Raw genomic sequence first — 72,089 nt, forward strand, 5'->3', positions numbered from 1 at the left:
TGAGTACAGAATTCATTGTTGAATTATAGAGTTGGTTAACTTGTTGAAATTTCATGGAGAGAGGACATGGGGATCGCTCAAATTGCCACTCCTCTGACTTCACTTCCATCTAAATTTTTAAGTAAACTTCGTAGTTCTACAAAGATAACTTGTCAGGATATTTATTAAAGTAATTTTGAATTTGTACATTAATTTGATGAACAACTGACAGTTGCAAATATTATGTACTTTTCTTATTTGTTTTCTAATTATGCTAAATACATTTATGTAATGTAGCTTTATATTTTCCTATAGGATTTACTGAAAAAAAGATTTGAGAAATTCATATTATTGTCTTAAAACTAGTTTTCTAAAAATAAAAATTCCACTGTCCCTCAATCATATAGTGTTTTGTGGGTTTTTTGTTATAGGATAACACATATTCAATAAACAACATTGCACCATTGTGTTTGGCATTGGGGGAGGATGGTGGCGGTAGGGGTGATGGGAAACAGGGTGCTGTGTGAGGGTTGGCAGTGTATAATAATGAATCTGATTTCCATTTTACATGGTAGACTATTAAATATTGTTAAACTATTGAAAGGATTGTCAGGTGAAGATCTGAAGTTTTATTCCACAACTGGTACAGTTTTTCCTTGAACAACTTGGTCTACAACCACATTGTTGGATATTGCAGGTATTAGAAAACTGAGGTTTCACTCTAACTGTTTCACTGATGGTTCACTTCATGTTCCAGTTGCACCATACCAAAGAAAGATACAGTGGGGCCTTGACTTACGAGTTTAATTCGTTCCGTGATGGAGCTCATAACTCAAATTACTTGTATGTCAAATCAACAGTGAGTGAGACACGTGATGCTGGGCTGATGTTGTGGCATTCACTGTGACGTTCACTGCGCCAACTAGCGGTGGGGTATCTGAAGCTGGCTTGTAACCCGAATTTTAGCTCGCAACTCAAAGCAAAAAATTGGCTGAGAGACGGCTCGTATCTCAAAAAACTCGTTAGTCAGGACATTCATAAGTCAAGGTCCCACTGTATTAGAAATAAGCGAAATTGGGTATGGGGTATATGGGTATTATCTTCACAATTTTTCTGTAAGTCTGAAACTATTCTAAAATAAAACATCCATTAAAACAAAACACAAGGGGAGGAACCAAGATGGCGGCGTAGGGAGTAGACCTGTGGTTGCTGCCTCCCTCAACATCATTGAAACTACCAACTATACGACAAACAACCACCATTCAGAACCATGGGGAAGTTGGCCCAGTGGGAGTTCTACAACTGTAAGGAAAGAAAGAAGCGCAGTGAGACTGAGTAGGAGTTACAGAGGTGCCAAAAACAGAGGTACACAGTCGCGCACTAGGCGGGCTGCAACTGGATGCACGGTTTGTTTTCAATTGGAAGCAGTTACGAACCCTTGAATCCTCTGGGCTTGCTCAGGGCGGGTCTCTGAAGCCCCAGACCCCACGGGGAGAGGCAGCATGGCCTTGCAGTGGTCGGAAAGCGAGGGAGGTTCTGGCGCACAGCTGCTCGCCTGCACTGGTGGACGTGAAGTCCCGGTGTCCCAGAGAGGCTAGGAGCCACAGAGACACCGCCATTGCTATTTGCTCTGCCCTGGCAGCTCCCTGAGACCCCGCCCTACTCAATTTACATTCCCATCCAGGCTGTGCCAGAGGCACAAGAGAAAATGCCTGCGCTTTTACAAACTCTCGAATCCACTGAGCTGGTTCGGGTGGGATCATGAGGCACCAGACCCTATGGGGAGAGGCGACACAGCCCTGCAGCGATCGGAAAGCGAGGGAAGTTCTGGCACACAGCTGCTCGCCGCCGGCACTGGCGGACGTGAAGTCCCGGTGTCCTGGAGAGGCGAGGAGCCGCACAGACGCCGCCATTGCTATTTGCTCCGCCCTGGCGACTCCCTGAGACCCAGGGCTAATCAATTTACATCCCCATCCAAGCTGTGCCAGGTGCACAAAAAGACCCACCTGCGCTTTTGCAGCCTAACCCAACAAATTGCAGACTTCAACTCCTCACACCCATGGGAGACACACTCTAGAAGCACACCCAGGAGAACCAAGATGGCAGTGTAAGGAAGAGACCTGTGCATGCTGCCTCCCACAACAACATTGAAACTACCAACTATAGGACAAACAGCTATCATATGGAACCATGGGAAAGCTGGCCCAGTGGAAGCTCTACAACTGGAAGGAAAGAAAGAAGAGCATTGAGACTGAGTAGGATGTGCAGAGGCACCAAGTACAGGGCCCAACCCAGCAGGCTGCAGATTTCGGCTCCTCGCATCTGGGAGGGACACACTCGGGGGGCGGAGTCAGGTTTAGGGCAGGCCGGGGCCAGGCCTGGTTGGGCTGGCGATGTGGAACCGCTGTACCAGCAGGCGCACAAGCACGCCCACCGGTTCCAGTCTCCCGTGGGATGCTGGGGGACGGCAGACGAGCAGTCTGTGCACTTGGTGGAGGGCGAAGTCCGAACAGGCGTGCTGGATGTTCAGCCACCAGGAACGCCTGGAGATTTTGTCTGGTGGGGAGCCGCCTGGCAGGGGACAGAGTGCCAAACTTTGTGTTTCCCCAATGAGGCTGGGATGGCCCCGGTGAGGTTGGGAGAGCCCCCGTGAGGTTGAGACGGCCCCGGTGAGGCTGAAACGGCCCAGGTGAGGTCAGAATGGCCCCGGTGAAGTCAGAATGGCCCCGGTGAGGTCGGGACGGCCCCGGTGAGGTTGAAACAGCCCCAGTGATGCCGAGAGGACCCAGTGAGGATGGGACCCCTCAGTGAGGTTGGGACAGATAATGGGGACCAGTATAGACTGATGAACAGGGGTAGATGCAGAGGCAGAGCAACATTGAACGGACTGTCAAACTGCGGTGGGAAGCCTGGGGAGGGTTTGGGGTAGAGGGTTAGGGGATCAACCGAGGGACTTGTATGCATGCATATGGGAGTAACCAATGGACACAAGACACTGGGGGGTGGGGGCCGGGGGAATGTCAGGGGGGAAAAAGGGAGACATATGTAATACTCTTTGTAATACTTCAAGAAATAAAAATTATTTAAACACACACACACACACACACACACACACACACACACACAAAATACTAGGTAATGGTAATATCTGGAAGATAGTAGAATGGACCACTGAAAAGATGGGGGCGAATGGGAAGTGCCTAAGAGGAAACACCACCTCCCTGCCATATGCTGGACTATAATTGAACTAGAGGAAATGAGAGAGAGAGGTAAGTCTGGGAAAAAATTTTAGGAGGTATGAGGAAGGTCTCCTTTCTATAACCAGAGCATCTGAGATTTCTGCATCCTCTCGAACACCCCCTCCTGGATGGTCAAGCTGAGGCTTTCTGATGTCAAGCCACCCCATGGCAACCACTGACTGTTGGTCAATCAGAGCTGAAGGGTGTGGCTCTTCATTGTCCTAGAGCAGGGGTGGGCAACTCCTGGCATGTGTGCCAAACATGGCATGCCAGTAACTTTTTCTGGCACGCAAAACCCTCTCTTATAATCTTCCATTTACAATTTTTGTGAACATTTGAATGACTTAAATGTTAAATTACAAGGAACTGGCAAGACACTTGATGTTATGTTTGGTTACATAAAGGCTTTTGAAGAGAAACTGGAAGTCTTTAAGAGGGATGTGGATGGTGAGAGATTTAGATATTTCCCAAACCTCAAGAGGCATATCAAAGACCTCCCTAAAGATGACATAACAGACGGTCAAAGCCTTCAAAAGCTGTTTTTTTTTTTAATTTTTATTTATTTATTTATTTTTTAATTGTTTTATTGCTTAAAGTATTTCAAAGGGTACTACATATGTCTTTCCCCCCCGCCCTTAACAATCTCCTGGCCTGCCCTAACCCCCATTGTCTTATGTCCATTGGTTATGCTTACATGCATGGATATAAGTCCTTCGGTTGATCTCTTACCTCCCGCTTCTCCCCCCCTACTCTCCCCGGCCTTCCCGCTGCAGTTTGACAATCTGTTTGAGGCAGCTCTGCCTCTGTATCTATTTTTGTTCATAAGTTTATAATGGTCTCTATTATCCATGAATGAGTGAGATCATGTGGTATTTTTCCTTCATTGACTGGCTTATTTCACTTAGCATAATGCTCTCCAGTTCCATCCATGCCGTTGCAAATGGTAAGTGTTCATTCTTTTTTAAAGCAGCATAGTATTCCATCATGTAGATGTACCACAGTTTTCTAATCCATTCATCTACTGATGGGCACTTAGGCTGTTTCCAGATCTTAACTATGGTGAATTGTGCTGCTATGAACATAGGGGTGCATATGTCCTTTCTGATTGGTGTTTCTGGTTTCTTGGGATATATTCCTAGAAGTGGGATCACAGGGTCAAATGGAAGTTCCATTTTTAGTTTTTGGAGGAAACTCCATACTGTTCTCCATAGTGGCTGCACCAGTCTGCATTCCCACCAGCAGTGCACAAGTGTTCCTTTTTCTCGACATCCTCTCCAGCACTTGTCGTTTGTTGATTTGTGGATGATAGCCAGTCTGACAGGTGTGAGATGGTACCATATTGTTGTTTTGATTTGCATCTCTCGGATGATTAGTGACTTTGAGCATGTTTTCATATGCCTCTTGTCCTTCTGTACCTCCTCCTTCTAATCCCTTTGAAACAAAAGCTGTTTTTAAACATCATCGAGTCAACTATTGAGCAGTTCTTCTCAAGATTTGCAAAATTCAGAGAACTGGAAGAGACAGCAAAATTCATGAGGTTTCCAGACAGCATGAAACTGGAGGAACTAAACTTACAAATATTTTCATGGATAGACATGGCTGACTTTGAAATGCAGTTGATTGAATTTCAGAGTAGCTCAATTTGGAAGCAGAAATTTATTGACCTTAGAGTTGACTTGGAAAACATTGAGAAAAAAAGCGATTAGAGACAGGAGTACCAGAGAGAAGTGTCGAAAAGGAACTATTGAGGACTTGGAATGCCATTCCAGAAAATTTTTTCTGTTTAAAAAACTTTGCAACAGCTTTACTCTTCATGATTTCATCCACATACACTTGTGAATCTTTGTTCTCAGTGATGAATTTTGTTAAGTCTTATAATAGGAGTAGCCTGACAGAAGAAAGTAGTAGCTCGTGCATATCTCTGAAGATCACAAAATATAAACCTGATGTAAAATCTCTGTTATCAGTGATGCAGCAGCAACAGTCCGACTGATAATATCAAACAGTCATAAAGTTTTCTGTAGGACTATCAGTATACATGTATACATTAAAAAATAAATGTGCCGAAACCGGTTTGGCTCAGTGGATAGAGCGTCGGCCTGCAGACCGAAAGGTCCCAGGTTCGATTCCGGTCAAGGGCATGTACCTTGGTTGCGGGCACATCCCCAGTGGGGAGTGTGCAGGAGGCGGCTGATCGATGTTTCTCTCTCATTGATGTTTCTAACTATCTCTCTCCCTTCCTCTCTGTGAAAAATCAATAAAATATATTTTAAAAAAATGTATTTTTCATCATCATATACTGTGTTTTTGTGGCTCGAATGAATTTTATTATTTCTTCAAGGTTCTTCACATACCTACACATTAAGAGATATCAAGTAGGCGTAACATGCTCTCAAAAAATTAGGGTTGGCGCGCAGAAGAATTTTGAGTCAGAGATTTTGCTGGTTATGGCACACACTCACAAAAAGGTTGCCCACTCCTGTCCTAGAGAGTATATATAGAGGTCAGGACACTTGGAGTAGGGTCTGTTGCCTCAAGAAAGCCGGACTTAGTATGAAGATACTGTAGACTAGTTGAGCTAAGGAATCAGACTCTAACCACAAGGATGGATGAAAAAACTTCAAGTACTTAAGTGAATTGACCAAGAAATGGATAAGGTGATACTACCCTACTTATATGCTTCCCCTTTCCCAATAATTCCTCCCCAAGATTCTGGCCTTATGCTTTTTGGCCACAATCACTTCCTCATTCAATCCATTGTCATTCAATTACAAGCCCTTTCCCTACCCATTTCCAAATTTCTTTCCCAAAACCAATGCCTTTCTGTTTTTAACTTGTTTTCAAACTAGATAACCAAGATAATGGCAATGGTAAATTTGGTCCTTAAGCTGAGAGGAGATGAGAAGAAGGAGAAAGAGGAAAGAATCAGATAATTGTATTTTACTACAGGAAGGGGCAAAAAACTCCAGAAAGCAAGTGAACAAATGATGAAGAAGTGCTAGAGTGTTTGTCTACCACAAGTGATGCCCAGCGTATCACAGAAGAAGACCATTAATAATGTGTATCCCCACTATAAAAAATGCTTGAGAAATGGGTATTATGAGGAGATGAAAACATAAATGGTCTCTTTGAATAAATACCAGCAAGGGTATAAAGGAAATGTGTTTGTGTTTTTGTGTGTTTTCTGATGATGGGGAGGGAAAAAAAAGAGAGAGCAGGCATGTGAGATGGGAGGAATGTAAATTTCTGCAATTGTGGCATCAGACCAGCCATTCCATAGTGAGCCAGACACCAAGAATAAGGACATGGTGAAGACTGGAGATGAATTTTTTACTTAACACTTTATCATACTGGCAAGGAAGAAAAGAAGCAGTTGTTTCTGCTTGTGTTTGGCATTGGGGGGATGGGAAAATGGTGGTGGTAGCAATGATGAGGAGCAGGGTGTTGTGTTAGTGTTGGCAGTGTATAATAATGAATCTGATTTCCATTTTACATGGTAGACTGTTGAATATTGTTAAACTATTGAAAGGATGGTCAGCTCAAGATCTGAAGTTGTATTCCACAACTGGTACAGTTTTTCCTTGAGCAACTTGATCTACAACCACATTGTTGGATATTGGAGATATTAGAGAACTGAGATTTCACTCTGTTTCACTGATGGTTCACTTCATGTTACAGTTGCACTATACCAAAATAAGATATTACTAATAAGGGAAATTGGGTATGGGGTGTATGGGTATTATCTTCACAATTTGTCTATAAGTCTGAAACTATTCTAAAATAAAACAACCACTAAAACAACACAAAAAATACTAGGTAATGGTAATATCTCATAGATAGTAGAATGGACCACTGAAAAGATGGGGGCATATGGGTAATGGCTTAGAGGAAACACCACCTCCCTGCCATATGCTGGACTATAATTGAACTAGAGGAAATGAGAGAGAGAGAGAGAGAGAGAGAGAGAGAGAGAGAGAGAGAGAGAGAGAGGTAAGTCTTTGAAAAATTTTAGGAGGTATGAGGAAGGTCTCCTTTCTATAACCAGAGCATCTGAGACTTCTGCATCCTCTACCACCCCCCTTCCAGGATGGTCAAGCTGAGGTTTTGTGATGTCGAACACCACCATGGCAACCACTGACTGTTGGCCAGTCAGAGCTGATGGGTGTGACTCCTCATTGTCCTAGAGAGTATACACAGAGGCCAGGACCCTTGGAGTAGGGTCAGTTGCCTCAAGAAAGCCAAACTTACTAAGAAGATATATGGACTAGTTGAGATAAAAAATCAGACTCCACCAACAAAGATGGATAAAGAAGCTTCAAGTACTAAAGTGAATTAGAAGTTAGTTTCTCAACTCGTGGCCAAGAAACAAATAAGGTCAGTCTACCCTACTCATATGCTTCCCCTTCCCCAATAATTCCTCACCCAAGATTCTGGCCTTTCGCTTTTTGGCCACAGAGACTTTGTCATTCAATTTATTGTCATTGAATTACAAGCCCTTTTCCTACCCATTTCCTAATTTCTTCCCCCAAAACTATGTTTTTCTGTGTTTAACTTGTTTTCCAACTAAATAACCAAGATAATGGCGATGGTAAATTTGGTCCTTAAGCTGAATGAAGAGAAGAAGGAGAAAGAGTCTGTCTTTAAGCTGAATGAAGACAAGAAGGAGAAAGACAGAAAGAATCAGATAATTGTATTTTACTACAGGAAGGTGCGAAAACCTCCAGTTAGCAAGCCAACAATCGAAGAAGAAGTCCTTGAGTGTTCTTCTACTATAAGTGATGGCCAGGGTCTCCCAGAAGAAGACCCTTAATAAAGTGTATCCCATCTATAAAAAATGCTTAAGAAATGGTCATTATGATGAGATGAAAACATAAATGGTCTCCTTGAATAAATAGCAGCAAGTGTATAAAGGAAATGTGTTTGTGTTTTTGTGTGTTCTCTGATGATGGGGAGGAAGCAAAGGAGGAGGCAGGCATGTGAGAAGCAAGGAATATAGAATTCTGCAATTTGGGCACCAGACCCGCCATTCCATAGTGAGCCAGATACTGAGAATAAGGACAAGGTGAAGACTGAAGATGATTTTTCTTCTTAACACTTTATCATATGGGCAAGGAAGAAAAGAAGTAGTTGTTTCTGGTTCTATTTGGTATTGGAGGTGGAAGGATGGTGGTGGTAGGGGTGATGGGGACCAGGCTGTTGTTTGAGGGTGGGCATTGTATAATAATGAATGTGATTTTCATTGTACATGGTCGACTATTGAATATTGTTAAACTATTGAAAGGATTGTCAGGTCAAGAGCTGAAGTTTTATTCTACAACTGGTACAGTTTTTCCTTGAACAACTTTGTCTACAAGCACATTGTTTGTTATTGGAGATATTAGAGAACTGAGGTTTCACTCTAACTGTTTCACTGATGGTTCACTACATGTTACAGTTGCACCATACCAAGGTAAGATTTTAGTAATGAGGGAAATTGGGTATGGGGTTATATGGATATTATCTTCACAATTTTTCTGTAAATCTGAAACTATTCTAAAATTAAACATCCATTAAAACAACACACAAAATGCTAGGTAATGGTAATATCTGCAAGATAGTAGAATGGACCACTGAAAAGATGGGGTCATATGGGTAGTGGCTTAGAGGAAACACCACCTCCCTGCCATATGCTGGACTATAATGGAACTAGAGGAAATGAGAGAGAGAGAAGTCAGTTTGGAAAAATTTTAGGAGGTATGAGGAAGGTCTCCTTTCTATAACCAGAGCATCTGAGTCTTCTGCATCCTCTCCCACTCCACCTCCTGAATGGTCACGCTGAGGCTTTGTGAAGTCAAGCCACACCATGGCAACCACTGACTGTTGGCCAAGGAGAGGTGAAAGGTGTGGCTCCTCATTGTCCTAGAGAGTGTATATTGGGGCCAGGACACTTGGAGTAGGGTCTGTTGCCTTTAGAAAGCCAAAAATACTAAGACAATATTGTAGACTAGTGGAGATAACAAATCAGACTCCAACCACAAGGATGGATGAAGAAACTTCAAGTAATAAAGTGAATTGGAAGTCCCTTTCCCAACTTGATGACCAAGAAATGGATAAGGTCAGACTTCCCTACTCATATACTTATCCTTCCCCAGTAAGTCCTCACCCAAAATTCTGGCCTTGTGCTTTTTGACCACAGACACTCCTCACTCAATCCATTGTCATTCAATTACAAGCCCTTTTCCCACCAATTTCCCAATTTCTTCCACAACAACAAAGTCTTTCTGTGTTTAACTTGTTTTCCAACTAGATAACCAAGACAATGGTGATGTTAAATTTGGTCCTTAAGCTGAGTGAAGATGAGAAGGAGAAAGACGGAAAGAATCAGATAATGTATTTTACTACAGGAAGTGCTGAAAACCTCCATTAAGCAAGCCAACAAATGAAGAAGTGCTGGAATGTTCTACCATAAGTGATGCTCAGGGTCTCCCAGAAGAATACTCTTAATAATGTGTAGCCCCTCTATAAAAAATGCTTAAGAAATGGGCATTATGAGGAGATGAAAATGAGAAGGCTAAAAAGGGCTAATTCAAATGAAATCCTGATATTTTGGGGGCTAGCAATTGGAATTCATGCCAGCAAGCTTAGTGTGCATTCTTGATGACCTATAATTAAGGTCATTGCCTCCTTCTCAGAAACTGGTCTTGTAAGGCATGTCAGGAACAATGAACTTCCCTGGGGTGTGGGAGGTGTGGCAGGAAGGCTGTTTTCACTGGCCACAGGACAGATCATCAACACCTGGGGGCCTTCCTGCAGGGGGGCATATCTGCAAGACAAAGACCCCAGAAGGTTATAAAAAGTGAAGCCTTATGCTTCACTTTGATTTGGAAATTATCCTCTGAGTCCACTGGTGTAATTAAAAACAGTGTTTCTCCACTTCTTCAAAGCTTCACTTGGTTTTTTCTGGGTCTTCTGCAACATTTGATTCCCTGAACCAGGAAGCTAATCGTGTTTTGGCTCTTGCCTCCGGTGAGTGGACAGGGTTTGGTGTCCAGGGGTACGGGACAGCCCTCCAGAAGGTGTGCCCTGCTGATTTTAGCAGAATTAAACCAGGGGAAACTCCAGGCGCTCCCAGACCTCAGCCCAGGACCCGGCCAGTATCTGGAGAAAGTGGACAGACACTTCTGGACCTGTGGACAGAATTGGTAAAGTAGATACCCCAGTCAGTCTGGCCTACTCCAAGTGAGTAGAAGGGGGAGCTTGATCACCTCCCCAAAAGTCATAGGACTTCATCAGGTTAATTAGTCAGGAATTGGGTGGACTGTTTTTTTAAACTCTGAGTGAATGTCTGGTGAAAGTGTGTGAGTGCAGAGGGAGAGGGCCTTCCCTCTCCTCTCCTTTGTGTGACTCCACGACCTCGTTTATGGAGTCTGAGTGAGCCCCAACCGGCGGTTCCGAGATTTGTCATAAGGCATAACGGTGACTCACCCCCACATGGAGGTGACCAGGCCCGGGGTTTATACTGGTGCACCTTAGCTAAGACAAATCTAAGCTCCCAAGGGACGCTGCCAGGTGGGCATCTGAGTGAAGATCTGTGAAAACAGGTCACTCCCTCCCTTGTCTGTCTCTCGCCACCGATCATCATGGGGTCGGGACAAAGTAAACCCACTGTTCTCAATTGCATGTTGAAAAATTTTGAAAATGGTTTTTTTCTGGACTATGGTATTAAAATGAACCCCAAAACACTGAGGAAATTCTGTGAATTAGAATGGCCAGCCTTTGGAGGTCGCCTGGCCCCTAGAAGGCTCTTTAGATGTAGGACTGGTCAAGGCGGTCTGGAATATAGTCACAGAAGACCCTGGACACCCAGATCAGTCCCCTTACATAGACAGCTGGTTAGGAATTGCTCAAACCTTGCTGCCTTGGGTCTGGTTCTGTGTGTGTAAGAAGGGACAGAGTAAGGTTTTAGTAGCAGGAGTGAAGAGGCAGGCAGGGCAGGAGCAGGGCAAGGAGAGGCAGGCAGGACAGGAGAAAGAAAAGAAGCAGGCAGGAGAAAAGAATCAGGTCCCTCAGAAGGTAACCTAACCCCCTGTTCTGCCAGGATCCCCTGAGGAAGTCTCACCAGTTTTACCAACTCCATATGTGCCACAGGTAGCACCAAGTGCTCTCCCTGTTGGTCTGGAAGGTCCGGAAAGTCTAGAAACACCACCCCCCTCTGTCTCTCTTCAACCAGGCTCTCCAGAGACAGTTGGGCAGCACTTGCATTCAGCCGATCAAGGGCCCAAGCCACAACCAGCACGTCAGATGCCTCTCAGAGGGATTCGGGGTGCCCAAGTGGTTGGCAAAGATGGGACCTTATAGGAAGGAAGGCTAGTGTATTATTATCATCCCTTTACCACAAGTGACATCCTGAATTGAAAACATCACACCCCAGCTTATACTGAAAAACCTCAGGCCATGGTAGACCTCCTAGAAACAATTTTCCAGACCCAGAAGCCCACCTAGGTGGACTGAAAACAGCTCCTTTTCATGTTCTTTAACACTGAGGAGTGCATGAAGGTAGTATCAGAGGCTCGGAAGTGGCTCCAGACCCAGGCCCCGGCAGGAATATTAGATACAGACAGATGGGCCAGGGATGCCTTCTCAGATGAGGAACCTGATTGGAACCTGAACTCAGAAGACCGGAGGGTAGGGCTAGAAAGATATCGGCTGGCCTTCCTCCAGGGGGTCAGGGCTGGAGCCAAGAAGCCCACCAATATGGCTAAAATCTCAGAGGTTTTCAGAAGCCTGACGAAAGTCCAGCAGCTTTCTATGAGAGACTGTGTGAGGCATTACCGGATCTACACCCCCTTTAAACCTGAGGCCCCGGAAAATCAAACCGTGGTAAATGCTGCTTTTGTAGGCCAAGCCCAGCCTGATATCAGGAGAAAATTACAGAAGCTGGAAGGGTTTGCAGGCAAAAATGCCACCGAACTGCTGGAGATAGCCAACAAGGTTTTTTTTTTTTTTTTTTTTTATTGCTTAAAGTATTACAAAGGGTATTACATATGTATCCATTTTATCCCCCCGCCCTAGACAGTCCCCTAGCCTCCCCTATCACCCAGTGTCTTATGTCCATTGGTTATGCTTATATGCGTGCATACAAGTCCTTTAGTTGATCTCTTACCCCCCTACCTCCTGCCCCCCAACCCTCCCCAGCCTTCCCGCTGCAGCTCGACAATCTGTTTGAGGCAGCTCTGCCTCTGTATCTATTATTGTTCAAAAGTTTATAATGGTCTCTATTGTCCACGAATGAGTGAGATCATGTGGTATTTTTCCTTTATTGACTGGCTTATTTCACTTAGCATAATGCTCTCCAGTTCCATCCATGACGTTGCAAATGGTAAGAGTTCCTTCCTTTTTACAGCAGCATAGTATTCCATCGTGTAGATGTACCACAGTTTTCTAATCCATTCATCTACTGATGGGCACTTAGGCTGTTTCCAGATCTTAGCTATGGTGAATTGTGCTGCTATGAACATAGGGGTGCATATATCCTTTCTGATTGGTGTTTCTGGTTTCTTGGGATATATTCCTAGAAGTGGGATCACAGGGTCAAATGGGAGTTCCATTTTCAGTTTTTTAAGGAAACTCCATACTGTCTTCCATAGTGGCTGCACCAGTCTGCATTCCCACCAGCAGTGCACAAGTGTTCCTTTTTCTCCACATCCTCTCCAGCACTTGTCGTTTGTTGATTTGTTGATGATAGCCAGTCTGACAGGTGTGAGATGGTACCTCATTGCTGTTTTGATTTGCATCTCTCGGATGATTAGTGACTTTGAGCATGTTTTCATATGTCTCTTGGCTTTCTGGATGTCCTCTTTTGAAAGGTGTCTATTTAGGTCCTTTGCCCATTTTTTGATTGGATTGTTTATCTTTCTTTTGTTAAGTTGTATGAGTTCCCTATAAATTTTGGAGATTAGGCCCTTATCAGATATGTCATTGGCAAATATGTTTTCCCACACAGTGGGTTTTCTCGTTGTTTTGTTGATGGTTTCTTTTGCTGTGCAGAAGCTTTTTATTTTGATGTAGTCCCATTTGTTCATTTTTTCTTTAGTTTCAAGTGCCCTAGGAGCTGTATCAGTGAAGAAATTGCTTCGGCATATGTCTGAGATTTTCTTGCCTTTGGATTCTTCTAGAATTTTTATGGTATCCTGTCGTACATTTAAGTCCTTTATCCATTTTGAGTTTATTTTTGTGTATGGTGTAAGTTGGTGGTCTAGTTTCATTTTCTTGCATATATCTGTCCAATTTTCCCAACACCATTTATTGAAGAGACTATCTTGGCTCCATTGTATGTTCTTGCCTCCTTTGTCAAATATTAATTGAGCATATTGGTTCGGGCCGATTTCTGGGCTCTCTATTCTATTCCATTGATCTATATGCCTATTCTTGTGCCAGTACCAGGCAGTTTTGAGAACAGTGGCTTTGTAATACAACTTGATATCTGGTATTGAGATCCCACCTACTTTGTTCTTTTTCAGGATTGCTGCAGCTATTCGGGGTCTTTTTTTATTCCAGATGAATTTTTGGAAAGTTCGTTCTAGATCTCTGAAGTATGCTGTTGGTACTTTAATGGGAAGTGCGTTGAATTTATAGATTGTTTTGGGTAGTATGGGCATTTTGATGATGTTGATTCTACCAATCCATGAACACGGTATGTTCTTCCATCTGTTTATGTCTTCCTCTATGTCTTTTTTCAACGTCCTGTAGTTTTCTGAGTAGAGGTCTTTTACCTCTTTAGTTAAGTTTATTCCTAGGTAGCTTAGTTTTTTCGGTGCAATGGTAAACGGGATTGTTTTTATAATCTCTCTTTCTGAAAGTTCACTATTGGTGTATAGAAATGCCTCAGATTTCTTGGGGTTAATTTTGTATCCTGCTACATTGCCAAATTTATGTATTAAGTCTAATAGCTTTTTGATGGAATCTCTAGGGTTTTGTATGTATAATATCATGTCGTCTGCAAATAAGGACAGTTTTACTTCCTCTTTTCCAATTTGGATGCCTTTTATTTCTTCTTCTTGCCGAATTGCAATGGCTAACACTTCCAGTACTATGTTGAACAGGAGTGGTGAGAGGGGGCATCCCTGTCTTGTTCCTGTTCTTAGGGGAAATGGTGTTAGTTTTTGTCCATTGAGTATGATGTTGGCTGTGGGCCTGTCATATATGGCTTTTATTATGTTGAGGTATGATCCTTCTACTCCCACCTTGCTGAGAGTTTTTATCAAAAATGGGTGTTGAAATTTGTCAAATGCTTTTTCTGCATCAATTGATATGACCATGTGGTTTTTTTCTTTCAATTTGTTTATGTGATGTATCACGTTTATTGATTTGCGGATATTGTACCATCCTTGCATCCCTGGGATAAATCCTACTTGGTCATGGTGTATGATCTTTCTGATGTACTGCTGGATCCGATTTGCTAAGATTTTGTTGAGGATTTTGGCATCTATGTTCATGAGGGATATTGGCCTGTCATTCTCTTTCATTGTGTTGTCTTTACCTGGTTTTGGTATTAGGGTGATGCTGGCTTCATAGAATGAGCTTGGAAGTGTTCCTTCCTCTTGAATTTTTTGTAGTAGTCTGAGGAGGATAGGTTTTAGTTCTTCCTTGAATGTTTGGTAAAACTCCCCTGTGAAGCCGTCTGGTCCTGGGCTTTTGTTTGATGGAAGCTTTTTGATGACTGCTTCAATTTCTTCCATAGTTATTGGCCTGTTGAGATTTTTAGATTCTTCCTGATTGAGTTTTGGAATGCTGTATTTTTCTAGGAATTTGTCCATTTCCTCCAGGTTGTCTAGTTTGTTGGAGTAAAGCTGTCCATAGTATTTTTTAACAATCATTTGTATTTCTGTGGGGTCTGTTGTTATTTCGCCTCTATCGTTTCTGATTTTATTTATTTGGGTCCTCTCTCTCTGCTTCTTGGTGAGTCTGGCTAGAGGTTTATCAATCTTGTTTATCCTTTCAAAGAACCAGCTCTTGGTTTCATTGATTTTCTGTATTGTTTTTTTGGTCTCTATGTCATTTATTTCTGCTCTAATCTTTATTATCTCCTTCCTTCTGCTCACTCTGGGGTTTTCTTGTTGCTCTCTTTCTAATTCTTTGAGTTGTAGAGTTAGATGATTTACTACCATTTTTTCTTGTTTTTTGAGATAGGCCTGTAGAGCTATAAACTTCCCTCTCAGGACTGCTTTCAATGTGTCCCATAGGTTTTGGATTGTTGTGTTTTCATTGTCATTAGTTTCCAGGATGTTTTTAATTTCTTCTTTGATCTCATTGGTAACCCAATCAATATTTAGTAGCATGCTATTCAGCTTCCAGGTGTTTGAGTATTTTGGGTTGTTTTTATTGTAGTTTATTTCTAATATTATGCCATCGTGGTCTGCGAAGACGCTTTTTATGATTTCAATCTTCTTGAATTTGGGGATACTTTGCTTGTGACCCAATATGTGGTCTATTTTTGAATATGTCCCATGAGCACCTGAGAAGAACGTATATTCTCTGGCTTTGGGGTGAAGTGTTCTGAAGATGTCTATTAAGTCCATCTGATCTAGTGAGTCATTTAGGATTGCTGTATCTTTGCTGATTGTTTGTCTATAGGACTTATCCAGTGCTGTCAATGGTGTATTAAAGTCCCCTACTATGATTGTATTGTTGTCGATCTCTCCTTTGATATTTTCCAGGAGTTTTTTTATGAATTTGGGTGCTCCTACATTGGGTGCATATATGTTTACCAGGGTTATATCTTCTTGTTGTATTGATCCCTTTAGTATTATGAAGTGGCCTTCCTTATCTCTTGTTAAGGCCTTCACTTTGAGGTCTATTTTGTCCGATATAAGTATTGCTACCCCAGCTTTCTTTTCCTTTCCATTTGCCTGAAAGATATTTTTCCATCCTTTCACTTTCAGTCTGTGTGAGTCCCTTCTAATGAGGTGGGTTTCTTGTAGACAGCAGATGTATGGGTCATGTTTTTTTATCCATTCAGCCACTCGATGTCTTTTGGTTGGAGCATTTAGTCCGTTTACGTTTAAAGTTATTATTGAAAGGTACTTGTTTGTAGCCATTTCTTTTTTTGTGTGTGTGTGGCTGTTTTCTTTCTGAGCTTTTTATTTCTTCTTTTTATACCAGTCCCTTTAGCATTCCTTGCATTGCTGGCTTGGTGGTGACAAACTCCCTTAGTCTTTTTTTGTCTGTGAAGCTTCTTATTTCCCCTTCAAGTTTGAATGATAGCCTTGCTGGATAGAGTATTCTTGGATTCAGTCCTTTGCTTTGCATCACTTTGTAAATTTCAGTCCATTCTTTTCTGGCCTGATGTGTTTCTGTTGAGAAGTCATTTGACAATCTAATGGGAGATCCCTTGTATGTAACTTTCCGTCTCTCTCTTGCAGCCTGTAAGATTCTCTCTTTGTCCTGAACATTTGCCATGGTGATTATGATGTGTCTTGGTGTGGGTCTTTTCGGGTTCACCTTGTTTGGGACTCTCTGGGCTTGTGTGACTTTTTTCTTCCCCACCTCAGGAAAGTTTTCTGATATTATTTCTTCGAGTAGGTTTTCTAATCCTTGTTCATCTTTCTGTTGTTCTGGTACTCCTATTATTCGTATGTTGTTTCGTTTCATGTTGTCCCAAAGCTCCCTTAGGCTCTCCTCCTGTCTTTTAATTTTTTTCTCCAATTGCAGTACATTTTGGGTGTGTTTTGCTTCCTTGTCTTCTAATTCACTTATTCGGTCCTCCGCTTCTCCTAGTCTACTGTTGATACTTTCAATGGAGTTTTTCATTGCAGCTATATCACTCTTCATTTCTTCTTGGGTCTTACTTAGGTTGTTGATTTTTTCATCTGTTTCTTCTAGCTTCTTCCATATGTTATCGATTTTTTCATCTGTTTCTTCTAGCTTCTTCCATATGTTATCGATTTTTTCATCTGTTTCTTCTTGCTTCTTGCAGAGGTTGTGGATTTTTTCCTCCATCCGGTTTATGCACTCTAGGATCCTTATTCTGAATTCTTTATCTGTCATGTTGCATGCCTCTGTATTACTTAGCTGCTTTTCTGGAGAGTCCTCCTTCTCTTTCCTTTGGGGGTTTCTTTGTCTACCCATGTTTGATCTCACTGACATATCTAGACGTTGAGTTGTTCAGTGGTTGCTCCCTTGGTGGCAGTGACTCCTTGGTCTGTGGTTGCTCTTCGGGCGGTTGCGGTAGCAGCTGCTCTTCAGTTGGCAGCAGCTCCTCTGGTGGGTGCTGTTCACAGCTGTGGTGGCTCTTCCGGCTGGTGGGGCGAGGTTTCACGTACAGCTGCTGTTCCTCAGCAGAGGATGAGGTGCTCAGGAGGTTGCTGTTGCTTGGATCTGCTGCGTTGATTTAAAGGCACAAAATACAACACAACAAGGCACCATGTACCAGGCACTAAACACAAATATATTCACGATATTAATAACCCCAATTAAAGGTGACCACCTGAATTAAGAGAATTAGGGGATAAGGAAGAAGGAAGAGAAAAAGATCAAAGAGAAAAAGGAAAAGAAAAGTAGGGACCAAAAAAAGGGAGTGCAAAAATGAAATTGGGAAAAAGGAAGGGGGAAAATAAAAGCGAGAAAAGTAAAGAAAAAAAAAAAAAGAGAGAATGAAGTGGAAGAGGGAAGAGACTTTTTATATGAGGAGAATACTCCTATAGAACAGCCATTAATCCCAACAAATTCCAGCAACAGCTCCCTGGATATGAATGCAAACTAGAAACAACCAATAATATAACGATGAAAATAGAATGGTGAACACTAATCCCAAAATAAAATAAAGAGAAAATAAAATGGCACTTTAAAAAATGGTAAAATGGTAGCAGTAATAATACTGGTTAAAAATAAGAAGGTAGTAATTAAAAGGGTAAAATCAGGTGATGGAAAAAGAAGAAAAGAAAGAAAAAAAAGAAAAAAAAAAGAACAGAAAAAAAAAGAATGAAAAAAAAAATTGGTTTCTTAGTTAAAAAGTGAAAAAAGAAAAAAAATTGCAGTAGTGAAGGTCCTTCGTTTCTTCTATTCTTCAGTGTGGCTCGCCTTAGACCTTCCAGGTATTCAGGAGAGTGTTGAGTTTCCCTGCGATATACTGTTCCTCTGTGTTGTAAACCACAGTCCTTATTTTAAAGCATGCCGCATTTATTTCCCAGACTGCCTTATTTTGTGTTTAGCAAAGAGTCAGTTTGTGGGTCAGCCTCTGGGTGGCAGTGTTCTGGGGTTGGCCTCTGAGGCTATAGGGCCTCTCTGTCCAGTGGAAGTTCACTGCCCAGAGCTGACTGCGTAATAGTTAGTTACTGGCGCTATGTTGTTGCTGGGATTGAAAATCCCCCTATAGGCCAGACCCTGTTAACTCCCAGGGACTGATCAGGTTATCTTAATCCTTGATCTTGTTCAGGGTGGAATCTGGGTGTGGCTGTGCTCCTTGCCTGGGGGCTGGGGGGAGGAGACTCCCTCTCAGGAGCGGGCAGCTGCCCCAGTCCGGGGCTCTGGGGTGTCTCAGCACTCAATTCACTACCACCTCTCCCAGCTCCCGCTCTTTCCCCAGTCTCTCCCCAGATTCCACTCCCCAGCACACTCTCCCTCTCTTCAGCACAGGTGAGTGTCTGTATCCGAAATGTCCCATGAACAGGATTCAGTGAAAACAAACAAACAAATGCTGGCCGCGGAAACGGGGAAGGCTTGGTTTCTGTAAGCTTCTTCTCTTACCGGGACTGCATGGTCAGGTCAGCTCTTCAGGCTGCCCCCTTTAGGCTCAGTCCTCCGTGATCACAGAACCCAGCTCTCAATTTCCCTGGCGGCGCCAGGAATCCCGCGGTTCTCCTTTCCCCCAGTCAGGGGCTGTGCCTGTCCCAAGGGACGCGGCTGTCTGCCACGTGGTCTCCCTCCGACTCTCTGGGCTCAGAGGTCTGGCAAACTTTCCTGCCCAAATCCCTGGTTTTTTTTTTTACCTTTCCAGGGGAGTTCTGCTCTTCCCGGCTGTAAACCCTCTCACCAGCTGAGCAATTTCGCCAATTCGGTGTGAGTGTTACTAGCTTCAGCTGCTCGTTCCATTTGCTCCAGGACACGACCTGGGACACGTCTGCCTATATCGCCGCCATCTTGGTTCTTGCCAACAAGGTTTTCATCAACCGAGACAGTGTGGCAAGGAGGGAGGAAGAAAAGAGAATACAGAGAAGGGCCAATATAATAGCAGTGGCTTTTAGAGGCTCAGGCTCCCAGACAGATCAGAAAGGGAAGCAAGAATACAGATCAGGGGGAAAAGGAAGAGCGAGCCTGAGACGAGACCAGTGTGTCTGCTGCAAGGAGACAGGACACTGGAAGAATGAATGTCCCAAATGGCAAAGTAAGAAAACTGGGCCCTCTTTTTCACCCAGTCGCTATCAACCAGAGCCACCTGAAGCAGATCTCATTGGGCTAGTGATGACTGATTCCGACTAGGAGAGACAGGGCTCTTTTCAGCTAGGCCCCCATGAGCCTATGGTCAGAATGAAAATTGGGGGCCAGACTGTGGACTTTATGGTTGATATAGGAGCTGAGCACTCAGTAGTCACACAGAAAGTAGCGTCTCTCTCAGAAAGGAGGTCACCATTATTTGAGCTACTGGAGATCAGACACATAGACCATTCTGCCGCACTCACCGATGCCAAATTGGTGGTCATCAAGTAATTCATGAATTCCTATACTTGCCAGACTGTCCTGTTCCTCTAATGCAGTGGTTCTCAACCTTGGCTGCACATTAGAATCACCTGGGAATCTTTTTAAAATCCTGATTTCTGGGTCTCATCCTCCGGAAATTCTGTTTCTTTGTTACTAATGTTGTGACCCCACCCCATAATAAACAAACAGAATTTCCAGAGGATGAAGCCCAGAAATCAGGATTTTAAAAAGATTCCCAGGTGATTCTAATGTGCAGCCAAGGTTGAGAACCACTGCTCTAATGGGTAGAGACCTTTTAGCCAAAATGGGGGCAGAAATCACTTCTACTCCAGATGGCTCCGCACAACTTCGCCTAAGTGAGGAGATCTCCCCAATGATCCTGTCCCTAGCAGTGCCAAGGGATGAAGAATGGAAACTTTATACCCCCTTTCAAAGGCCTCACCATTAGAACCTGAATTAGAGAAAGAATTCCCGTTGGTCTAGGCGGAAGGTTATCCTCCAGGCCTGGCTAAGGACCACGCCCTGATACTGATCGACTTAAAGCCTGGGGCACAGCCTGTTAAAATCTGCCAATATCCAATTCCAAGGGAAGCATGCCTAGGAATCCAGGACCACTTAGACCAGCTGCTTCAGTGGGGACTTATTAAACAATGCAGGTCTCCATGGAACACACCTCTCTTGCCTGTAAAAAAACATGGTAGTAAAGACTACCATCCCATACAGGATCTACGGGCTGTTAATGAGGCTGTTATAACCCTGCATTCAGTGCTGCCAAACCCCTACACACTTCTGGGGCTCATTCCATCAGAGGCGGAATGGTTTACATGCCTAGATCTGAAAGTTGCCTTTTTCTGCCTTAGATTAGCTCCTTCCAGCCAGCCTCTTTTTGCTTTTGAATGGGAAAACCCAACTACAGGGACCAAGGAGCAGTTCACCTGGACCAGACTGCCCCAAGGGTGCCAGAAGCCGGTCCATCCTTGCTGCTTGACACAGTCGCTGCAGGGAAGAAACATCTGCACAGCATACGTTTCAAGGGACCTGGTGTATATGGCATACTGTTCTTAATATGTATGCTCCCCTTCTTAGCACTATGTGTTTTAACCAAGGTCACCTCTCTGAGAAAGGTTGTTTTTCCCTGGAGTTAGGGATTAACAGGACTAAGGGAGGGAATAAAACCCCTTAACTAAGTGCCAGGCTGGTAATTAATCACTTTAACTACAAACAATCATGCTTAAGGTATGTAATCTTTACTTAGGATAATCTCTTTCAGTTACTTCCTTGTAGCTTAACAGAACAATAGAGTAGTGACCTTGGAATGGAGGTAACAAACGCTCTTACCCTTGGGATAGAATGGATACGATTAAAACCAACTGGTATAAATACAGATGTAACAGGAGAATAAAGACAGAACCTGGCTGGAGAACCTGGCTAGAACCTGGCTAGGGAACCTGGCTAGGCTGCTGATCAACTGAATGCTGTCTCCATGTCATTCCTTCTTCGCCAACTCCATCCACACCTTTGGGATCCCCTGAACCTGCTGGGGTTGGACCCTAACACAAGGGTTCAAGAACTCTCCTACTCTCTTTAGTGGAGCACTAGCATCTGACCTGTGTAAGTTTCTAGGACAGGACCTGGGATGTGTTCTACTCCTATATGTAGACAACATCCTATAGGCTAGCTCCACACGAACTCAGTGCTGGGAGGGAAGATGAACCCTTCTGAGACTGTTAACTAAAACAGGTTACAGAGTGTCCAAGAAAAAAGCACAGATTTGTCAGAAAAAAGTCAAGTATGTAGGCTTCCGAATCACCCAAGGGAAATGAAGGCTAGGGACTGAAAGAAAGCAGGCAGTATGTGCCATACCAGTCCCTTGCACCCGGCAGCAGATTTGGGAATTCCTGGGAGCTGCAGGGTTCTGTTGAATTTGGATCCCAGGATTTTCAAGCCTACCCTTGCCTATCTATGAAGCTTTAAAAGAAGAAGAGAAGGGGCTTTTTTTGCACATTTTCCAATTTCTTCCCAAAACCAATGTCTTTGTGTGTTTAACTTGTTTTCCGAACTACATAACCAAGATAATGGCAATGGTAAATTCGGGACTTAAGCTGAATAAAGACAAGAAGGAGAAAGACAGCCCTAACCAGTTTGGCTCAGTGGACAGAGCATCAGCCTGCTAGCTCAAGGGTCCCATGTTTGATTCCAGTCTACGGCATGTACCTTGGTTGCCTGCACATCCCCAGTGGGGAGTGTGCAGGAAGCAGCTGATCCATGTTTGTCTCTCCTCGATGTTTAGAAGTCTCTATCCCTCTCCCTTCCTCTCGGTAAAAAATCAATAAAATATATTTTTAAAAAAAGAAGCAGAAAGACAGAAAGAATCAGATAATAGTATTTTACCACAGGAAGGGAAAAACGTCCAGTAAGAAAGCCAACAAATACAGAAGAAGTAGTACTGGAGTGTTCATCTACCACAGGTGATACCCAGGGTCTCCCAGAGGAAGACACTTAATAATGTGTATCCCTGTATAAAAAATGCTTCAGAAATGGGCATTATGAGAAGATGAAAACATTAATGGTCTCCTTGAATGAATACCAGCAAGGGTATAAAGAGAATGTGTTTGACTTTTTGCGTGTTTTCAGATGATGGGGAGGGAGCTAAAGAGGGGGCAGGAATGGGAGAAGGGAGTAATGTCGAATTCTTTAATTAGGGCACCAGACAAGCCATTCCATACTGACCCAGACAATTAGAATAAGGAAAAGGAGAAGACTGAAGGGGGATTTTTTCCTCAACACTTTCTCATACTGGCAAGGAAGAAAAGAAGCTGATGTTTAATTTAAGTTTGGATTGGGGGGGTGGGATGGATGGTGGTGGTCGCAGTCATGAGGAACAGGGTGTTGTGTTAGTGCTGGTGGTGTGCAATAATGAATTTGATCTCCTTTTTACATGGTAACTGATAGCAGTAATCCAATTTCTAAAGTACAATTATTTCAGGTAGAAACTGTGGTTTCATACTGATCTTAAAGGGCTCCAGTTACCTTGCCAACTCAGTGTTTGGGAGACCCAGGATATGCCTAAGTTTAACCTAGGTTCTAGATAAGGTGTTTACTTAAATATGTATCTTTGTTGTTTAAAATTGTTTAACTAGTGCTAATCACCTAAAAATTAAGGCTAAAAGTTCTAGCTACCTGGAAAGCATGGCCTTGGTGTGATAGGAAGAAAAAGAAATGTTAAATGGATGGTAGACCAGTGAGCTGGGACTGGTCACTAATGGTGGATTGTGAGAAGGGCTGGATGTGGCCTAACTTCTCCTTCCTTGGTACCCCTGAAACGTCAGAGGGTACTCCTGGCCTTGGTTTTCCAATGTGTTTAATCTGTCGATTTTGTTGTTTCGCCGAAATCCTCTTGAATGACATTGAATGGTTCTTTCCTTCCTCTTTAACTTTTGGGGGATTGTGTGAATGGATTAATGGCTTCTAGATGGTATTCACCAACTCTGAGACTTCCGGAGGGAAGTCAAAACTCGGACTGGCTACACAACTGAAACTGATTTGTTGGTATTTTGTGGTATAAATGTGGCATGCACCTTGAAGTTCTTCATGGGGGATGTATCTAGTTATCGTGTCTATTTAGTCTTGATTTCTTTGTTCAATATGAGTACCGTTTCTATCTGGATGAGACATGGGTCAAAAGTCCTGTCCTGGGATGTGAGAAAGGGAAGCCTCCACATCTGTTCCTGTCTTCTCAAGATCCCAAGACTGTAAAGGTACTTGTTCACTAAAAGGGTGTAAGTGTAAATATTTATTTGATGTTTGTATGTCTACTTGGGTATAATTATTTGTTCATGTAAGTGTGGAAGTCTGTGGGAAAAACACCACACTCTTTATTTCTTTAAGGCTAAGTGCTCTGACCGATAGCAAAGCGCCTTGAGTGGCCACTGGGCCCCAAGAGCGCTTGCTCTCTGTCAGAGGTGGAATGGGCCCGCCTAACTAATGTCTGTTTGTTTGCTGGGAACTTTGATTTGCTATCTGTAAAGGAGGGCGGGAATGAAGCTGGTCAAATGTACTGAAAGGGTTTGGTACCTGTTGCTGCTAGCAAAGGAGGGGCTGATACCCACTTTTAGCGCACTCCCTTGAAAGAGGCCTGGTTGCTGCTCTGCCACAAAGGGAACTGGTAGAAAGACAAGAAAGCAGAGTGCTGTAACTGATAAACAGGGTTACCTAGAAGCCATCAGGACTTTGAAGTTCTCCAAGAGAGGAGGAATCTGACTCGGAGACTGGCGAGGACTGGGTGGCTTTTCTTTAACTATCTCTTTCCTTGAGAGGGCTCCAGAGGGCGCACGAGGACATTTGGCCGCGCCTCCAGGCCATCTACGAGACCGAGACCGGCCCAACCCCAACTCCTCATCAGCACAGACCAGGAGATTGGGTCTACGTCAGAAGGCACCACTGGGAGACCCTAGAGCCATGTTGGAAGGGTCCCTACACTGTGGTGCTGACGACCCCCACCGCTCTCAAGGTAGATGACGTCGCGACCTGGGTCCATCACACTCATCCATCCATGACCCAGAAAGACTTCATCACCAAATGGAGCATCGATCAATCGAGATCAACGCAACCCGCTCAAGCTCAAGCTATGGCGTGCTCGACCTGCCTGATGCCGGTAACATGACTTATGATCACTCCTGTCACCAGGAGCCCCCACAATACTGTGTAATACGCTTAGATAATGCCTGCATCTTCATGGACATGGCTCCAAAGAGACAAGGACCATTTATACGATCACATGTATAGTAGATGATGTTATATTAACCTTTGATTCTTTTGCAGGTTTGAATGTATGTTGGCTGTCCTGGAGGGGAGCTGTGTGGGGTGACCCCCAAAAGTAAAGGGTGCCTAGCTGCCAAGAGGGCAGGTGTCCAACTGGGCAGGGAACGGTGCCCATCAGGTTTTGGTCTCTGTTGAGAGACAGCTAACAGTTGGCAGCCTGTAATACTGTCTTGCAGGCCTGAGTCACCATGCCCATGTCAGGGGTAGTAAAGCTGGAAAAAGCCTGTTTAGAATAGAAGGTCTGAGGCATGGTTATGCATAGAAAAAAGGTTTTATACCAACAGTTACTGTTTTGTTTTAAATCCATGAAAAGGAATTAGCATGGAAAGTCAGAAAATCTTAGAGCAGATCAGTATGTTTTTCTCCTTATGTAATTCCTCCGAAATCTGGCAATGCTAAATAAGTCATGGCAAGCATCAGGCTTTGCATAGATACAATAAGACTGATTCCTAATAGTGGTTTTATTAACGGAAAACTTTGACTGGAGTATCATGTTTTAAAGAGCCCTGTCTGAGCTCTGAAGACTTGAAGGCACTAAGAATGCCACAAAGAAAGCCTGGTATCCTGCTTGGGAGCCCTGAAGATGGCTGGCGCTGGAGCGTCAGGCCCATGCCCTACCATCACTGGCGGTTGGTCAGAGTAGAAGGGGAACAGTAAAGATGCCTCTGCATCCCTGCGGAACCCCCACACACTCTGGGCCGCAACGAGTAGGAGGGATGCTGAGATGGGCCTTAAAGCCTGGAGCGTGGGCTCAGGTGGAGTTGCTACAGGTGAGGGATTCACCTAACTCAGCAGTTACTGCAGGTAGGCCTGATGGCATCTGGATGGCTTGGCTTCCTGGCCCTACGGGGCACATTAAGGTTCAACCATGAAATTCCAGCAAAGGTAGTCAGTTACCATTCTTGTTGTGTTTATGCAAACATCAGGACAATAGATAAATTAATCTTGATTTGGCTTTTTGATAGCCATGGAGGAATTTTAAGAAGAAAAATCCTATTTCAATAGAAGTTGTTAAATCTAAAATGGTTTCTTTCCCTTCCACCGGACCATTTGTTAAGCTTATAGGGATAGTTCAGTTGATAGTTCTGTGTGCCCAGTATGGGCCTCTAGCAACGGTGGAATAAAAATGCAATCTGTTTCATGATTGAGCCGGAAGTTCCAAGACAAGGGGGGGAATGAAAGGGCGAGTCGTCGCAGGGCCTACGTTGGCCGGCCGCCGGGCCCCATGAGGCACAGCCTGACCACGCTGCTGGCGGCCTCAGGCACCAACTCCCCAGCCCACTGCGGGAGCCCGGCGAAGGCCGCCACCCGCCAGCTGCCCCCGGACCGGACCCACGTGGCAGCAGTGGCGGCGGGGCGGGGCGCTTTCCCTTGGCCGAGGAGATGGAGGAGGAGGCGATCGCCGGCGCCCCCAGGAAAGAGACGGAGGTCGTGGACTTCCTGTCTGGGCTGGAACTGGTCGATCTGCTGGACCCCCGGCAACTGGACTGGCCCCTGGAGCCCGGGCTCAGCTCTCCCTGGGGGGGGGGGTAGGACTGCGACCTCCATCTTGCCCTGGATCCTCCATTTTTGGGGCAGCCGCCATGTGCTCAGGAGAGTGCCTTCTTCCGGGAAGCCCAGGCCCCAGCTGGCCATGCCCAGGATTTCTTTAAACTAACCAATGACGATCAAGGGAGGTGCATGCCATAGAGATGACCACATCTTGTGTAACAAGACCTGACCAATCGGCGGGGCCCACAGTCCCCTCCCATGCCCTTACTATAAAACACACAATCCCATCAGGCCTCGCTCTCTCAGCCACTGAGAAACTGTTGCATAGGTGAGTGTGTTCGGGGAGCCGAACTAGTTCGAAATGAAGGACTCTTTGCTTTTGCATCTGACTCGCTGGCTCCCTGATGGGCTTTATGAGAATCTTGAAATCTGGGCACAACACCACAACTGGTACAGTTTTTCCTTTAACACCTTGGTCTAGAACAGCCTTGTTGGATATTGGAGATACTAGAGAAGTGAGCTTTCACTGCAACAATTTCACTGATGATTCACTTCAAGTTACATTTGCCCCATACCAAAGTTAGATATTAGTAATGAGGGAAATTGGGTATGGTGTACATGGGTATTATCTTCACAATTTTACTGTAAATCTGGAACTATTCAAAAATAAAACATCCATTAAAACAACACTCAAAATACCAGGAACTGGTAATATCTGAACATAGTGGAATGGACCACTGAAATGATGGGGGTGCTTGAGAAGTGGCTGAGAGTAAACACCACCTCCCTGCCATATGCTGGACTATAATGGAACTAGAGGATATGAGAGTGAGAGAGAGAGGTCAGTTTGGGAAAAATTTTAGGAGGTTAGAGGAAGTTCTCTTTTCTATAACCAGAGCATCTGAGACTTCTGTATCCTCTCACACCTCCGCCCCTCCTGGATGGTCAAGCAGAGGCTTTGTGATGTCACGCCACACCATGGAAACCACTGATTTTGGGCAACCAGAGCTGAAGTGAGCGGCTCCTCATTGACCTAGAGATTATAAATAGATGCCAGGACCCTTTGAGTAGTGTCTGTTGCCTCAAGATAGACAAATTTACTAAGAAGATATTGTAGACTAGTGGAGATAAGGAATAAGACTCCAAACACAAGGATGGATGAAGAAACTGCAAGTGCTAAAGGGAATTAGAAGTCAGTTTCTCAACTGGATGAGGAATAAGTGGATAAGGTCAGAATACCTTATTCAAATGCTGCCCCTTCCCCAGTAATTCCTCACCCAAGATTCTGGCCTTGTGCTTTTTGGCCACAGACACTTCCTCATTCAATCCATTGTCATTCAATTACAAGCCCATTTCCTCATCATTTTCTAATTTCTTGCCCAAAACCAATGTCTTTCTGTGTTTAACTTGTTTTCAAAATATATAACCAAGATAGTGGCAATAGTAAATTTGGAATTTAAGCAGAATAAAGACAAGAGGGAGAAAGACAGAAAGAATCAGATGATTGTCTTTTACTACAGGAAGGGGAAAAACTCCAGTAAGCAAGCCAACAAATGCAGAAGAAGTAGTGCTGAAGAGTTCATCTACCACAGGTGATACCCAGGGTCTCCCAGAGGAACACTCTTAATAATCTGTATCCCTCTATTAAAAAATGTTTCATAAATGGGCATTATGAGAAATGAAAACCTAAATGGTCTCCTTGAATAAATGCTAGCAAGGGTAGAAAGGAAATGTGTTTGTATTTTTGTGTGTTTTCAGATGATGGGTAGGGAGCTAAGGAGGGGGCAGGCATGTGAGAAGGGAGGAATGTCGAATTCTTTAATTGGGGCACCAGAGAAGCCATTCCATACTGAGCCAGACACTTAGAATAAGGACAAGAAGAGTGAAGGGGGATTTTTCCCTCAAAACTTTCTCATACTAGGAAGGAAGAAAATAATCTGATGTTTTATTTATGTTTGGATTGGTGGGTGGGATGGATGGTGGTGGTCGTGGTCATGAGGAACAGGGTGTTGTGATAGTGCTGGCAGTGTACAACAATGAATTTGATTTCCTTTTTACATGGGAGACTATGGAATATTGTTAAGCTCGTGAAAGGATGGTCACCTCAAGATGTGAAGTTTTATGCCGCAACTGGTACCGTTTTTCCTTTAACACCTTGGTCTAGAACAGCCTTGTTGGATATTGGAGATACTAGAGAAGTGATATTTCACTCTGTTTCACTGATGATTCACTTCAGGTTTCATTTGCCCCAAACCTAAGTGAGGTATTAGTAATAAGGGAAATTAGGTATGGTGTACATGGGTATTATCTTCACAATTTTACTGTAAATCTGGAACTATTCAAAAATAAAACATCCATTAAAAGAACACTCAAAATACCAGGAACTGGTAATATCTGAACATAGTGGAATGCACCACTGAAATGATGGGGGTGTTTGAGAAGTGGCTGAGAGGAAACACCACCTCCCTGCCATATGCTGGACTATAATGGAACTAGAGGATATGAGAGTGAGAGAGAGAGGTCAGTTTGGGAAAAATTTTAGGAGGTAAGAGGAAGTTCTCTTTTTTATAACCAGAGCATCTGAGACTTCTGCATCCTCTCACACCTCCGCCCCTCCTGGATGGTCAAGCTGAGGCTTTGAGATGTCAAGCCACACCATGGCAACCACTGATTTTGGGCAACCAGAGCTGAAGTGAGTGGCTCCTCATTGACCTAGAGAGTATATATAGAGGCCAGGACCCTTTGAGTAGTGTCTGTTCCCTCAAGATAGCCAAACTTACTAAGAAGGTATTGTAGACTAGTGGAGATAAGGAATAAGACTCCAAACAGAAGGATGGATGAAGAAACTGCAAGTCCTAAAGGGAATTAGAATTCAGTTTCTCAACTGGATGACAAAAAAGTGGATAAGGTCTGAATACCTTATTCAAATGCTGCCCCTTCCCCAGTAATTCCTCTCCCAAGATTCTGGCCTTGTGCTTTTTGGCCACAGACACTTCCTCATTCATTCCATTGTCATTCAGTTATAAGCCCATTTCCTAATCATTTTCCAATTTCTTCCCCCAAACCAATGTCTTTATGTGTTTAACTTGTTTTCAAACTACATAACCAAGATAGTGGCAATAGTAAATTTGGACTTTAAGCAGAATGAAGACAAGAGGGGGAAAGACAGAAAGAATCAGATGATTGTATTTTACTACAGGAAGGGGAAAACCTCCAGTAAACAAGCCAACAAATGCAGAGGAAGTGCTGGATTGTTCATCTACCACAGGTGATACCCAGGGTCTCCCAGAGGAACACCCTTAATAATCTGTATTCCTCTATTTAAAAAATGCTTCAGAAATGGGCATTATGAGAAGATGAAAACATTAATAGTCTCCTTGAATAAATACCAGGAAGGGTATAAAGGTAATATGTTTGTATTTTTGCGTGTTTTCAGATGATGGGGAGGGATCTAAGACGGGGTCAGGCATGTGAGAAGGGAGTAATGTAGAATTCTTTAATTGGGACACAAGACCAGCCATTCCATACTGAGCCAGACACTTAGAATAAGGACAAGGAGAAGTCTGAAGGGGGATTTTTTCCTCAACACTTTCTCATACTGGGAAGGAAGAAAAGAAGCCGATGTTTAATTTAGGTTCATATGTGGTCAAGAACCATAGAATCTATCCAAAAATGAAAGAGGACAGTGATTGCTAGAGATCCTTGAGGTCAGCCCTGAAGAAGGATACTTCATGGAGCAGACAATCAGCCGGAGAGAGTTCAGGATAGCATTTTTAGGCAGGCAATAGAAGAGCTGAAATATTTGGAGTAAAAAGAAATGCCTGTTATAATTGAACCTGTCAGGATAAATTATGACAAGAAGAGTATAGCAGTCTGAAAAAAATCATTGAGAATGCAGCCATAGCAATAAATAGGAGGAAAGTAGAGAAAGGAAAGTGCAGCTCTCTCTACCCCATCCCTGTAAATGAATCCATGAAAATAATTAGGGATGTAGGGGACTTCCCTTAGTACCTGGGATGAGGCCTTGAGTCATTGTATTTGGCTATTAAAAAAAGCATGAGTGTAACCTCTACAAGCCTGAGACCTTATGGGCACAGCAGACACATAGAGTACATTTGGAATTGTATCTAATGGTAAGAATGTAGCTAAAGATTTTTCTTTGAACTAAAGCAAAAATTGACACAGAATAGTAAAAGTCTTTACTAAATTCACAAAACTAGTGCATTCTAGAATCTAGTCTCCAAATGCCTCTTCTATGATCTCTTTGTAATAGAAAATCATCTTTCCTGCCCTAAAAGAAAATTTAGAGAGCATGCACTAATCTCTCTCTCTATATAAAAGGCTATCATGCAAAGTGTTCCCTCAGTAGTTTTACAGGAAGACCCAGAGTTCAATTGCTTGTTATGATGTGAACTGACCACCAGGGGGTGGTGCAGAACAAAATAAGGCCCTGGCTGGCAGCAGCAGCCAGGGAAGGAAGGCCCCAGCTGGCAGCTGTAAGGCCCTGATTGGCCCTGATCACCGGCCAAGCCTAGGGATCCTACCCGTGTGTGAATTTCATGCACTGGGCCTCTAGCTTTAAGATAATTTACAAAATTATAATTCATAATTTATAAAACAGATGCTAATCATTATAATTTATCTGTCTATTATATTGGTCATTTTGATTCTGGAAGTCATTTTTTCTATGGGATAATATTTAAAAATCAAAAAAGTAAAAAATAAATATGATCTAAAAATAGCATTGAAAGGTGGCTGGTTCAATTTTCTTTCAGGGCACATACCTGGGTTGTGGGTTCGATCTCTGGTTGGGCCATGTATGGAAGGCAACTAATTACTCACATCATTGTTTCTCTCTCTCTCTCCCTTCCTCTCTTTAAGCATATCATTGGATGAGGATTAAAATAAAAAGAATCTGTTGCTTTAAGAAATAATGTTGAATATGAGTGGCAAGAATGGACATATTTGTCTTGTTCCTGATCTTAGAGGAAAAGTTTTCAGTTTTTCACCATTGAGTATGATATTAGTTGAGGGTTTATAATAGACAGCCTTTATTAGGTTAAGGGACTTTCCTTCTATTCCTATTTTATTGAGTGTTTTAATCATAAATTGATGTTGTATCTTATAAAATACTAGCCAGAGCAATAAGTCAAGAGAAAGAAATAAAAGTCATCTAAATAGGGAAGGAAGAAGTAAAACTATCACTTTTTGTGGATGACATGATTCTGTATATAGAAAACCCTAAATATGCTACCAAAAAACTATTAGAAACAGTAAATAAATATAGTCAAGTTGCAGGATACAAAATCAATATGCAAAAAATCCATTGCCTTCCTGTATACTAACAATGAAACTTCAGTAAAATAAAAAGTACAATTCCTTTTGCAATTGGAACCAAAAGAATAAAATACCTAGGAAGAAACTTAATAAAGAACGTGAAAGACCTACATACTGAAAATTACAAAGCATTATTAAAAGAGATTGAAAAAGACACAACAAAATGGAAAAATGTCCCATGTTTATGGATTGGAAGAATCAGCATAGTTAAAATGGCCATATTACCCAAAGAAATATACAGATTAAATCAATCCCAATGCCATTTTTTTAAAAAAATAGAGTGAGAAATCATCAGATTTGTATGGAATCACAAAAGCCCCAAACAAGCAAGGAAATCCAGAGGAGAGCAAAAACAAAGCTAGAGGTATCATGCTACCTAACTTCAAATTATATTACAGAGCTATGATAATCAAACACCATGATCTTGGCAAAGAAACAGATACACAGATCAATGGAATAGAATAGGGAGCCCAGCTATAGAACGACAAGTATATGGACAGACAATTTTCAACAAAGGAGCCAGAAACACACAATGGAATAAAGATATTCTCTTCAATAAATGCTGCTGGGGAAACTGGAAATCACATGCAAATGAATGAAACTGGATTACAGTTTGTCCCATGTACAAAAATTAATTCAAAGTGGATCAAAGACCTAAATGTAATACCCAAAACAATAAGTTACATAGAAGAAAATATAGGTACCAAACTTATGAACCTTGGTCATAGAGAACATTTTATGAACTTGACCCCAAACGCAAAGGAAATAAAGGCAAAAACAAATGAATGAGACTATATCAAACAAAATGTTACAGAAGATGAATAACAGAAGATGTTGGCCTCTACTCACTACCTCCCACAACCATATCAAAATCACAAGTAAAATATAGAACAACCATCATCCAGAACCACCTGAAAACTGGCTGAATGGAAGTCTTACAACTAGAGAAGTAAAGAAGAAAGCACACTGAGAATGGTAGGAGGGGCAGAGGCATGGAATTGGCTGGTCCAATATCCATGTGCTGCAATATTTTAAATTGGGAGAGATATCTCTAAGGCCTCCCAGGAGAAGCAGGGGGTTGCAGTGACACACCAGAACCCCAGCCCAGGGTTCCAGAGCTGGGAAGAGAAGTCCCCATAACTTTGGGCTGTAAAAACCAGTGGGGATTGTAGATGGATGACAAGGAGGCTGCTGGAGTCCCATGTGTTTCTCTTAAAGCACCCGTGCATGTGGCCATGTGATACCAGAAGGGAATGGAAAGAAATACTCAAAGGGATGAATAGCAAGGACCTACAACCAAGGTTACTATACCCAGCAAAGCTATCATTTAGAATTGAAGGTCAGATAAAGAGCTTCACAGACAAGAAAAAGCTAAGGGAGTTCATCACCACCAAACCAGTATTGCATGAAATGTTGAAGGGTACTCTTTAAGAAGAGGAAGAAGAAGAAAAAGGAAAAAAACGATCAAATATATAAACAATAAAATGGCAATAGATACATATCTATTAACAATTGAATCTAAACATCAAAATAAATGAACAAGATATCTAATGAACAAAATAAACTGATAAATAAAATACACTTAGAAGCATGGAAACATGTAACAGACTGACGGATCTCAAAGAGAAGTGGGGTGGAGGGGCAGGAAGAGATTAACCAAAGATCTTATATGCATATATGCATTACCTATGGACACAGACAATTGAAAGGTAAAGACCTGGGGTGGGGCAGTAACTGGGTGGAGGGGAGAAATGGGGCAAAAGGAGGGCATCTGTAATACTCTCAACAATAAAGATTTTTTAAAAGGTGATGAAAAGAGGGAAGAAAAAAAATTAAATTGCTTCTGCACAGAAAAAGAAACTGACAGTAAAACAAAGAGGCAGCTAACCAGATGGGAGATGATATTTGCAAACAGTAGCTCAGACGAAGGTTTGATTTCTAAAAAATATAAAGAACTCATAATACGCAACATCAAACAAACAAACCACCCAATCAAATAGTGGGCAGACGACCTGAAAATACACCTCTCCCAAGAAGACATATGAACAGCCAATAGATATATGAAATAATGTTCAACCGCACTGGCAATTTGGGAAATGCAAATCAAAACTACAATGAGATACCACCTTACACCTGTTAGAGTGGCATTATCAACCAGACAAAATAACAAGTATTTGCAGTGCTTGTAGAAAAAAGAGAACCCTCATCCACTGCTGGTGGGAATGTAGACAGGTACAACCACTATGGAAAGCAGTCTGGCCATTCTTCAAAAAACTCAGAATAGAGCTACCAGATGACCAAGCAATTCCTCTCCTGGGTATATACCTGAAAACCTGAAAATCATATTTGCAAAGATATATGCACCCTGACTTTGAGAACATTATGCTAAGTGAAATACGTCAGACAGAAAAATCTAAGAACCATATGATTTCACTCATATGTGGGATATAAAACTGAAGCTTGTGAACAGAAATAGCAGTGTTGTGGTTGCCAAAGGGAAGGTGGTGGGGGGAGAAGGGGATCCTAATATGAGGTGACAGGAGAAAATTTGACTTTGGGTGGCAGGCACATGGTGCAATATACAAATCTTGTAACATAAAAACCCATAACTGAAACTTATATGTTCATGTTCACCAATGTAACCCCAATAAATTTAATTTTAAAAAGAAGTAATGCAATTTCAGTTTAAAGATAGATAATACACAAAAAGAAATATTCTTATCATGAAGTATCATCAAGTTACAGGTAGAAAATACATATGCTTATGTAAACCCATTTGACCTATTTCAATACATGCTGGGGGGATTTAATTTACTTAGAAGATACAAATTTTGGCATGCCATGAAATGATACTAAGTCCTTTACTTATTTTACGAAATAAATTAAGTTCAACTCAGTTGGTAAATATTCTGCGTGATTTACATGCAGGTTATGATAAATACACTGGGAGATATAAAATTAAGTAATATATGATTTAGGGCCTCAAGAACAAAGGACTAAAATTATAAGATGAAGCAGAACATCATAAACTCCATAAGACAAATATAATGTTATCTAGGTTGATATTCAGAAATGGCTCCATGAAAGAAGACACATTTGATTTCTGCTTTGATAGCTGAAGATAATAGGGATAGCCTTCATATGAAGGGAACAGCATAAGCAAAGACACACAGCAGAACTTAGTCAATTTGGGTATGGCTTTGGGCAAACACATAATAACATGGAAACTAAATAGAAAAAAAAATCTCATGCAAGGTAAGGCCTTTTAAGATCAAGATAAAGAACTGGGAATCAATGGAAATGAGTAGGCAACTTTTTAAAGCTTTTGATCAGGGGAATGAAATGGTCAAAACTGTCATTTCAACACATTATCTTTTTTTTTTTTTAACAGTAACTTCATGGGACTTATTTGTTTTATAACTGGAATTTTGTACCTTTTGACATTATCTTGCATTATCACATTATCTTGACAGTATTGTGAAGCATTGTCACTTGAGGAGCAAATGTGATAGTATAAGTGAGAGGTTATGAGGTTCCAATGACAAGAATAGAAAAGAGGGGGTGATATGAGCTATGAAGGTAGACTTCCTAATATTTAGAGGCTGATTAGATGGTGATAAAGGACATGTGTAAAAAATTACTCCCAAAACTTAGTGACTTAAAAAAAAAACAATAAATATTATCTCTTACATTTCCTGAGTTACAAAAAATTTGAGAGTGATTTCGCTAGGTGATCCTGGCTTTGGATATCTCATGAGGTTGTGGGTAGATATCACCCAAGGTTACAGTTATCCAAAGGTTTGAATTGGACTGGACAATATACTAGGCTTACTTAGCATAACTGGCAAGTTGGAGTTGGCTATTAGTGGGAGGCTTTAGTTCCTCTCCATGTACACCTATCCATGGATTGTTTGAATATCCTCATAATATGGTAACTAGCTTTTTCTAGAGGGAGTGATCAAGTTGTCCAAAGCAAATGCTGAAATGTTTTGTATAACCTAGCTTTGGAAGTCTCACACCATCACTTCTACATAATCCTAATGGTCACATAGGTAAGCTCTAATTCCAAGGAGGAGAATAGTATTCAAGGGTATGGATACCAAGAAATCATGGGGGAACCTCTTTGTGGTTGTCTACCAAAGTGTGGTTTTTTGGGGGGGAAGGAATCCTCTACTTTATATCCCAAGATCCTAGCCTAGTTCATGACTGATCTGAAAAATGAAAGATGACTTTGAGCTTGTATAGTTGGGAGAATTCAAGCACTACATTTTATAAAAATAGAGATGAATAAGCTTAAGAGGAAAATATATAACTTTGATTTATTTTAAATATTCTTTGAGGAGTGAAATACAAAGAAGAATGCATTTATTTAATTTTAATCTCTCAAATCTCAAAGGCTAATTCAAAGAGACAAAATTCAACACATTATATTATATATTCAGGTACTTCAAAGTATATGAAGAGCATTGTGAATCAGACATATCATGAATCATTGCTTCATTTCAGCAGGAATGTTATACTTTTCAATAGATGCCAAAATTTGAGAACAATCAGAAAACTTTCAGAGAAACTTCTTTATAATTACACTAGAGGCCTGGTGCATGAATTTGTACATGGGTGAGGTCCACCTGGCCCACCCTGATTGGTGCCAATAGGAGCTGAGCTGGCTGTGGGGAGGGGCTGTGGGAGGTTGGATGGCTGCAGTGTGTGACATAGTGACGGGTCATTCCGGTCATTCTGGTCACTTGGCATATATCTACACTAATAAAAGAGAAACATGGTAATTGGCGTACGACCGCTACCCTTTTCATTGGCTAATCAGCAAGATATGCAAATTAACTGTCAGCCAAGATGGCGGCTGGCAGCCAGGCAGCTTGAAACTAACATGAGGCTTGCTTGCCTCAGTGTTGGAGGAACGTTGTTTCCTCCAACGTTCCCCGCCTGCAGCTGCAGGCCTCTGAGCCTGCAGTTTAAGAAACTGTAACAAATACCACCAGACTTCAGCCAGCAGGATTGCAACATTGTAAGCAAAGGCCAGAAACCTACTTTCAGCAGTGGAGGCCTAAGAGCTGGAGCCAAGCCTCAAAGCTAAAGCTGGCCCAGAATACAAAAAAGAAAAAAGAAAAAAAGGAGCAGTTGGGAGCTTCAGCCACCCCCAGCCTGAAAACAGCCCTCAGCCCCTCACCCAGACTGGCCAGGCACCCCAGTGGGGACCCCCACACTGAAAGGTGTGTGACCAGCTGCAGACAGCCATCATCCCCTCACCCAGGCTGGCCAGGCACCCCAGTGGGGACCCCCACCCTGATCCAGGACACCCTTCAGGGCAAACCAACCAGCCCCACCCATGTACCAGGCCTCTACCCTATATAGTAAAAGGGTAATATGCCTCCCAGCACCGGGATCAGCAGAGCCATGAGGCCTCCCGGCACCGGGATCAGCGTGACAGGACGCAGCGCCCAAACCCCCTGATCGCCCTGCGGCTCTGTGTGTGACAGGGGGCGGGGCCACAACCTCCCTATTCACCCTGTTCTGTTCGTGACAGGGGAAGGTGCCCCAACCCCCTGATCAGCCCTGCTCTGTGCCTGATAGGGGGGAGCTCCCCAACCCCCCCCTCCCCCCATGGGCCCTGCTCTGTGTGTGACAGGGTAGAGCCATAACCTCCCCATCGGCCCTGCCCTGAGTGTGAGAGTGGCGGCGCCCCAACCCCCTGATCGGCCCTGCTATGTGGGTGATAGAGGGCGGTGCCCCACACCCTGATTGACCCTGCTCTGTTCGTGACAGGGGGCAGTGCCCCAACCCCCTAATTGGCCCTGCTCTGTGCATGACAGGAGGTGGCGCCACAACCTCCCCATCAACCCTGCCTTGAGTGTGACAGGGGACGGTGCCCCAACCCCCCAATCGGCCCTACCCTGATCGTGACTGAGGGTGGCATCACAACCTCCCAATCTCCCTGCTCTGTGCATGACAAGGGGCAGTGCCCCAACTCCCCAATCGGCCCTGCTCTGAGCCCGACCAGGGGCTGCACCTAGGGATTGGGCCTGCCCTCTGCCACCCGGGAGCAGGCCTAAGCCAGCAGGTCGTTATCTCCCGAGGGGTCCCAGACTGGGAGAGGGCACAGGCCGGGCTGAGGGAGCCCCCCTCTCCCCCGAGTGCACAAATTTTTGTGCACCAGGCCTCTAGTATATATATTCCTCCATGGAGATATAAAGGCTATAATAGTGATGACGTGATGACTTCACTTGCAGGCAAATTCCAAAAGAAATCTTAGTAGACAGTTTATAATGAACCATTTTCTTTGTCATAAACTGAATCCCTAATCTCTGCTATCATTTTATGGTAACAGCTAACATGACTGCATATATCTACTCTAATCACATAAAGCCAGACATTTAATAACACACAGCTTCAGGGCTTTGTCTAGTTCTGCTGAATCCCTATGGATGTTATTCTTATACTCTGGGTTTGAAGATTCATTATTCCTTAATTACTTATTAGAACTGCACATACCACCCAAATGGAGATTTTTAAATGCAAGTATGAGTTTGTATGTGAGGGAGGCTATAATCATTTATTGTATCCTATCTCATTCTGTTGGAAAGCATAATGTCCTTGTTTGTTGCAGCAGGTGTATAACCTATTCATTTATATATATATATCCTACCTAATAAAAGAGAAACATGGTAATTAGCATACAACTGCTACCCTTCCCATTGGCTAATCAGGGAGATATGCAAATTAACTGCCAGCCAAGATGGCGGCCAGCAGCCAGGCAGCTGGAAGCGAACATGAGGCTTGATTGCTTCAGTGACGGAGGACTCCAACGTTCCCCGCCTGCCTTGCCGGCCTCTGAGCTTGCAGTTTGAAACATTGTAACAAATATAGAAGCTAAACAAAATCCCAGAAACCTGCTTTCAGCCAGCCGGTATCTCAGAGCTGGAGTTATACATTGTTTTGATTATAGAACCCAAACAAACCAGACACTGCTTTCAGCAGCAGAGGCCTCAGAGCTGGAGCCACAGTTAAAGCTGGCCCAGAATAAAAAAGAAAAAGAAAAAAAGGAGCAGTTGGGAGCTTCAGTCACCCGCCCGCCTGTAAACAGCCCTCAGCCCCTCACCCAGACTGGCCAGGCACCCCAGTGGGGACCCCCACCCTGAAGGGTGTGTGACCAGCTGCAAACAGCCCTCATCCCCTCATCCAGGCTGGCCAGGCACCCCAGTTGGGACCCCCACCCTGAAGGGTGTGTGACCAGCTGCAAACAGACATCATCCCCTCATCCAGGCTGGCCAGGCACCCCAGTGGGGACCCCCACCCTGAAGGGTGTGTGACCAGCTACAAACAGCCATCATCCCCTCACCCAGGCTGGCCAGACACCCCAGTGGGGACCCCACCCTGATCCAGGGCACCCTTCAGGGCAAACCAACCAGCCCCACCCATGCACCAGGCCTCTATCCTATATAGTAAAAGGGTAATATGCCTCCCAGCACCAGGATCAGCAGAGCCGAGAGGGCTCCCGGCACCGGGATCAGCGTGACAGAGGGCAGCATCCAAACCCCCTGATCGCCCTGCGGCTCTGTGTGTGACAGGCTGCAGCGCCCCTCCCCTCCCCCACAGGCCCTGCTCTGTGTGCGACAGGGTAGAGCCATAACCTCCCTGTGGCCCTGCCCTGAGTGTGAGAGTGGTGGTGCCCCAACCCCCTGATCGGCCCTGCTCTGTGGGTGATAGAGGGCGGTGCCCCAACCCCCTGATCCGCCCTGCTCTGTGCGTGACAGGGGGGAGCTTCCCAATTCCCTGATAGGCCCTGCTCTGTGCGTGACAGGGGGGAACTCCCCAACTCCCTGATAGGCCCTGCTCTGTGCGTGAGAGGGTACGGAGCCCCAACCCCTCTGATGGGCCCTGCTCTGTGTGTGACAGGGGTTGGCGCCACAACCTCCCCATCGACCCTGCCTTGAGTGTGACAGGGGGCGGTGCCCTAACCCCCCAATTGGCCCTACCCTGAGCTTGACTGAGGGTGGCATCACAACCTCCCAATGTCCCTGCTCTGTGCATGACAAGGGGCGGCGCCCCAACTCCCCAATCGGCCCTGCTCTGAGCCCGACCAGGAGCTGCACCTAGGGATTGGGCCTGCCCTCTGCCACCCGGGAGCAGGCCTAAGCCAGCAGGTCGTTATCTCCTGAGGGGTCCCAGACTGTGAGAGGGCACAGGCCATGCTGAGGGACCCCTCTCCCCCGAGTGCACAAATTTTTGTGCACCGGGCCTCTAATATATATATATATATATATATATATATATATATATATATATATATATATATATATATATATATATGGTAAAGATTTGCAAGACAGTTTGCCTTAAACATCCAACCATCACCAGTAAACTAAAACTGCCTTAGGGTCTAATTTCCTACCACTCTCCTTCCTAGATTAAGTGACATGAATGATTGATTATACTGTAGTGTCTATCCATGAAGGGAATTTTAAAATGAACTACATCTTTTAGAATCTAACTGAAGAGCTGTCCAATTTCCTCTTTTTACTTTACTTTGAATAGAAAAATAATTCTTGGAAGATTCATTTTAGCACAAGATTGATTTTGTGTACTTCTTCCAAAGATTAGAGCAACGCTGTATGCTACCTGCCTTATCTGTCACTGGCTACTAAGGGGGAAATTTAAGGTGACACCAATGACTCTCCCAAGTGCAAGAGTGATGAACAGGCTTATAGCCAAGTGGTAAAGCATCTGGGAAATGGTTAACACAGGAGCCATATGTCTGAGAGAAAAACACAAAGTCATTGCTACCAGTGTTAAACATAAGGCTTTTTCGTTTTTAAAAGCCCTTCCTTTTCACTGTCTTTAAACATCCAACTTACAATGTCTTTTTAGATGAAGACATTTTTAACAAAACTCACTTTGGAACCATGGAATTGAGAAAGGGCTGTTAGCAATATACTATAGTTATTAGTGTTAAGAAATAATCCAAGGTGTGTAAATATTTGCCAGGAGAAATGTGAAGATCTTCCAACAGTAATCCTATATAAGAAAGAGGTAATATGCAAATTGACCATCACACCCTCGCACAAGATGGCCTCCCCCATGTGGTCAAAGATGGCCACCACAAGATGGCCGGCAGGGGAGGGCAATTGTGAGTGATCAGGCCAGCAGGGAGGGAAGTTAGGGGTGACCAGGCCATCAGGGGAGGGCAGTTGGGGGTGACCAGGCCAGCAGGGGAGGGCAGTTGGAGGCAACCAGGCCTGCAGGTAAGGGAAGTTAAGGACAACTGAACCAGCAGGGGAGGGCAGTTGGGGGTGACCAGGCTGGCGTGCAGGGCAGTTGGGGGTGACCGGGCCTGTAGGGGTGGGCAGTTGGGGGAGACTGGGCCTTCAGGGGAGGGCAGTTAGGGGTGACCAGGCCAGCATGGGAGGGCAGTTAGGGGCAATCAGGCCAGCAGAATAGGGTAGTTGGGGGCAATCGAGCCAGCAGGGGAAAGCAGTAGGGGGCAATCAGGCAGGCAGGCAGAGGCAGTTAGAGGTGATCAGGCAATCAGGCAGAAAGGTTAGGGGTGATCAGGCAGGCAGTCAGAGGAGTTAGGGGCAATCAGGCTGGCAGCCAGAGTGGTTAGTGGTGATCAGGTAGGCAAGCAGGTGAATGTTTAGGAGCCAGCATTCCCAGATTGCAAGAGGGATGTCTGACTTTCGGTTTAGGCCTGATCCTACAGGGACATCCCCCAAGGGGCCCCTGATTGGATAGGGTGCAGGCTGCTTGTTTAGGCCCGATCCCCCAGCAGTCAGACATTCCCCAAGGGGTCCCTGATTGGAGAGGATGCAGGCTGGTCTGAGGGAACCCCCCCCCCACCCTGCATGAATTTTGTGTACCAGGCCTCTAGTATTAATATATATGTATATATACATATTGATTGCTTAATAGTAATTAAGTGATGGTTATGTTTCATTTAGTATCATTTATGTAACACATACAAATATTATAACAAACTCTAACAACAAACTAGACATCTATTCTCCGTTCATACTTGATGCAATAGTGCATCGGAGATGTTAGAATCTCACAGTTAGTGTCAGAGTCAGGGTTTGCTTTCAGGTTTATTTAAAGCCTGAAATTTTCCTATAAGTTTACACTATTTCTCTAACAATAGGAGTAGGAGATTGAAGATCACTATTTTCAACCCTTTCAAAATTTCCATTTGTATTTCTATATTCTTTTTCTCAATAAGTAATGTAAAACTGGTTTTCCATATGTCAGTTCTCTCCCCCTATGGCTCTCTAACTTCAGCTCCCTCTCATTCAAAGTAAAAGTTGCATTGCCCAGAGTGAAAGCTGCATTGCCTGACTAGTTCAGAATTCCTTCCAGCTTTAATTTTATTCACAGGTAGATTTATATTAAGAACTAAATATCTGAGAGATTTTGATAAGTCCACTACTGTTTCTTTGTATAAGTAGCTGCTTCATAGTAAGTAAAGATGGGATGCTGAATAAATGTGGCAGAAACTCTGTTATATGGACACTAGTGAATATATGATAAGAAATAAATCTAAGGGAAGAACAGATCTTGGATGGACTAATTATGATAGGCAGATTTAACATTACATTCATGAAACTCCATTTTTAGGACCCTTAACTTGAGCAGAACACTTTCAAGGCTCTCACTAGTTATAACAATATTATATCCTTTTTCTTAAAGATTCCTGCACACCAATTTCATAAGCTTCATGTTCTATAACATCTAGGTTCTCTCCTTGAAAATTTGGGCAAATTACGGGTATCCTGGCTCAAATACAGGATCAAGATCAAGAGTAATAAAAAGAATAGCAAGGGAATTAACATAGAAAAACAAGCACAATAAAGAACAAAATGGCAGGGGTGATAGGAAAAGGACACATTAGGGTAATTGAGAAATCTATTGATACTGTTAAATGAAGCCCAAGGAATATGGGATTAAAAACTAAAGAAATACATGCCTTCTCTTTATATATGGGGACATTCTTTGCTAGTAAAACTTCCACATCAGCCCCTGACACAAGAGTATTCAAATCTATTTAGTTTCAATTTGTTAGAAATATTGTGCAAAACCTTTAAGAGGAATTGCTTACCTTCCTATTATTATTGGAAACATATCCAGAAGCTAAAACTCAGTGTGTGAAGGTAGGACACATCATAGGTAAATAGCAAAGTAGAACACATCAGGTAATGCTAGAAAAATAGTCTTCCTTAGACCCAGAGCTTCTGATCTCCATTAAACAAAATATTGACTCATCTTAGTTCTGCAATGCATTGTTTGTTTCCTTTTCTTCTTTTTACTGAAGTTGCATTTTACCTAAACATATTATGTTGTTTTGTTCTGATTTGTGGTAATATTTTTGCTGTTATTTTTGTATGATTCTTGTTTATTTCTGTGTACATATTATCTGTCTGCTATGGCTATATCTCTAGTTTTGTCAATTCCTGCAGATCTTTGAAAAAGTAACAAATAGCAATACATGAAGCTTTAATTAATAATATTTACCTTACAACAATAAATATCCCTTCTCAATTGAAAATTTTCATAAGATCAAAGACTCTTTGATCTTTAAAGAATTACCTTTCCAACAGGAGAGAGAAAGTTTGGATTGGAGAAGAGTTCATAAGTTAGGAATAGATTTATCAGAATAGAAATGTAAACAAATTTGATATAAAGGGTCTGGAAGAGTAGGAAGAATTTATAAACATATTAAAAGGGAGAATAATTTCACTCAAAATTGCAGAACGTGCTTAGAACAAATACATATGAATGAAACGAGTAGAGTAGCTTTGATGTATCTCCCTGAAAGGGATAGTGTTTTGTGTGTGAGTGTGTGTGTGTGTGTGGGGGGGTAGTGTTTTGTGGGGGGGGGGGGGGGGGGAGGAGTAGTGAAAGAGATATATGATGACCAGAAGTGTAGATTGGTAGACTAGATACTCACCAAACTTATTCCCTCTTTTTAGGCACACTGCTAAAACTATATTATTCATCCTCTTTAAATATGTTTGAGCTATATGACAAGTTCTTGCCAATGGAAAGCAAGTTGCAATAGTACGCAATTTCTGGATTGAGGCATTTAAAAGTGGGTATGGTTCATGTCCACTCTCCGCTCATTGTTCTGCTGAATGGATTGTGTAAAGGAAATATTGAAACCACTTGTTGAGGATGCAGTTACACAGCTTAGAAAGAGATTGGAGACCTTCATCAGCTTTGCACAAGAGCCACAAAGCCAGGCTTTGTATGAATATTGTATTAAACCCTCATATTTTTTTGTGACAAAAACTGTTAACTAGCCCCAGACTGTGCCACTACAAATAAAAAGTTGTGCCTACAATACATTAACTGTTCTTCCTTGATTGGTTATCTCTCCCTACAAATGAAACATGTGGGCTTATTTGGAGAGTAGCAGAGGCACATGCAACGCCATCTATCCTGGACCAAAAAAAAAAAAAAATGATTTCCTTGTTGGGAAGGTGGTGCTACTTCAATAAGTTAGTTGTCTCAGTAAAAGAAACAGCTGGAGTAGAAGGTATTTGATTGGCCCATACTACCTTTTGATTTATCCTAAGAAATGAGTTACAGATTTTAAAGGGGATATTAAGGAAGAGATACAAAGTGTCACTATAGTGGCCATCCTCTCAAGGAAGCATAGGTCCAGATATTAGTTCACCTCATGGCTTAGCTTTACCACCTTCCATTAACTTTTCAACTTACTGAAATCTTGCCTCCTTCCAGAGCATTTACTCTACTCTCAATACTGTAAACAGTGATTGCTAAATGGTAGATATTAATGATACTTTTCAGTCTTTAATCATCTTATCTTCTCTGCTGGGCTTGTCACTGCTGATAACCCCTCTCATCTTCAAACTCCCCCATATTTTTATTCTTTCATTTGTTCTAGGTTTTTGCTTAGGTTTTTCCTTCTTGAAGTCAGTCACACATCAGTTTTCTCTTCTAGCCATTCAAATGGTCAATTTACTCAGAATGCCTTCTTAGTCCCCCCCCCTTTTTTTTTCTACAATTCAATATTTTAAATTTCCACCTATAAGCCCTAAACCCCAAGTCCTTCCTTCCTGCCAAAACTACTCTCCTTATCCCGATGTCTTACTACTGGCTGATTCATAGAAATCTACACATTTCACTTTTATCAATTCACATGGATCTCAAACTATTATTTAAAAAATTATATGTATTATCTTGTTCCCCAAATCTATTCTGACCTTACAACCCAGCCCCAAAAGATGGAAATATAAACCATAACCAGTTTGGTTACCAACAGATCCTTTTCACCATCATAATATATCTCATGTCTGTGCCCTTCTGTCTGGATTCACTCCCCACCCCACTCAACACCAACACTAAAGCCCTTTCATTTATGACTGGAACCATTGCAAAAGTATCTTTATTTATAGTTTTATGCTGTTTTCAGCCAACACAAAATCAAATTCTATACAATCAGGAGAGGTGCTGGTCTAACAGGCAGATTTGATCATGTGTAACCTGCTTAAAACACTTTATCCATTTTCATAAACCAAAAATCCTCACTATGGAAGCTGCCCTTTCTTTCTATGGAATTCCTGAATCTTATAGATCGATGGGTTTCAGATTTTTTCCAGCATGAGGCACTTTCATGAGTGGCAGGTCCCCTTTTCCATGCTCAGAACTTAATGAAAACCTCCACCCAAAGCAAAACATGTTGTAGAGGATTAAAGAAAATATAATCACAGATTGTTTTATAGTGGCAATTTCCTTTCTTCCTATAAAAATATTTTTTAGCTAAAATAAAAAAGGGGAGGTAAGTAAAATATCAACTTTGAAGTGCTGTTAAAGTACTCTTGGCTATTAAACTACTTTGTTCTGGAAGTGACATAGATAAAGAAGGATGCAATCCTGTCTTCCTGGGTGTAACACTACCTCATTTGCTCCATTCAAGAAAAGCATCAGAAGGCAAACAAGTCCAAATACAGATTAGAAAATAAACTTGAATCCATTCTAAAGTCATTCACAAATGTTAGTGATTAGAATGTGTTTTTTCCCCCCCCCAAATTACTAGTGGCGCTTCAGGAAACAAATGTGGTGAGAGAAAAATGATGATGACAGGCAACCAGGCCTCCTCTTCTCCCCTTGCTGTTCCTTTAAAGCACATGTTGATATCACACTTAGCATATGCAATTCAAATAATTTGTTGACACATCTGTCTTCTGTTAACTTACACATTGCAAGTTCCTTCAGAATAGAAACTATGTACCATTTTTTTCTCTGCGGTTCCTAGGAAATTGTATAGAACATGAAAATATCTAACAATGTTTGCTCAATGAATGAATGAATAAACAGATATTCTCCACTTGTATTTTTGCTAATCTTTTAATTTTCTTTTCTCTCTCCATGATCACAGCAGATGTATTGGTAGTGCCAAAGTCTGGAAGTGAACTTTAGCTTTTTTCACAGACAACTACTAAAATGATGAAGCACTGTAAGGCATCAGAATGCACTAATTTGAAAATGTGCAACTCACAGAGATGACTATGGGGTTAAGTAACCTTTTTTCTAATTGGGCCTTATTTCAATGAAGAACCTTTAAAAAGATAAATGAGCCCTATTTACCTCATGAGTGGTAGAGTGTTGATGGTTACGATAAAAGTAGTCAGGGCACTATAGGTCTAGCATCATAAACACTCTGAGAACATGTACTCCAGTACATTAACTTATCAATATAAGATAGTTTATTTTGCTCTCACATCTTTAGAAACTGTCATTTTCTAAATATCAATATAACTTACCAATATCCTATGCACTTCTAGGTTTTTAGAACTACTAACCCTAAGAGGTACTGACAGCAATTCTTAATACTCCCTCCTATTTTGTTCCAAATAGTAGGGTATGATGACATTCTACTGGTGCATAAATTAATGTTTTTTCAATTCCCTCCATTCTCATTTGTGACTTATTTCCTGCTCTTCACAAATTTCAACTCTTTTCCATTAAACAAAAGGCTATGTTTTTCCCCCTTTTCTTCTTTCTATAATCTGCACTGAATGTCTGGCATGAAATGGAATGACTGATGTAGAGCTCATGAAAAATGACCTCAGTCAATGTTGGACTCATTTCAGTGGCAGCAGAGCATATTGAGGATATTTTATTTCACAGAAAAACAATATACACACTAAATTTAGAATAATTTACATTATTATCTCTAATATAAGGAATTCCTATATTTAAATACCATTTTAATATCACGATCAATCATTTCATTTTTTTAACACTAGCAGGAAAACTTTAACTTCTCCTTAAAGCTGAAACAGCAACCAAAAACGTGTATATGTTTGTGGACACACACACTACATGTTTAAGCAGTATTTAAGCACATTTTTTTGACATTTAAAAAAATCTTCACCCAAGGATATGGTTACACTGATCTTTAGAGAGAGGAAGGGAGAGGGGAAGAGAGAGAGAGAAATATTGATGTGAGAGAGAAACATTGGGTGCCTTCCTTACATGCTCTTACCGGGGATTGAACCAGCAACCTGTGTATGTGCCCTGGTGGGGAATTGATCCTATCACCTTTTGGTGTATAGGACGATGCTCCAATCAACTGAGCCACATCAGCCATGACAAAGCACATATTTAAGCAGTAGGCACTATAGGCAGCACAGAGTTTGGAAATGACTAGCACACTGTATAGCCAGCTAATTAGATAAGTTTGTTTGGAATTAATTAGTGCCCATCCTCCAAGCTAGGAGGTGAGTTGGAAAGACCAGAAATTCATTAGGATTAACCAGTCTTAGGCAGTTTTGGCAAAAACATTCCTGCAACTCTCAGATGAGAAAAAAAAAGGTAAGAAAGAAAAGAATATAAAAGAATACAGCCGTAACCAGTTTGGCTCAGTGGATAGAGCGTTGGCCTGCTGACTGAAGGGTACCAGGTTTGATTCCGGTCAAGGGGTCAAGGGCATGTACCTTGGTTGTGGGCACATCTCCAGTAGGGAGTGTGCAGGAGGCAGCTGATCGATGTTTCTCTCTCATCGATGTTTCTAACTATCTCTCTCCCTTCCTCTCTGTAAAAAATCAGTAAAATATATTTTTAAAAATAAAAGAATACAGAGGTAATCCAATGCAATACTCATTTTTGCCTTGGTGATGTTGCTTGCTTGTTCACTTCAGTCCAATGATTATTGCTTTCATGTTTGTTTAGCCCTTCTCTCCCTTATGAATCCTGGCTGTCTGGTATTGATGATGATTATGTAGTATTTCTGACTAATAGTTTCTAGAGCTGTCTCTTTTGTGTCAGAGATGACAAGAAACAGCAGGGAGACTTAAGGAGGATGGAGTAGAGGGAATGAAGAAGATGGATTTGAGCACAAAACAGGAAAACAGAGAGCAGTATGAAAAAGGACTCAGAATGTTAGTTTGCTGGATTTCACAGATCATTGAGTTCTAGCCCTTTGTCTTCAGGGGGGAACTGAGACCCAAAAGTATTAAAGGGATTGTTGAAGGCCACAAGAATTTCCCAATTTGATATATTTTCCATTACTCTAAGTTGCCAATAAAACTATGGTGGAGAACTGTAGTGGTGATCTCAGGGTAGTTTCCATATGACCAACAATTCCTCCACTGAGAAAAAGTTTCACGCTTAAGAATATTTTTTTCTGTGTTCACTCAAGTGTTCTTATTTTCTCTCTCCAACTTTCAATGTTGAATTTTGAGTAATTATGCTACTATTCTAAAGGTCTACTTTGGTTTAAGGCACCAGAATGGGATAAAAATACTCATTTCCTTACTTTCATCTTACTTTTCTAGACTTGAGAAAAAACCATTTGAAGCAAAGTATATAGTTGTAGTGACTTTTTGTTGTTTCGGCTCTCAAAATTAGGCCGAAATCCATCTACTTTAAATAAAAGAGCCCTACTGCAAAACAAAACCAGATCTGTGTAAATTCCTGTCAGGGTTTCACCTCAGGCATCTGCATCACTGCAACCATTTTTCTATGCACAAAACTGGACAGTGGTGAAAAGTAGGACTGCTGGGGCAGCTCGCATTGTGCATGGCTTCCCAGTCTAGTTTGATGGAAGCAATCAAACCAGTGTCTTTGTTTCCCTTATACTGAGAGAGCCAGCCTCTCCAGTGTCTGCTATTTGGATACTTTGATCTTTCCTCAAGATGACAATCCAATAAATTTCTTATGCCCACTGGCTATGGAAGTCTAGTAATACTCCAGGATGATGTTTTGTTTCTGGTTCTAACAGAGATTAAAAAAAGAGTATTGCTTGATTTTGATTTTGAAATTACCATTCCTGTTCTTGATATTGGCCCTTGTTGTCTTCTACCTACGTTGGGTAATAAAAATCTATGAAAAGTTTAATATGCTCTCTTTTACCAAGATCCTTTAGCATTAACACATAAAAACTTCTTAAATTAGGTTGATGATATAATTTTTCACTTCAAAATGTGATCCCACTATTGTCTGCCTAATTGGAAAAAGGCAAGCTCCTGTATTTGCACTATAATTCTAGATATTAAGTTCTTGACAGAATTGTTAAATCATTGGGTTTAATTGGAATAATTGGCTCCTGGTCTTATAATCAGGAATTATTCAAAGTGTTATAATCTTTTACAGCCAGTGAGTATAACCAGATACTCACTAGCTGTAAAAGAAGAACAGAGGCATACCTATATTATCAGGATGAAATATGAGCTTCAAATCAAATAGTGCTAAAATATTCACTCATTCTAATTTCATGTTTTATTTCCCTGAATACTTATTTTAATGGAATCAATGATTAAAAATTACTAGAGCACAAAGCATCTTGAGTTTTTTTTTCTTTTGGCAAATAGATTATATATATAAGTAATGCTATTGTTATACAGAATAACACCTATACTATATAATTACAATGGTTATATCTAAAACAAAGATTAAAGCCAAGATTTATTCTTCATATGTTTACTTTCTTTGGAGATAAGAAGAGAATATATTCTTTGAAAACTTTGCATTCATAAAGGCTTTGCATGTAAAAAACATTTTTGCATTTTTTTAAAATTAAATGTTTATTGTTCAGATTATTACAGGTGTTCCTCTTTTTTCCCCCCATAGCTTCCCTCCACTCTGTTCCCACCCACCCTCTGCCCTTAACACCCCCCACACACTGTCCTCATCCATAGGTGTACGATTTTTGTCCAGTCTCTTCCCACACCCCTCACACTCCTTTCCCCCCTTAGAATAGTCAGTCCACTCCCTTTCTATGCCCCTGATTCTATTATATTCAACAGTTTATTCTGTTCATCAAATTATTTATTCACTTGATTTTTAGATTCACTTGTTGATAGATGTGTATTTGTTGTTCAAAATTTTTATCTTTACCTTTTTCTTCTTCTTCCTCTTCTTAAAGAATACCTTTCAGCATTTCATATAATACTGGTTTGGTGGTGATGAACTCCTTTAGCTTTTTCTTATCTGTGAAGCTCTTTATCTGACCTTCAATTCTGAATGATAGCTTTGCTGGGTAAAGTAATCTTGGTTGTAGGTTCTTGCTATTCATCACTTTGAATATTTCTTGCCACTCCCTTCTGGCCTGCAAAGTTTCTGTTGAGAAATCAGTTGACAGTCGTATGGGTACTCCCTTGTAGGTAACTGACTGTTTTTCTCTTGCTGCTTTTAAGATTCTCTCTTTGTCTTTTGCTCTTGGCATTTTAATTATGATGTGTCTTGGTGTGGTCCTCTTTGGATTCCTTTTTTGGGGGGTTCTCTGTGCTTCCTGGACTTGTAAGTCTATTTCTTTCACCAGGTAGGGGAAGTTTTCTGTCATTATTTCTTCAAATAGGTTTTCAATATCTTGCTCTCTCTCTTCTTCTGGCACCCCCATAATTCAGATGTTGGTACCCTTGAAGTTGTCCCAGAGGCTCCTTACACTATCTTCATATTTTTGGATTCTTTTTTCTTTTTGTTTTTCCAGTTGGGTGTTTTTTTGCTTCTTCGTATTTCAAATATTTGACTTGATTCTTGAGATCGTCTAGTCTGCTGTTGGAACTCTGTATAATATTCTTTATTTCAGTCAGTGTATGCTTAATTTCTAGTTGGTCCTTTTTCATAACCTTGAGGGTCTCACTAGATTTCTTGAGGGTCTCACTAAATTTATCGGCGGTTTCTAGAAAATTCTTGAAAAACCTTATAACTGTGGTTTTGAACTCTATATCTAGTAGTTTGCTTTCCTCAATTTCTGACCTGTTTCTTTGTCTCCACATTTTTTATGCTTCCGTGTTGATAGAGTGGCTTTGTGTGCTAGGTGTCTGTCCTATAGGGCCCAGAGGCTCAGCCTCAGGTAATTGTCCACCGCAATTACCTGAGGTGGACACTCTTGGTGCACCCCTCTGTGGGCTTTGTGCACAGTCTTGTTGTAGTTAAGCCTTGATTGTTGTAGGTATCACTGGGAGGAATTGACCTCCAGGCCAATTGGCTGTGAGAATCAGCTGTGTCTACAGTGGGAGAACTTCTGCACTGGAGATACCCTTAGGGGCAAGACTTGCTTCAGTGAGGCTTTGGTGCCCACTGAGTCTGCCCCCTGAATGTGTCCCTTATGGGTATGAGGAACTGTAATCTGGATGGTCCCACTCTGACCACTGGGTACACTGGCTCTTGGATCTCTAAGGAGGTGCTAATTTAGTCTCTGCCTGAGGCTATCTAGCAGGAGCTATGGAGAGATCTGAAGATTCCTCTTCTTTGTTTGGGGTTTGGAGATGCCCAGATGGGGCCCAGCTGTGAAGCAATGCAAGCTGCAGTGGGGCCTTGGGCCTTCTTTTGGATGTTCTGGGTCTCTCTGACCCAGCTGCAGTTTGTTAGGTAATTTTAGATCTCAAAGGGCCAGCCCATTCATATTCAAAAGCCTCTGCGCACAGCTTGGGTGGGGCAGGGTCTCAGGGAATCAACAGGGCAAAGCAAACAGCTATGGCTGATCCTCAGCCCTGCCCTAAGAGGCCCCAGGTCGCAGTGTCCCGGTAATCGCTGCAAGCACCTCTGAGAGAAAGCCACCCTCGAGTTCCAACTGATGTCAGACAGTCCAGTTTCTCCCCCTATGTCCCCAGAGACTTGCCCGGAACTGGAGTTCAGAGCAGTTGGGAGCTTGTGTTTCCCTCCCTATTGGAAAAGACAACCGTGTCCTCAGTTGCCAGCCCTTTCCATGTGTGCCTCCGTACCTCTGCACTTTACTTCCACACCTCCTTTGAGTCTCAGTGTGCTTTTCTCTTTCCTTCTAGTTGTAGAATTTCCACTCAGCCAGCCTTCCTGTGGTTCTGGGTGATGTCCTTTTTGTCTTTTAGTTGTATTTTTGAAGCAGTTGTTCGAGGCAGCAATTTCCTGTGTTTACCTATGCCGCCATCTTGGTTTCTCCCCTTTTTTGCATTTTGATGACTAATCAATTGGTTGAGATTTTTTGAAAGGTGTAAAATTTTAGGTAATCTTCAAACTTGAAGCCCAAAGTTTTATTGTTCTATTATAAGTTTCGGTATTTCAATCTTATAGCATCCCAAGAGAAAATTGCAGTGCCCACAACTCAGTTTTGTAAAATATTCATGAAATTTTGATGATACTATGAAGATACTTTTATTCTCTAAAACAGAATCATGATTCCTCTTAAAGATAACTAAACTTTGTAAAACAAAGGGTCATTATGGAAGTCCATATTTTTAAATTGTAAAAAAATATAATTTGCTATGGAAAGTTTTGGAACATGGAGTGACAGACCTACAAGGAAAGCACTCTAAAATCTATATAGCAGAGAAAAACCAGTATCCAACAGAGCTCATTTTGTACTTTGGACCACCGTGTTTACTAATTTTTCTAGCCTGGTGTTTTCCAAAATGGTGACTTTCATAATTATATTATATCCATTCTATTATCCATTAATTTAAAAATCATTGAAACCTACAGTAGGTCAAGTCCCATGATAGGCAATATAAATATAAAAATAGTTTAAGGGAAGATGTAGCTATGTGAATAATTCTCCAATAATTGGTAAGTCCTATGGAAAGCTTCTGTGGTAAACACTGTGTGGGCCTACCCAACAGGTATTTCTCTCTATCTCTCCTTTGTGAATAAACTCTGACTCTGATGAGGTCTAATGGGTAGAAATGCCTTGATCTTAGGTAAGGGTCAAATCTAGGATCTAGAGATGGCAGTATATTAGTTTCCTATTATAGATATAATAAATTACTCCCAATTTAGTCTCTTAAAACAATACAGAGTTATTATGTTACAGTTTTGGAGGTTGGAGGTCTGACACATATGTCATCAAGATATGATTTCAATTCCTTTGGATAAATACCCAGAAGTGGGACTGCTGGATACAAGCTAGTTCTATTTTTAATTATTTGAGGAACTTTCATACTGTTTTTATTTCCATAATGGCTATACCAATTTAAATTTCTATAAAAAAATCCCCTTTATCTACATCTTCATCAATATTTATTATCTTTTGTGTTTTTGATGATAGCTATTCTAAAATATATGAGGTGAACTATTATTGTGGTTTTGATTTGCAGTTTCCTGATGACAAGTTAAGTCGAGCACTTCTTCCCATACTTATTGACCATTAACATGTCTTTTATAGAGAAATATCTATTCAGGTCCTTTGCACATTTAAAAAATTGGGTTATTCATATGTTATACTATTGAGTTACATGAATTTCTTATGTATTGTAGATATTAATCTTTTATTAGACATAGAATTTGCAAATATTTTTTCCCATTCCATAAGTTACCTTTTCATGCTATAGGTATTTTTCTTTGCAGTACAGAAGGTTTTTTATTTGATGGTATTCTATTTGTCTGTTTTTGCTTTTGTTACCTGTGCTTTTGGTATCATATAAAAAAATTCATATCCCAGGCTAATGTCAAGAATATTTTTCTCTATCTTTTCTTCTAATAGTTTTACTGTTTGGGATCTACATTTAAGTATTTAATCCATTTTGAGTTGTTTTGTATATGGTGTGAGATAGGGTTAAGATTTCATTACTCTGTGTGTGGTTATTCAATTTTCCCACAACTATTTATTGAAGAGACTATATTTTCCCCATTGTGTGCTCTTTCCCCCCCATTGTGTGTTCTTGACACCCATTCAAAGATCAGTTGACCACAGATGTGTGGATTTATATCTGGGCTCTTTATTCTGTTCTCTTTGTCTATATTTCTGTTTTAATATCAGTGTAATACTGTTTTGATTACTAAGCTTTGCAATATAGTTTGAAATCAGGAAGTGTGATGCCTCCAGCTTTGTTATTTCTCGGACAACTTTGGCTATGCAGTGTCTTTTATGGTTCTGTATGACTTTTGGGATTGGTTTTCCCATTTCTCTGAAAATGCCATTGAAATTTGTATATGAATTGCATTGAATATATACATGGCTTTGCATAGTATGGACAGTTTAATAATATTAACTCTGTTTTATTGCTTAAAGTATTACAAATTAAAATATGTCTTTGTGATTTCAGATAGAGAGGAAGGAAAAGCAAGAGATAGATAGAAACATTGATAGAAAGAACATTGATCGGATTCCTCCTGTAGACCTCCTACTGGGATTGGGCGTGCAACTGGGACATGTGCCCTGACTGGGAATCGGACCGGTATTCTCTTGGTGCATGGGGCCAACGCTCAACAACTGAGCTACACTGGCTGGGCTTATTTGTTTCTTCTTAAATTTAATTAGTGCTTCATAATTTTCAGTGTATAGATCTTTCACCTCCTTGGTTAAATTTATTCGTAAGTATTTTATTATTTTTTATGTTATTGTGAATAAGATTATTTTCTTTATTTCCTTATCAGATATTTCATTGTTAGTATTTAGAAACACAACTCATTTTTGTGTGATGATTTTGTATCCTACAACTTTACTCAATTTATTAGTTCTAACAGGTTTTTTTTAACATCTTTAGGGTTTTCTATATATTGATTATGCAATCTGCATACAGAGATGAATTTTACTTCTTCCTTTCCAATTTGGGTGCCTAATATTTCTTTTTCTTAACTAATTGCTCTAGCTAGGACTTCCAGTACTGTGTTGAACAAACATAGTAAAAGTGGGCATCTAAATATTCTTTTCCTTTCTATTATTGTTGATTTCTAGTTTCATTCCACTTTGATCAGAAAAGATACTTGGAATGATTTTGATCGTACATTTGTAAAGGCTTCTTTTTTTAAAAAATATATTTTATTGGTTTTCTACAGAGAGGAAGGGAGAGGGATAGAGAGCCAGAAACATTGATGAGAGAGAAACATTGATCAGCTGCCTCCTGCACACCCCCCACTGGGTATGTGCCCGCAACCAAGGTACATGCCCTTGACTGGAGTCGAACCTGGGACCCTTCAGTCCGCAGGCCGAAGCTCTATCCACTGAGCCAAACCGGTCAGGGCATAAAGACTTCTTTTGTGACCTAACATATGACCCATCCTGAAGACTGTTCAGTGTGCATTTGAAAATAATATGTATTCTTTTGCTATGAATAGAAAATTGTATATATGTTTTTCATGCTCATTTGGTTTGTAATGTTGCTTATGTCAGCTATTTATTGATTTTTTTAAATCTGGATGTTCTAGACATTATTCTAAGTAAAATATTGAAGCCCCTACTATTGTTGGAATACTGTCAATAGCATGCCTGTTTGTGATGGTGTGAGTGTAGGGCAACAGCACCAAGGAGAGGAGTGGGATGTGTGGCAGTTCTGACTGGAAGAGGGTGAAGTAGTGTGAACTTCAGGCAGCTCCATCAGCTGTAGTCAGCATTGTCAAAGACTGTGGGAATGGTCTTCTGTGACAAAGCTATATGTGTTCACAGCAGTGAAGGTGCTGAGTTCCTTGGTGGTGAAAGGTGCTGGGGTCCTCCTGCTCTCTTTTCCATCCACAGGGAGAGGTTATGGCCCATGTGATACTTCTTGGTTCAAGCTGTGCTGGGTTGAGAGATGGAATGACATAGATAAAACACTTCTTACACATTTCTGTGTACACATCCTCAGTTTTTATGCTGAGTTGCTGAAGCTTTTTCAGTGTAACCCACCAGAGCTCTCCCAGATATATTTCAATGGTGGGTGATTGTTAAATTGGTGCTTTTGTGGGGGACAAAGGCTGTGAACTTGTAGTCTGCCATCTTGCTGACATTAACTAACATGCAGTTTTAAAACTTTGCTTTATTTTTAGCTGAAGATATCTAGGTTCTCATTTGGCCATTGGCTTAGCCTCTTAAACTGTCTTTCCCCTTGTGTCATTTTAATTCTCTACTGATGTCAGCTTTATCTTTAAAAATGGAAAAAAGTAACCATTCCTTAACTGGCATGATTTCCCAAATGAAGTTCAGATTCCTTAGCCTGACTTCCAAGGCCCTGGGTGTTCCTTAGGCCTCATCACCTACAAGTCCCCAGCTTTCATTCTGAAAGTCAATACCTTGCAAAGTTCCATCCGTGATGTGTGCTTGCCTATGCTTTACCCTCTCTCTGTAATTTCTTAATCCCTTTTTTCCTGTGAACCACTTCACATTTGAAAAATCAACTCAACTATAATTTTTCTCAACAAAAATGTTGCTGAGTATCTCAGAAAAATGTTGACGTGGCCTTTTGTGTAGTCCCATACCATCCTCATACACATAACTATTATAGTCCTAATTGAGTGTATATGTTTAAACTAGGGGCCCGGTGCACGAAATTCGTGCACTGGGTGTGTGTGTGGGGGGTGTCCCTCAGCCCAGCCTGCCCCCTCTCACATACTGGGAACCCTTAGGCATTGACCCCTATCACCCTCCAATCGCAGGATCGGCCCCTTGCCCAGGCCTGACGCCTCTGACAGAGCCATCAGGCCTGGGCAGGGGACCCTCATTTCCCCCCATCACTGGTTCTGCCCCCAGCCCAGGCCTGATGCCTCGGCCAGAGGCATAGACGCCCAACACCCTCCGATCGCCTGATCGGCCCCTTGCCCAGGCCTGATGCCTCCGCCAGAGGTGTCAGGCTTGGACAGGGGACCCCCATCTCCCCGCGATCACTGGCTCTAGCCCCCGCCCAGGCCTGAGGCCTCTGGCCCAGGAATCATGCCTGGGCAGGGGACCCCCATCTCCCTCTGATCGCTTGCTCCACCCCCCGCCCAAGCCTGACGCCTCTGACCCAGGCTTCAGGCCTGGGCAAGGGGACCATCATATCCCCCCAATCCCCGGCTCCGCCCCCCGCCCAGGCCTGATGCCTCGGCCAGAGGAGTTGACCCTCATCACCCTCCAATCACCAATCACCGGATCGGCCCCTTGACCAGGCCTGAGGCCTCTGGCAGAGGTGTCAGGCCTGGGCAGGGGACCCCCAGCTCCCCGTGGTTGCAGGCTCGGCCCCTGCCCAGGCCTAACACCTCTGGCCTAGGCGTCCGGCCCGGGCAGTGGGGACCCACAGCTGCAGCAGCCCCGCGATCGTGGGCTCCGCTTTAGGCCCAGGCAAGGGACCCCTAGCTCCTGGGACTGCCAGCTTCGACCGTGCCCAGCTCCCATCGCTGGCTCCACCCCTACTTCCTGCTATCACTGGCCAGGGTGGCAAAGGCTCCTGATTCTCCGATCATGGCTGGGGGGCAGGGCAAAGGCGGCCCCCCAGGGCCGCCTTTGCCCTGCCCCCCAGCTCTTAGCTCTTAGCTCCCCCCTGGGTTTCCGATCACTGTCAGTGGCAGGGGGCTTCTTCCTGCTTTCCCTTTCGCCTCCCTGCATTGTGCCTACATATGCAAATTAACCGCCATCTTGTTGGCAGTTAACTGCCAATCTTAGTTGGCAGTTAATTTGCATATAGCCCTGATTAGCCAATGAAAAGGGTATCGTCCTATGCCAATTACCATTTTTCTCTTTTATTAGATAGGATGTGTCTCTTCCTCCCTATATTGGAAATGTCCAGGACATATACTGTATCCTCACATCCAGGTCAGTTTTTGGAAAGTACTAGGCATTCATTAAGTAATTCTGAAATAGTAATCAAATCAACTCACCTTGTATAATTTCTAAGAACTTCTCTGGGACTAGGAACATGAAATTGAGAAATATGTTTCAATCAAAAAGTTTCTCCTGCATTAATGAAGATCATTTATACTTTGGCATTACAGTCTAATTGTAACATGTTTATCCTTTCCTAATTTTAAGAGTAAATATTTACACGAAGTTCCTCTTATAATTTTATCATCATTTTCATTTTAGTGTTGAGAATGGATTTAGTTTTGAAAATAAAGTGAGTTCAAAAGTGGTTCCCCAAACTCAGTTGATACAGTAATATATTTAGAATCTGAGTCATGCCCTGAGAAGTGGGTCTAAAATAAAACCTACAGAGCTATAGACTTCCCTCTCAAGACTGCTTTCCATCGTGTCCCAGAGATTTTGGATTGCTGTGTTTTCATTGTCATTCATTTCCAGGATGTTTTTAATTTCTTCTTCGATCTCTTTGGTAACCCAATAATTGTTTAATAGCATGCTATTCAGCTTCCAAGTGTTTGAATTTTTTGATTGTTTTTATTGTAGTTGATTTCTAATATTATGCCATTGTGATCTGAGAAGATGTTTGATATGATTTCAATCTTCTTGAATTTGGAGAGACTTTGCTTGTGACCCAATATGTGGTCTATCTTTGAAAATGTCCCATGTGCACTTGAGAAGAACGTATATTCTGTAAGATGTCAATTAAGTCCATTTGATCTAGTGAGTCATTTAAGATTGTTGTTTCTTTGCTGATTTTTTGTCTAGAGTATTTATCCAGTGATGTCAGTGGGGTATTAACGTCCCCTACTATGATTGTGTTGTTGTTGATCTCTCCCTTGATATCTTCCAGGAGATTTTTTTTTATTTTTTTATTTTATTTTATGTATTTGGGTGCTCCTGCATTGGGTGCACATATGTTTATCAGGGTTATATCCTCTTGTTGTACCGATCCCTTTATATTATGAAGTGGCCTTCCTTATCTCTTATTATGGCCTTCACTTTGAGGTCTATTTTGTCTGATATAAGCATTGCTACCCCAGCTGTTTTTTCATTTCCATTTGCCTGAAAGATATTTTTCCATCCCTTCACTTTCAGTCTGTGTGAGTCCCTTGTTCTGAGGTGGGTCTCTTGTAGACAGTATATATATGGGTCATGTCTTTTTATCCATTCAGCCACTCAATGTCTTTTGATTGGAGCATTTAGTCCGTTTACATTTAAAGTTATTATTGAAAGGTACTTGTTCGTAGCCATTTTTATTTTTTGGAGTCTGTGTTACTTTTTACCTTTTTATTTGTTCTTTTTACGGCATTCTCTTTGGCATTTCTTGCATTGCTAACTTGGTAGTGATAAACTCCCTTAGCCTTTTTTTGTCTGCGAAGCTCCTGATTTCCCCTTCAATTTTGATTGATAGTCTTACTGGATAGAGTATTCTTGGATTCAGTCCCTTGCTTTGCATAACTTTGTATATCTCCTTCCATTCCCTTATAGCTTGATGTGTTTCTGTTGAGAAATCATTTGATAATCTGATGGGGGATGCCAGGGTCCAACCCCAGCAGGTCCAGGGGTTCCCAAAGGCGTAGACGGAGTCGGCGAAGAAGGAATGACACGGAGACAGCGTTCAGTTGATCAGCAGCCTAGCCAGGATCTCCAGCCAAGTTCTGGTCTGGATCTCCAGAGAGGTTCTGGTTCGGATCTCCAGCGAGGTTCTGTAGCCATGTTCCCTCGCTAGGTTCTCCAGCCAGGTTCTGTCTGAGATCTCCAGCCAGGTTCGGTCACCAGGTTCTAGTCAGGTTCTCTTGCCAATTTCTGTAGTCAGGTTCAGTCCAGGATCTTTTGCTATGCTCTCTCCAGCGAAGTTCTTCTGTCTGTAGGTTCTGTGTAGGTTATGTCTGTAGGTTCTCTCTTCTCAGTCCTGTGTTCTAAGTTCTGTGTCTGAAGTTCTGTCTTCTGAGTTCTGACTTCTAACTTCTGTCTCTTGCTCTCTTGTTACATCTGTATTTATACCAGTTGATTCAATCCTATCAATCTCTATTACAAAGGTTAGGGCGTTTCTTATCTCCATTCCAGGGAGTAAAGATTATGTAGCTTAAGCATGATTGTTCATAGTTAAAGTGATTAATTACCCGCCTGGCACTTAGTTGAGGGGTTTTATTCCCTCCCTAACTTCAGGGGAAAATCCCTACCTGGGGATTCAACCTTTCTCGGAGAGGTGACCTTGGTTAAAACACAGCGCCAAGAAGGTGAGCAAACATATTAAGAACCGTATGCCATATATGCCAGGTCCCTTGAAACAGCAAGGATGGACTGGCTCCCGGCAGGGGGATCCTTTGTAGGTAACTTTCTGTCTCTCTCTTGCCGCCTATAAGATTCTCTCTTTGTCGTTAATATTTGCCATTGTAATTATGGCATGTCTTGGTGTGGGTCTTTTGGGATTCACCTTGCTTGGGACTCTCTGCACTTGTGTAACTTTTTTCTTTCCCATATCAGGGAAGTTTTCTGTCATTATTTCTTCAAATAAATTTTCTAATCCTTGCTTCTCTTCTTGTCCTTCTGGCAGCCCTATTTCGTTTTGCATTGTCCCAAAGCTCCCTTAGGCCTCCTCCTATCTTTTAATCTTTTTTCTCCAATTGCAGTTTAGTTTGGGTGTGTTTTGCTTCCCTGTCTTCTAATTTGCTTTATGCTAAGTGAAATAAGCCAGTCAGAGAAAGATAAATATCACATGAGCTCACTCATTTATGGAATATAATGAACAGCATAAACTGATGAACAAAAACAGATCCAGAGACAGAGAAGCATCGCTCAGACCGTCAAACCTCAGAGGGAAAGTAGGGGAGGGTGAGGGGAAGGGGAAGAGATCAACCAAAGGACTTGTATGCATGCATATAAGCCTAACCAATGGACACAGACACCAGGAGGGTGAGGGCATGAGTGGGAGGGTCAGGGGGCAATGGGGTGATAAGGACACATATGTAATACCTTAATCAATAAAAAATAAAAAAATAAAAATAAAATAAAATAAAGCCTATAGTCCTTAAAACTAAGAAGTATAAGAATTTGAAAAATTTTTCAGTGTTTTTTTTTAATTGAATTTATTGGGATGACATTGATTCATAAAACCACACAGGTTTGAAGTGTACAACTCAACAAAACATAATCTGCACTCTGCATTGTGCACCCATTGCCCAAAGCAATGTCTATTTCCATTCCCATTCCCCCCTCCCTTTAGCTACTACTACCTCTACCACCCCATTTCCCTCTGGCTATCACCACAGCTGTCTGTGTCTATGTGATATATATATAGTTGCTTAATCCCTTTGCCTACTTTCATCCATTCATCCAGCTCCCCAAACCCAAACCTCTCCCCTCTGACAGTTGTCAGTGCATTTCATGTATCCATGCATCTGTTTCTATTTTGTTTATCAGTTTATTTTGTTCACTAGAGTCCACATATAAATGAGATCATATGGTATTTGTTTTTCTCTTACTGGCTTTTTTTTGGTGAGCATAATAATTTCCAGACATTCATGCTGTCACAAATGGTAAGATTTCCCTTTTTTTTCCCTACAACCGAGTAATGTTCCATTGTATAAATGCACCACAGCTTTTTAATCCACTCATCTACTGATGGGCACTTGGGCTGTTTCCATATCCTGGCTATTTGTAAATAACACTACATAAATGTAGGGGTGCATATATTCTTTTGAATTAGTGTTTTGGGTTTCTTATGATATAATCCCATAAGTGGGATTGCTGGGTCAATGGAATTTCCTCAAGAGTTAAAAATGGAACTGCCTTTTGACCCATTGATCCCACTTGTGAGAAGAATTTAGGATTTTTATAAATTCTAGATGTATGGGCAATGATTAAATTCTAACCCTCTCAGTGTTTTATGTGTTAAACCAAATTTTATATAGTAACTTTTTAAGAGAGTTGTCAATAATAACTATATTAGTCTACCTCCTCCCTTCACTTTCTTTACATACTAACACTGGCTTAATTAAGTGAAAAGTAAGGGGTAAAAAGCAAAGAGTACTGGTAAATTCCCTTGGCAAAGTAAGTACCTGGAATGATTCAGTGCTTCATCTTGATTTACACAGATTTCAGAGTGTATTGATTTGGGAAATAAAGATTTTACAAGAGGAATACTCAGATTCTTGAAAAGCAGGACTAAACTTTTTAACATTTCAGTAATAAGTGGCATATGTCACCCCATCATAATTTGGGAATATAAGACTAAGGCCAGTTACAACGCTAATGGCACATGACATGAAAATCTCATTGATGGGCTTGTGAGAGCTCCTAAAGGACAGCTGTGCCTCCCGCTGCCTTTCCATGGAATACAAATCAACTGAAAATGCCAGTTGAGCATTGCACTCTAGTGAATATTAAATATCAAATGCTTCCCACTGCTGACAGTAAGTGGGCCACATTGATTCCCCCCCCCCCTGACTCTACTGGCATCCTGCAAATGAAGCCTGTCTCTGTGGAATTTTACTATGTGTGTTAATATGCACCATGGGAAGAATGCATCATATCAGAGCCCCAACCCTGTGAGAGCAGCGTGTAGATACAGAACATTTGCTCTTAGAACCAGAGCTGGCTTAGGAAAGCATGATTCCTGCCACAGATTTATGTCTTATCAAAGTGAGTTTGCATCTTTGGAGGTCTGCATGATGTCAGATCTATGGCTTTTATAGAAACACAAACTGTTGTGATAGAATATTATGAAGGGATAATCCTTGACAAGGTTGCAAAGTACAGCACAGATCATTGATTCTCAGACATGGAAGCACATTGGAGTCACCAGGGGAGTTTATAAAACGATGCCTGACTGGACTCAACCCCCAGGGATTATGATTTAATGGTGTGGGCTGTGGCCTTAGCAGCTGGATTTTTAACTGTCTTCCAAGTGATTCTAGTGGGCAGTCAAGGCTGAACACTACTGATGTGAGAATATGTGCTGTCGTTCAAGTTAAGAGAAGGCATTCTCCCATTAAGATGGTCACTGATTATGATTGTATTTGTTTATGCCCTGGCTAACTCACACTCACATTCACATGCTTGATCTGTCTATTCAGCCTCTAGTAGTGATACTGTGTGTGTGTGTGTGTGTGTGTGTGTGTGTGTGTGTGTGTGAGAGAGAGAGAGAGAGAGAGAGAGAGAGAGAGAGAGAGAGAGAGGAGGTGCATATCTGGGAAGGAGCAAGTCACTTAGAATGCTTTGCTTTGTTCATAACTTAACTTGAAAATATTTTTCTGGGTACATAAAATGAGCATAGAATTTTTTAGAAAACTGTTGGCAACAGATGGACATATCTTTCTCTATTGGTATAAAACTGAAGTTGATTGTCAGGTTGAACAAAGAATAGGTTGTTTATTGAAAATAAATGGTTTAGTGTAGCATGAAGGGCTTAGTCTACTTCCTGGAATTCATAATATGGGGGCTCAGCAGACCACAGAGGATGATGGCCTAGAAACATGGAGAGATCCTTCCACCCCTTTCCAACACTGTCCGGCCTATTTCCCCCAGAATCAAAATATGTGCTTAACCAAATGAGCTTTACAAGGGTCACAACTGAATTAGATGATTATTCTAAAACGACATAGATTGGGGTGGGTGCAGTGGGAGAAGGAATGCAGCAGTCTAGCAACACTCCAAGCACTGTAGAGATGCGACATACTGCCTGAGTCATCGTGAGCCATGGGTGAAGGATGGGAGTGGAAGAGAGGGTCCTCCAGAGATACCCTTTAGGCATCCTCCAGTATATGCAGGATCCTTCTGGATGCTCCTATTTGCTCATTCGAACTCCTTTCTCCTGTCCTCTCTCATTCACTAATTGGCTTTCTATGCTTTCACTTTCCAAGATCTTCCAGGCTATCACATCTGCCTAAGGAAATCAACTTGGCCTATTAAGACTTCCAAATGTGATGCTTTGATTTCAATAAAAGTAAATGGCATGTGACTTGCCCAGTTACTGTTGGCTCTGCCCAGAGGGGTAGTGGTGAGGGTATTCCTTTGGTCCAAAGAATAAGGTTTGGAACAGTGAAAGGCTTCTACTCCGTTTTTTTTTTTCTTCCATAAAATGTCTGATATCATTCCTATCTCAACGTGCAGGAGACAGTTTCCTTTCAAATATTCCCAACTGGACCACAAAAGATATTCCTCTTCTTTATCTACTTTGACTTTGACCTGATTCTTAACTGCATAGTATCTTTTTACATTAAGAGAGTGTTTCTCCTTTCCCTGACCTGGTGATGTTATAAACTATCTTGTATTAACTATTAATGAAGGGCACAATGCCCAGATTGCTTCTGTCTGACTTCTAAATCCAATGTGTCTAAGAGAGGCAGAGGGACCTCAGTTCACCCCACCACACTGCATTCTCCACAGAGCTCACTATTTCTTACCACTGATGTTTACTTAAAGGTGTAGGGTTCAGGAAGAAAATGAGAGAGGATAATAAAGTACAGCTGCCTACTACTCAAAAGAAATATCTACCCAATCTAAGTGCAAAAGAACAAAGCCTCACATGTAATTTTAATGGAAATAAATGGTTCCACAACTACTTCTCTACCTATGCTTCTGTAGCTAATAATGATGATAAATGTCTCTTGGTACTCTGTTGTAGGAAATAAAACGCCAATAATTAATGTCATCATACACCCAAACACAATAATAGGATTATCACTTAAAATAGATTCCCGTGTAGAATAGGCATTCAAGAAATACTTACTGACTATATGAAAATCAGAATATTTTGCAAAAGTAATTATGAATTTTGTTGCATTCACACTCCTGAAAGTACAACATCCAATAAGTGGAGTTGGCTACTGAGCATGTAGACAAATTGAAGACATTTGTGACCTACCTTTATTTGATTAAATCAGAAAAGAAATAACTTGGAATCTTAGTGTGTGTGGAATATGAAAAGTGGAGAAAATGCAGCATGGATTCAAGTGTCCAAAGACATAAATAATTGTTCCATATACATGCAGTATATGCTAAAAAATTTTGTATGGAAAAAGAAATGGATGTGATACTGATCTGTTGGGATTAGTAGATAATAAAAAATTTACCAGAGTGAAGCCTATATTATACCAACCATATATATGAGACCAAGGAACCTGAATTTGCAATTCAATCTTTTCCCCTTTTCATTGAATTTATGGGGGTGACACTGGTTAACGAAATTATACAGGTTTCAGGTGCACAACTCCACAGCACATCTACACATTGTATTGTCCATTCACCACCCCAAGTCAAGTCTCCTTCCATCACCATTTATTCCCCCTATACCCTCCTCCACTGTCCCCTATTCCCTTCCCTCTGGCAATCACCACACTGTTGCTCACGTCTATGAGGTATTTTGTCTCTCTTTTTTCTTTTTTGCTCAACCTCTCCTGGGCCATAAAAAGGAAATCTTACCCTTTGCCACAGCATGGATGGACCTGGAGAGCATTATGGTAAGTGAAATAAGCCAGTCACAGAAAGACAAATGCCATATGATTTATTTCATACATGGAATCTAATGAACAAAGTGAACTAACAAGCAAAGTAGAGATAGACTCATAGATAGAGCGCAGGCTGAAAGCTGTCAGGGTTGGGGTTGGTGGGCTGGGTTGGGGGTGGTGCAACACAGTCTTAAGGGAAAGATAGCTTGCCTGAGGTTGCCCTTCCTCAAAATGACTCAGGGAACAGGTAGTTCTGTATCAAACATCTGTTGCTACAACCCCTGATTTATATGTTATTTGCAACACATAGATACAAACATTTTTGAAAAAGTGAATTTAACTTCTGTTAATATAAAGGAAATTACCAAAAGGAAAACAATCTGATTTGTGGTTGCTGCAACTCATCATATCAACATAAACCACACACACCCAACATGCATAATTGAAGTTGAAATATTAGTAAAAAACTTTAAGGATGCTGTCTTCATCTTTTCTGTCTGCTATAACAAAAGTAACATTAACTGGGTTGCTTATAAACAACAGAAATTTATTTCTCACAGTTCTGGAGACTACGAAATCCAAGATCATGGTGCTGGCAGATTTGGTGTCTAGTGTGGGCGTGCTTTTTGGTTCATAGACAGCTGTCTTGTCTCTCTGGAAAGAGACAAAGGGGCTCTCTGTTGTTTCCAAAACCATCACATTGATCTTTAAGATTTAACACATGAATTTGGGGTGGAAACAAACATTTAATCTATAGCAGATGCCCTGATATATATTGTTGGCCATTAGGAATTGCTGGTTTCTCATTCCATGTTCTACCCTAAGAGGCCATTCCAATAAATGTCATTGGACCTCAAAGTTGGCCTCAACCATATTTGTCCAGCCTCAGTTGAAGATATTTTTTTAGAAAATAAGCCTTAATTTATCATTTTTAATGAATTATATCATAAGAATTAAATCTTCTTTAGGAACCATGAATCTAGATGGTTCCTAACATGTTAATTTTGGGGTATTAGTGGGGAGTAAATGGCAGGGAACCTATGGAGAAAGGAGTATGTTTGGGACGATGTCATGCCAAGAGTATTGATACGTAGGGAGAAAAGTCTGTGTCAAACCCATGAAATTTGGGAGCATACATATCAAGAGAAACAGTGAGACAATGAAATGAAATGATAATAAAATGGAAAAAATGAGTTTGTTAAATAAGAAATATAAAGAAATAGAGCTAAGAGAGTGGTAAGATCAGACTAGAAAATAGTTCATTCACTTATTCTTTGAATTACTGCTCTGTCAACCTCTGTATTAGACATTCAACAAATTACATGGACAAGAAAGTTGTAGCCTTTGTCCACAAATCCTTGGGTGAGTCTTTTATTTGGGATCCTGCTTAGAGCATCTCTTAAACGTCAGATTTGGCAATGTATGTGTTACAACAACTGTTTATTTCAAGACACAAAGTGCCTATAGGTCACAGTGCAAGCAGTTCTCTAAAGGTGACTAAACAACAGTAGTCCCATTATTGACATCCTTTCTAGAGTCATTGGACTTCTTTTTTGTTGTACTTGTAGCTATTTAAAAATATATATTTTTATTGAATTTTGGAGAGAGACAAAGAATGAAGGAGAGAGAAATAAAAATGATGTGAAACATCTCTTGGCTGCTTCCTCCACGCCTGTTACTGGTGATCTAGCCCACAACCTGGGCACAGGACGATGCCCAACCAACTGAGTCACATGGTATTTGTTTTTTTTATGTCCCTTGAGGATTCATCAGGTTTGAAAGTGGAGGGGAAATTTTTCTCTAGTACAGAACAGCATCTAGTGGAAATTCTACTGATATAATCTTGAGATGGCTTTGCAAAAAAAAAATCCTTTTATGGGAAAAAATATACCCAATAATAAGAGGACATAACATATATATTCAATGATATATTCATGTCTTTCTAGAAGGCTTGATCCTCTTGAGGTCCCACTGTTGCTGACTTTATTAATTCTCAGAAGCTAGAAGTCTCTTTTGAGACATGCAAAACAACCAACCAAGACAGCATTCTAAGGCCATGCTCTTTCTTTCATTATTTTATTCTTTTGAGAAAAACAGGATGGTGCTCTGCTAGAAAAATAAATTCCCACATTGGAGAGTAGTTCTTGGAAAAAATTAATAAATCCAAAGAATTGGTGGTGTTATCTGGGCAGTTGGCCAGTCACCCTTATGTTATCTAGACATACATTACATGTGATGATAACACCAGATGGTCCATTTTCCCATCTGTCCAGAGCCACTGAAATTATTTCCAAAGAAAAATATTTGGGGATTCCCAAGCGTGACATACCAAAAGACGAAATGTGAAATACAAGTGGAAAATAGGAAGAATGAAAAGTTCCCTGAAGGGTGACTTTTTTTAAGTCACCAAAAATTAATGAGGTGTTCATTGTGATTAAATTTCTAGTATCCATTTGGGTTACCAATGAATAAATATTGACCAATATCATTCTATTCACTGTTTGCTCCTCAGTTTAATAGTGAGAGCCCATCCCTACCTTACAAGTGCTTCATTCAGCCTCACACACTGAGAGTACTCAAATGGTAACCTCAGTTCCATCTTGATTAAGATCTTGACCAAGGCTGGTGACATATTAGCCTCATACTCAGGTCTGTCCAATAAATTACCTCTCTAAACCTTGTATCCAATGTGCCAAGAGTTTGCCAAGCTTTGAGATGCCTACTTTTGAGTTTTATAGACAAGTTGGCTTCTCTTGTTTCCTATTTTGCATACCAGATTTTTTTTAAAAAGTAAGGCTAGTTTGCCTTTTAGCAATAAAGCCCTCATGGACCTTAACTCTAATCCTTCACAAATGACTATTCAGCCCACTCCTCTTCACACCCTGCCCACCTGAATCATTAGGGAAGGGGTGCTAAGGCAATTTTGGACTCCTGAGGTCTTCTTCACTATTCCATGAGTGACAGCCTATAGACCCCCTCTAGCAGCCTTTCGATGGGCAGATCTGAAGGAGCACTGAGGCAGAAGCGCCTCACAAAAAGTCAGACAAAAGGACAACACCTTTATAGTCCCACCCTCTGTTTATGAAGCACGTCAGGGCAGTATACAGGATACAGGAGTTTCTCCACTGTATACACTTTATTTCCCATGTTACCTAATCTTTCAAGGCCTCTGCTTCCCCACTTGTAAAATGGAGATAATACACCCACACATGACTTTGGGTGAACAGTAAATTAGTTAGTACATTTAATATTTAAAACAGGTCTGGCATGAAGAAAGCACTTAACCATTATTATCAACATTAATACTATAATTAAAAGATTAAAATACATAGAATATTAACATTGATTAACTATGGATAAGGAAGTGGTGGGGTAATAGGTACATCCTTTATATTTGTTTTTACTTTTCTAACTTAAGTTTCCTAATAACATTGTTTATATAACCATAGTTAGTTAATAATTGTGATTTTTAAGGCACTGACAATACTGAGGAGTAACACTGAAAGGTGACTTTTTCTGAGATCCAAGAAGAGTTGTAGATATGACAAAAAAAATCTGAATGATTGTTTTAAAAGTATTTAATATTTGAATAATTTTCACACTGTGGAACTGCAGAAAAACACAAAAAAGGAAAAATCACAAAATCCAAAGACAGACACCATTCTATTTTTGTCATAATATGATTCCAGGGTTCTGCTGTGAACCTTATGCACCTGGGTTAAGTGTAGTGGCTACTCGATGGAGGCAGTGCTGCCCCCTCAGGACTTTTCCAGCCCCATTTCCCCAGAAATCTCTCTTGGAAGACTTTTTACCAGCAGCACTGTGACAGAGTCTTCAGGCCAAAGAGGGAAATTCTTTCATGCTGCTCATTTCTCAGACCTTTCTTTTTTCCTTTAAATAACTTTTTTTTTATTTTTCAATTACAGGTGACATACAATATTATATTAGTTTCAGGTGTACATCACAGTGATTAGATAATAAATAACTTACTAAGTGATCACCCTGATAAATCTAGTATCCATGTAGCACCATACATAGTTATTACAATATTATTGACTGTATTCCTGATGCTATACGTTATATCCCTATGACTATTCTGTAACTACCATTTTAAGGTTGCCAGATGGGAGGAAGGTTGGGGGCAGTGGGTGAAAAAGGTAAAGACTTTTTTTAAGATCAACTTTTCCTCATTACACTTTCACTTCTTCCTTACCTCTTTCCCTTCTCTCTCTCTCTCTCTCTCTCTCTCTCTTTCTTGCCATTTTCTTCCTTCAAGCTAAAGAAATAAGAACTCACTATTAAGTAACAAAATCTTCTCTTCCAAGCATTAAATTAAATTTGAAAAATGTTAATATAATACAGTATCTACAGGTGTGTGTGTGTGTGTGTGTGTGTGTGTGTGTGTGTGTGTGGAGAGAGAGAGAGAGAGAGAGAGAGAGAGAGAGAGAGAGAGAGAGAAGGAGAGAATTCATTTCAGAAAATTTTAGGAAAACTACTGTTTATTAGTTGGAAATACTATGGAAAGAACTGAGATTGAAGCTGCTGAAGTAGAGATTTCACAGTTCAGATCGTTTGAAAAAATCCATCTTCTATTATAGTGAAAAAAATTCTACCCTGGAAGTGTTGCACTACAGAACCTCAAAATATTGGAAGAAGGGATTAATTGCTGTAGATCAGGTCAGGAAGTGAAAGGATGCTGCATAGTGTGCTATTCACTCTGGAGCCAGAGACATAGTTTCTCTCTACCTGCAATAAAATCTGTGTAATGAGAATTCACATTTATAAAGAGGAAGAAGGGAAAATGCATTTGCTCTGTGCTGTTTTGAAAGGCAGAAAAGGCATTTGATCTGATGACTGATTCTCATCTGTCATGAAAAGCTTTCTTATAATTAGAAAAAAGAGAATCTTTCTGTGTTTCTAATAGTAAAATGGCTGATTCTCATTTCCTGCCTAATGAATTATTTACTCCACCCAAGGACATTTATACTCAGTCTACACTTTGGCAACGTTCCAGAAGATGGCACAGTCATTTATAAGAGAATCTCCTCTGGTTTTAATGCCTGCTCTTCATTTACTCTGTGAAAATGTTGGTGCTCCACCTCCGAGATGAATGAAGAGCCATGCCACAATACTTCTGCTCTTCTATGATCACAGAGCATCACGGGTGAAGTGAATTTTTGCAAGGATGCCATTATTTGATCAATGGAAATAAACAGAATAGATAATTCAGGGCCATGTAAGCAAGAGCCACTATAATCCTAAAACCAGGCCCAGCCCTTCAGTCAGGATGCTTCACATCCTGTTACCATTTCCTGACTCTCCCCTCAAGTTCCTGTCTCTGAGCAGCAACTTCAGGCCCAAGCACTCCTTGACCTGGCAGATGTTCCAGAGAATTTGGAAGAAGTGGCATTCTTTAAACTGAGGGGTGGGGGGGGGGGGTACTTTAAATCTCTTGGAAAAAACTTCCAAGTGACAAATTGGTTGTTATGTTTAGGCTTCCTTCTTTCCCAAGACATATTGACAATACGTAGTTCATTCTTATGTAGAGTGGCAGGTTTTCCCCTCACAAAGGGGTCTGTTTTTGATCCACATGGTGTTTCGCCAGGAAGATGTACCTTGAAAGTTCTGCAGGCTCCTCCAGTCCTCAGCTTTTCCATACAGAGATTGACTGGGAGCCTTAGGATAACAGAGGTCGGGCCTGGTCCCCAGCCAGAGATCCCAGTGTAACAGGGTAAATACAAGGGAAATGGAGACCAGCTGCCTCACAAAATGCTCAGAATGCATTGTGTTTCTCATCATGTTGTTGGCAGAGTTAATTTCCCCATTCACATATCAACTCAAAAATGAGTTTTTACCTCCTTGAGCAACTGTTTGTGGACAAATTTCCTAATTTTACACTAAAATATCACTCTCAGTTATCAATTTGATATAGCATTAAAATAAAATGCATCTCTCTATGTGGAGTAAAGATGTGACTGTGAAACTAACAGAAATATGGCAGCAGCATAGATATTTAGCTGGATTAACACATTGCAATAATGAGTTATAGTTTATTATAATTTGCTGAAAACCAGGACATGCTTCCTTACAAATAAAGTTGAGCACATTTTAATGTGTCTAGGACTGCTAGCTACTTCTTGAGAATTTTATTTTAAAATTTAACATTTCATTGACAAAAATGATCTTTAAATCATTAAGCTTGTGGCTTTATATCACTAAACATTTTATTTCTTTTCACTAAATATTTTCTGATTATAAGCTGAGTTTTGAGATGGTATCTATACAGTTTTGCTTTATATTATCAATAGTGAGTTTAATAATTTTCAAAAATCTTATTCTTAGACTTCCTGGAATTTATGGAATAATTTGTAAAAATATTTATTGAGATATATACTAGTTGTGTAGAAAAATGCATACATGTACAGCTTAAAGAATAAATATAAGGTAAAAAACAGTGTGAACCCCATTTAAGTAAGACACTGGAACACCATTAACACATCAGAAACCCTTTGTGAGTTTACTGCTTAGCATAGCTATTCTCTTTCCACTGGAGTTAAACTCTTACTCTTGAATTTTCTTCTTGCTTTTTCTTTTGGCTTTGCCACTTATGTATATATAAAACCATAACAATATACTGTATAATTTAGCCTGAACTTTATATAAACAGAACAGAGTTGGATGTGTCCTATGGACCCTGAGAAAGAAAATACATACGAAAAAGGGCTCTCAGTGAATAACTGGGCTACAATTGAAAAAAAAAAAACAAAGAGTAGCAGCCATTTCTACACAGGGGTCTCTCATGCAAACTGCATTTCAGGCATAAGCCTGCAATGAACTGCCTGCCTGCACTGTTTCTGCCCTCTGAGCCAGTCCTATTAAAGAAGTTCCTGGAATCCTATTCCAACCAATAAGAATGAGGCTTTCCCCAACCAATCAGTGCTATGAACTATATCCCTATCAATATCTCACCAACAAATCAGAGTGGCTCCATTATGAATAACCAGGGCATTGCCTTTTAGACCAAACTGCATGAATTTGGAGTTTAGTCTAAACTCCTGAGGACAAACTGATCAGGGACCAAGGGCAGTAACTTCTATCTCTATTGTCAGCTCTCTTCTGGCTCTG

This window comes from Myotis daubentonii, chromosome X (assembly GCF_963259705.1).
Source record: "Myotis daubentonii chromosome X, mMyoDau2.1, whole genome shotgun sequence".
Lineage (NCBI taxonomy): Eukaryota > Metazoa > Chordata > Mammalia > Chiroptera > Vespertilionidae > Myotis > Myotis daubentonii.